We start from the raw sequence: 72,089 nt of genomic DNA, 5'->3' as shown, positions 1-72,089 counted from the left end.
AGTATTGACACCCCTGCAATTCTGTCAGATAATTCTCAGTTTCTTCCTGAAAATTATTGCAAACACAAATTCTTTGGTATTATTATCTTCATTTAATTTGTCTTAAATGAAAAAACACAAAAAGAATTGTCCTAATGCCAAATTGGATATAATTCCACACCAAACATAAAAAAGAGGGTGGACAAATGTATTGGCACTGTTCGAAAAATCATGTGATGCTTCTCTAATTTGTGTAATTAACAGCACCTGTAACTTACCTGTGGAACATAACAGGTGTTGGCAATAACTAAATCACACTTGCAGCCAGTTGACATGGATTAAAGATGACTCAACCTCTGTCCTGTGTCCTTGTGTGTACCACATTGAGCATGGTGAAAAGAAAGAAAACCAAAGAACTGTATGAGGACTTCAGAAATCAAATTGTGAGGAAGCATGAGCAATCTCAAGGCTACAAGTCCATCTCCAGAGACCTGAATGTTCCTGTGTGTACCGTGCGCAGTGTCATCAAGAAGTTTAAAGCCCATGGCACTGTGGCTAACCTCCCTAGATGTGGACGGAAAAGAAAAATTGACTAGAAATTTCAACGCAAGATTGTGCGGATGTTGGATTAAGAACCTCGACTAACATCCAAACAAGTTCAAGCTGCCCTGCAGTCCGAGGGTACAACAGTGTCAACCCGTACTATCCGTCGGCGTCTGAATGAAAAGGGACTGTATGGTAGGAGACCCAGGAAGACCCCACTTCTTTGGTATTATTATCTTCAGTTAATTTGTCTTAAATGAAAAAACACAAAAGAGAATGAAGCAAAAAGCACAGCATTGATCATTTCACACAAAACTCCAAAAATGGGCCAGACAAAAGTATTGGCACCCTCAGCCTAATACTTGGTTGCACAACCTTTAGCCAAAATAACTGCGACCAACCGCTTCCGGTAACCATCAATGAGTTTCTTCCAATGCTCTGCTGGAATTTTAGACCATTCTTCTTTGGCAAAATGCTCCAGGTCCCTGATATTTGAAGGGTGCCTTCTCCAAACTGCCATTTTTCGATCTCTCCAAAGGTGTTCTATGGTATTCAGGTCTGGACTCATTGCTGACCACCTTAGAAGTCTCCAGTGCTTTCTCTCAAACCATTTTCTAGTGCTTTTTGAAGTGTGTTTTGGGTCATTGTCCTGCTGGAAGACCCATGACCTCTGAGGGAGACCCAGCTTTCTCACACTGGGCCCTACATTATGCTGCAAAATTTGTTGGTAGTCTTCAGACTTCATAATGCCATGCATACGGTCAAGCAGTCCAGTGCCAGAGGCAGCAAAGCATCCCCAAAGCATCAGGGAACCTCCGCCATGTTTGACTATAGGGACCGTGTTCTTTTCTTTGAATGCCTCTTTTTTTCTCCTGTAAACTCTATGTTGATGCCTTTGCCCAAAAAGCTCTACTTTTGTCTCATCTGACCAGAGAACATTCTTTCAAAACGTTTTAGGCTTTTTCAGATAAGTTTTGGCAAACTCCAGCCAGGCTTTTTTATGACTCGGGGTAAGAAGTGGGGTCTTCCTGGGTCTCCTACCATACAGTCCCTTTTCATTCAGACGCCGACGGATAGTACGGGTTGACACTGTTGTACCCTCGGACTGCAGGGCAGATGGAACTTGTTTGGATGTTAGTCGAGGTTCTTTATCCAACATCCGCGTAATCTTGCATTTAAATCTCTAGTCAATTTTTCTTTTCCGTCCACATCTAGGGAGGTTAGCCACAGTGCCATGGGCTTTAAACTTCTTGATGACACTGCTCACGGTAGACACAGGAACATTCAGGTCTTTGGAGATGGACTTGTAGCCTTGAGATTGCTCATGCTTCCTCACAATTTGGTCTCTCAAGTCCTCAGACAGTTCTTTGGTCTTCTTTCTTTTCACCATGCTCAATGTGGTACACACAAGGACACAGGACAGAGGTTGAGTCAACTTTAATCCATGTCAACTGGCTGCAAGTGTGATTTAGTTATTGCCAACACCTGTTAGGTGCCACAGGTAAGTTAAAGGTGCTGTTAATTACACAAATTAGAGAAGCATCACATGATTTTTCGAACAGTGACAATACATTTGTCCACCCTCTTTTTTATGTTTGGTGTGGAATTATATCCAATTTGGCTTTAGGACAATTCTTTTTGTGTTTTTTCATTTAAGACAAATTAAATGAAGATAATAATAAGAAAGAATTTGTGTTTGCAATAATTTTCAGGAAGAAACTGAGTATTATGTGACAGAATTGCAGGGATGTCAATACTTTTGGCCACAACTGTATAATGCAAACATACAATTAAGCTCTTAGCAAAACACTTGGAAATGACAGAATTAGTGACTTAGTACAATTTTCTAGAAAAATAGAGACACATATACAAATAGTTAATAGTGCTTAATGAGATCTAGCCTGGCATTCAGACCAAGCGGTATTCTAATTTCTAATACAGACATCCAGTAGGTCTTCCGATACAATAATTTCTGGTGTATGCTATCACCTCTGCGTGGCTTATACATTTTTTCAATACCACGAAAAAATAGTATTAGTATTAGAAACTAGCTCTACCTCTCTGGCCAAGACGTCACCTATCTGCACCTATCTGATCCCACCAAGGACCACATCTGCAAGGAGTTTGTATGTTCTCCCCGTGTTTGCGTGGGTTTCCTCCGGGTACTCCGGTTTCCTCCCACATTCTAAAGACATACTGCTAGGGAATTTAGATTGTGAGCCCCATCGGGGACAGTGATGAAAATATGTGCAAAAAAACTGTAAAGCGCTGCGGAATATGTTAGCGCTATATAAAAATAAAGATTATTATTATTATTATCTGCTCTCCAGAATCATGGAGTGTCTATCAGCCATATCCTCCTTCTTCTCCTCCCGCTTACTCAAACTGAATGTGGACAAATCTGAACTGATCATCTTTCCCCCATCTCACAGATCTTCCTTACCTGACCTATCTATAACAATTGACGACATCACGCTTTCCCCCGTACTGGAGGTCCGCTGCCTCGGAGTAACCCTTGACTCTTCCCTGTCCTTCAAACCGCACATCCATGCTCTCCCCACCGCTTGTCACCTCCAGTTCAAAAAAAATTCCAGAATCTGTCCCTTCCTCAACCCTCACTCTACTAAAATGCTTGTGCATGCCCTCATCATCTCCCGCCTTGACTACTGCAACATCCTTTTCTGTGGCCTCCCTGCTAACAACCTCGCACCTCTCCAGTCCATCCTTAACTCTGCTGCCCGACTAATTCATCTTTCTCCTCTGCTTCTCCCCTCTGCAAATCTCTTCACTGGCTCCCATTCCCTCAGTGTATCCAATTCAAATTACTAATACTGACCTACAAGGCCATCTATAACCTGACTCCTCCATATATCTCCAAGACTTCTCCCAAAGAGCCCCCATCCTCTGGAATTCTCTGCCCCTACACGTCCGACTATCAACCATACTCGGATCTCTCAGGTGAAACCTGAAAACCCACCTCTTCAGGAAAGCTTACAGCCTGCAATGATCCCCGCTGCCTCCTCACCACTACTGGAGCTACTGCCTCACCCACACTCACTGGAGCTGCTGCAACCCCCCAACCTACTGTCTCCTTCCTCACCATCCTGAAGAATGTAAGCCCGCAAGGGCAGTATCCTCTCTCCCCTCTATATCAGTCTGTGATTGTTAGTTTGTTTACTGCAAGTGATATCTGTAATTTGTATGTAACCCCTTCTCATGTACAACACCATGGAACCAATAATGCTTTACAAATAAATAATAATAATAATAACCTTTGAAGAATGATATGGGGCCCCCTATAATTAATAACTAAGTGATGAGCGAACTTGCACACTACAAATCGTTACTCGCCCGAGTATCACGGTACTCGGTGTACTCGGCGAGCACCGAGCATTTCCGGGATTACTCGGTGGGAACTCGGGCCTCCACCCAGGTTTTTTAGCGGACTTTAGAGACCCAATCACGTTGCAGGGTTAGTCTGCCAGGCAATAAAATGTTGCAGCCATCTATTATGTGATCGCGCAGTGATTGGCTAGCCGCACAGCATCATCAGGGGTATAAGAGACAGGATGCCGCCCAGCTCGACGCATTCACCTCTGGATTTAGATGTGGTGTGGTAGAGTAGATTTGTTTTGAGTGTCTTACACAATTACTTGACACCATTTTGCTGAACCCCCCAAAAAATGCATACAGGCAACATATTTTACAGTGCTGTATATCTGTGACACGTCTCATCCATCCGTCTGCTAAAATTTTTGGTCATTTTAACCATTAATTCAATATTTTTTGCTGTCTGTCACTGTACTTTTATACAGCAAGTTTGGCCAGTTTAGGCTGGTTTTCCATTTTTGTCCTGTGTGTCACTATACTTATATACAGCACTATTTAGCCAAAAAAAAACAAAAAATACAGGCCACACATTTGTCGGTGTGTTATCTCCATGCCAACTCATATCTGTAAGTGCTCCAAGTTTGGCCAGTTGAGGCCGGTTTTCCATTTTTGTCCTGTGTGACAGTGTACTTATATATAGCACTATTTAGCTAGAAAAAAAATACAGGCCACACATTTTTCGGTGTGGTATCTCCGTGCCAGCTTATATCTGTGCGTGCTCCAAGATTGGCCAGTTTAGGCCGGTTTTCCATTTTTGTCCTATGTGTCACTGTACTTATATACAGCACTATTTAGCCAAAAAAACAAAAAATACAGGCCACAGATTTGTCGGTGTGGTATCTCCCTAACAAGTCTCATTTATCTGTGCCAAAAATGTGACAATTTTAGGCCTACATATTGCAGTTTTTTTGCAGTCTGTTACCATACTTATTGACACAAATCTGATAAGCCAAAAAAACATTTTTACCTACAGTCCAGATAGCTTAAAGTGTAGTTTTCATGCACATGTATCACATACAAGTTGGTTCCCTGATCAGCCATTTGTAGTGAAAATGTATAATATTCTAGTCCATTTACAATGGGCAAGGCGCGGCAAGGGATGGGGAGGTGGACGTGATGGTGATGGTACATGCCGAGGCCGAGACCATGGCTAAGCTGAAATTGGGCCACCAAAAACAACCACCTCTTCTCGCTGGACCTTAGTGTCTGAAATCCTAGGAGACCACGGCAACACAGCTCTATTGAAGCCTGAGCAGTGTGAAAAGGTTGTTGGTTGGATAGCGGATAATACTTCCAGTTACTTATTCACCACCAGCACCCTGTCTTCTACAAGGTCAAGTCACTGTAGCCGTGAATCTGGACTGCATATTCCTTACCCTGATCCTCCTTCCTCCCACAATGCTGAGTGCCCTGAGACCACTGATCCAACACTCGGACACTCCAAAGAGCTGTTCAGTTTTCCATTTGGAGATTCGTGCCTCTCTCCCGGTCCACTTGAAGGGGGGCAAGATGATATTCCATGTAGCAATGCACAAATCTTTGCACAGCCACGGTCACAAGAGGTGGACGATGATGAGACACAATTGCCGGAAAGTCATGAGGAGGACCATGCTGCGGAAGTGAACGATGAGTTGGTGGATGATATAGTAACTGACCCAACCTGGCAGGCAGAAATGCAGAGGGAGGACAGAAGCACACAGGAGGAGGGAGATGTAGCACCCCAACAGGCAGAAAGAAGCAGTGTAGTGGCCGCAGACAGAAGGCTGGCAACCGTTCCTTGTAGCACCCAACATGACGGAACTTGGCTGTACAACTGTTAGGCCTTCCTGAGTCTGGTTATTTTGTAAAGACTCTGTCGATAACACCAAACAGACCATTTGTACCACCTGCCATGCCCACATCAGCAGGGGCAGCAAAACTATCTGCCTGCCCACCACCAGCATGATCAGGCACATGGCAGTAAAGCACCCAAATTTGTGGACCGAACACCAGGCTCAAGGAACAGTGTCTGCGGGTGACACCACTGCTTCTTTCACTGTTATGAGTGCAAGCCAAGCCCTTGTCCACGGTGAATGCACAGATGCCTCCTGCCCTTCATCTGTTGTTGCCCACACTCAACTAGCACCATCATCAAGCAGGTCCACTTCCTTGCCAAAGCACAGTCTTCAGTAGTAGATGCCCTATTCATTGGAACGCAAGCAGAAATACACAGCCAACGCCACACAGACTACAGTACTAAATTCACACATTTCTCATCTGCTTGCGCTCGATATGTTGCCTAATAAGCTCATAGAGATGGATGCTTTCTGCAACCTGATTGCAGCCATCATTCAAAGGTACTCTGTCCCCAGCCGCCAATATTTCTCCCAGTTTACTGTCCCGGCATTACACTAGCACGTGTCCCACAACATTACCCATTACCTCAACAATGCTGTTGCTAGGAAAGTCCACCTAACCACGGACATATGGACAAGTGCTTGTGGGCAGGGATGGTATATCTCGCTGACGGCACACTGGGTTAACATAGTGGAAGCCGGGACCCATTAGGACCTTGGGATGGAACACGTCCTCCCAACGCGAGGATTGCAGGCCCTACATCAATCTGGGTTGCCCCCACAATCTATAGCTCCTGCATCTCCTCCTCTACTTCAGCCTCCATCTCTGAAATGAGCACATCAGTCACAAGCTGGAAGCACTGCAGCACTGCCTCAGCCAAGCAGCAACAGGTTGTGCTGAAGCTGATATGCTTAGGTGACAAACCGCACAATGCTGAAGAGTTGTGAACAGCTCCAAAAGAGCAGGTAGATCTGTGGCTAGCACCGCTGTACCTACAGTCAGGCATGGTTGTGTGTGACAATAGCCAGAACCTGGTGGCGACTCTAAAGCGAGGAGTGCTCACACATGTACAATGTCAGCCCATGTGCTTAACTTTGTGGTTCAACGGTTTCTCAAAAGCTACCCTGAGCTGTCGAATCTGCTTGTGAAAGTGCGCCACCTGTGTGCCCATTTAAGAAAGTCAGCTACAGCTTCCGCCACCCTTGCCTTACTTCAGCAGCTTTTGCAGCTTCCTGCTCACCGACTGTTGTGTGATGTCTCCACTCATTGGAACTCTACACTGCATATGTTGGAAAGGATTTGTGAGTAGTAGAGGACAGTTGTTGACTACCAGCATCAACAAGGCCGTCGGTATTCAGTTCAGACTCCACTCAATAAGACCTCAGGAGTGGACATGGATGTCAGACATATGTACCATCCTACAAAACTTTGAGGAGTCCACCAAGATGGTGAGCGGTGATGACACCATAAATAGCATCACCATCTCACTTCTCTGTATTCTGAAAAGCTCTCTGCTCACAATGAAAGAGGATGCATTGCAGGCGGAGCACGATGAGATGGAGGAAGGAACCACATAGGCTGAATACAAACAGCCCAGCCTCTTGTCATCCCAAAGTGGATTGGTTGACAATGAGGAAGAGGAGGAGGAGGAAGAACAGGAGCTACTTTCATGGTCTATAGACAGTACTACAAGCACAACTGTCATACCGCCTATTCATTGTGGATGGCCTTAGGACAGGGAGGAGGAGGAGGAAGAAGACAGCATGGTCAGGCGTCCTCTTGGTGAGCAAGTCTTGCCTGTTAGGAGTCTGACACGCATAGCTGACTTCATGTTGCTCTGCCTTTCCCATGGTCCTTGAATTCTCAAAATATTGTGTGACAGTCATTACTTGTTGGTGACACATGCTAAAAGGAGAAATTTCAATCTCTTCTTCCAGAGTCAGACAGTTTAACTAAAATGGAGCAGTACCAGAGGTCCCTTATTGCAGAATTATAAAAAAATTCCCATCTGAACACGCTGGTAGCAGAGGTCACAGTTAATTAGACAAACAAGGAGTCCACGCGAAAGAGACACAACTCAAATCCAGCAGAGGCAGGGGAACACTGGCAAAGTTCTGGGAGAGTTTTCTCACACCCTCCCATCACACTGGCCCAGAGGCGTGGGGTACTCTCACAAGGAGTGCCTTTTAATTATTGGGTATCCAAGCTGGACATGTGGCATCAACTGACTCTCTACTCCTTGGAGGTCCTGGCCTGCCCTGCCACTAGCATTTTGCCAAAGCGGGTTTTTAGTGCCGCTGGTGGAATTATAACTGATAAGTGTATCCGCCTGTCAAATGCTGACAGGCTGACTCTTATAAAAATGAACAAGGGCTGGATTGGGCCAGACTTCTCTACACCACCGAATGATAATAGCATAATATAACCTCAAATCCAGTGTCATTTTTTGGGAGGTATATTCACATGCACCTCTTCACACCCACATATGGGTATATGCTCCCTGATTTTGCCTATTTGCTGTTATCCTCCTCCTTCTCCTCATCCTCATCAGCCCCACCACTAGATCACCATGATGACCATGGTCAGTGATGCAACAGCCACATTATTGTGTTATAGTGTGTTTTTGATGTCCGTAAAAAATTTTTTACACATTATGTTGATGTGTTTCCCCCAGGGGGAAATGTTTGTCAGCCCAGACACTTAGTGTATGGGCATTACAACCATAAGAGACCCACTCCTTTAAATTGGGAAAAGATTTTTAGTAGGCCATCCTCTACGTCTCTTCTGACACCACCACTAGATCACCAGGGTGAATGTGTTCCGTGATGCAACAGTCAGGATTTTTTTTCAATGGTATTTATGATGCCCTAAAAAAAAGATTGCACAGTATGCTGATGTGTACCCCCCAGGTGGAAATGTTTGTCAGCCCATACACTTAATGTATGGGCATTACAACCATAAGAGACCCCCTCCTTTAAATTTGGAAATGATTTTTAGTAGGCCCTCCTCCATGTCTCTTCCAAATGGTATTGGGATGCATCCAAATTTGGAGCAGGACTTGCATTCACTTCATGGGTAAACATTATGGAAGTAGCAAATTAAGAACAATGGGAAATTTGGTTTCATGTGGCCATCCAGTAAGTTGGTCCAAAGGGTAATTGGGGTGTGTGCAACTTTGGGGCAGGGCAGGCCTTGCATTCAATGCATAGGCTAACATTATGGGAGTAGCTAATTAAGAAAAATGGGAACTTTGGTTTCATGTGGCCATCCAGTACATTGGTTCAAAGGGTTATTGTTGTGTGTGTAACTTTGGGGCAGGGCAGGCCTTGCATTCAGTGCATAGGTTAGCATTATAGGTGTAGCGAATTAAGAAAAATGGGAATTTTGGTTTGATGTGACCATCCAATACATTGGCTCAAAAGCTTATTGGGGTATATGTAGCTTTGGGGCAGGGCAAGCCTTTCATTCAATGCATAGGCTAACATTATGGGAGCAGCTAATTAAGAAAAATGGGAACTTTGGTTACATATGGCCTTCCAATACATTGCTTCGCAGAGAGGTGAGTATTCATTTCACTTAAGTAGCGGCACACGTGACTGCCCGGCAGCTGCAAGAATGCTCCGGCTGACACTGTGTGTGCTACTGAAGAGCAATGAATACTCACTGCTCTCTGTGCACACAGTCCAGGCATGCAGAACAGTGAGTATTCCAGCAGCTCTTTGCTGCTTACAAGCATAAAGCAGATGCTGGCATCGGAACAAGATGCTGCGAGGGAGTGCCGGGAAGGTAAGTGTAATTTTTTTTTATGTTTTCTGATGGGGCCATACATTTCAGGATGGGTGTGGGGACCAATTAAAAAGATAAAGCAATGCATACCAAGTCCAGAATGGGGGCCAATCATACCAGAATAGGGATGGGGCCATGCATACTAGTAAGAGATGAGGGCCCTGAATACCAGGATAAGGATGGGGCCATGCATACTAGGATGAAATGGGGGCCTTGCATACCAGGATAAGGATGGGGATCATGCATACTAGGATGATATGAGGGTCCTGCATGCGAGGAAAGGGATGGGGTCATGCATACTGTGCGTCTTATAGTCCGAAAAATACGGTACTTTATCAAGTGTTTTGTTGAAGTTGAGATATACTATATTTATCACATTTCCGTGATCAAACCAGTCAGTGAAAACATCATAGAAAGAAATTAGATTAGTCTGACGTGACTTGATTGCTACAAACCCATGCTGGCTCTGGTTAATCACTGTATTCTTATCCAAGTACTTAGAGTACATGCTGTTTAATAATTTGTTCAAAGAGCTTTCGATCTTTCCTGGTATAGAAGTAAGGATCACTGGCCTGTAATTTCATGGCTTCATTTTCTTTCTTTTGTTCAAGTTAGGGACAATATTTGCCCTTCTCCAATCTTCTGGGACTTCTCCTGTTCTCCATGATTTTTCAAAGATTCTGTCTAGTTGTTCTGCAATTTCCTCTGCTAATTCTTTCATTAACATAGGATGTAATTCATCTGGACCAGGAGATTTAAATTCATTTACATTAGCTAAATGTTCCCTCAACATCTCTGTGTTTATAGATAGTGTGGATTCCTTTATTCCTTCAATGGCACCGTGAAGAACAGTTGATGTCTTCTTTGCTTTCTTAGAGAACACAGTCGCAAAATAGGAATTTAAAAGTTAAGCTTCCCAATATCATTTTTGACCATTTTACCCTTTTCATCCAGTAAAAAGTCTGTAGCATCTTTGGCTTTTATTTTGCTTTTGACATACCCCAAAAAATACTTTTTACTCCTTTAGGTCTATCTTGCAAGCCACACTTCATTACTGACTTTAGCTCTTTTAACACTTGCCCTGTATTCCCTGCAAACAGCATTATATTCTTCTTTTGATGTCCCCCTCTTTCCATTTAATATAATATTTTTTAACAAGTGATGAATTCTGTGACCATCCATCCTGGTGTCTTTAAATGCTTCCAATTCTTTCTTTTTTTAGGATTGTTATCGATTGTGCAGTGAGAATTTCATTTAGCAAAATCTTCCATTTTTCTTGGACATTTCTGTACTTTAGAAAATCCAGCCATTAGAACTTTCCTATCCTCTTTCTGAATTCATTAAAATCTGCCTTTCTAAAGTACACCCTTAAAGTCTGAGTACTCACAAGTCTTCCACCTCTTGTAATCGAAAATTTGAGGATAGCATGATCGCTGCCTCCTAAATTCCCAGCCACATTTACTTCACCAACCATTTCTTCCTTTTGGTAAGAATTAGGTCCAAGATTGTAGATCTTCTTGTTCTCTATTCTATCAACATATCCAGTTGTTCACTTGTAGAATCCTGTTCAATTTCCTTGGTCCATGTCCATCCAATCGGAGGATGGATGAGAAGAAGACCTGCCTTCCCTGTTCCTTCACTTTCTGGTCAAGGTCTTCATAGTCTCTGCGTATAGTTTTCCAGGTCCATTTTTTCTGTGTCATTTGTTACTACGTGTATTAGTAGACACGTGTAGTCATCTGTAATACTGAAGAGTCTTGAAATTCTATCAGACACATCTTTTATTTGTGCATCTGGAAGACAGCGCACTTCTTGTGAGGTAATCTCCGGTCAGCAGATAGCAGATTCTGTTCCTTTCAGTAGGGAATCCCCCACGACCACCACTCTTCTTTTCTTCTTCACCACAGCATTTCTGTTTCTCCGTTCAAGAGGCATCTAATTTTTTACTTGGGTATTCTTTGTGTGCAAAGCACTTTTTTTGATGTACATCTTCATACCTGTCCTCAGGTATAAAGATGTACCCCAAATTTTATAGACCCCCTGTCTTGGTATTGCAGTTCATCCAGTCCCTAAAATAACCTCGGTCACTCTTTGTAACACAGGCATCCCTGCATTATCCTTCTTCCACCTCCTGGCAGGGATGCTGACATGGTCACCATCACAACCACCCTGTTGTTCCTTCTGCTCCTGTCTCTGCCATGGCATCCTGCTTCCACTGCCTGCGCGTGTTGCACAGGTCTTCCAGCAACACGCTTAGGGCATGCACGCATACTACCAGCTCCTTAAAGGGGCAGTGCACGCACTTTGGAAATGTCACCAACCTATAACTGGGAGACATCAGGTACTTAAGGCACACTCCCCTATAGGGGAGTGCCTGAGCAACTTTAATTTCTAGTTAGTGTTTGCACCCACTAGTCTGTTGTTAGATCCCTATTTCTGAACCTGTCCTTTCTGAACCTGAACGTGCTCCTCAGCCCATCCTGGCATTCCTGGTCGGTTCTGGGCCTTTTGCCCTTCTAGAAAGCATAACAATTGCTACAGTGGCTCCTTTCCAATGCAACAGGCACAACTGAACCTTTTGCACCAACTTTTCAGTTATACCCCCCATTTTGGATGCTGCAGCCGCCTCACACCAAAGTCTCCCTTATTCCATCCTGTGTGATATAAGTGGTTGAGTAGAGGTCCTGGGAAACAACCACGATAGCCAGAGCACTGGTGGCCTTAGTCATGGCCAGACTTTTGGTGCTGGTGGTGGAGGAAGTGCTGCTGGACCTTGATTCCTTGCTGTTCCTCCAGTTTCGCTCGGCGATGCCAGAGAGCACAGAGCTGGGAAGTGTTGAAGCTTTGCTCATGGGCTTCACTGATCGCAGCTTGGCAGTCACCTGGTGGTTCACACTCCCTGGTCACACTGTCTGAGGATCTTCCTCCTCCGGTAAGATCACGTTCACTGCTATTGCATACCAACATCATGATCCATCTTCTTTAACAAAACCGAGGTGGTCTCCTTGCTGCAGCGTGTAGGGCCCAGGTGACAAGGAACTGGCATTCACTTACACCTTATTGCCTATAATCTTACTTTGTTCTCTCCTCCTTTGGCAGTGGGCACAGCTTACTATAGATCGGCCTCTCTGAACAAGCTTCTTCCTAGGCCGGAAGGATTTTTGCACTGTTTCTCTTCTTTTACGCCCATGATGAGGGGTACATTTTGCTATTTTACACCACTCACCACCATCTTGCAGTCAGTGTTCAGAGTCATTTTTGCTTTCACTGGGTCCTTCAATGCATCTGTCAAGTTTCCTTGATACATGGATCAATCTTCTCGATTGCACCAAATGTAAAGTGCTGCAGAGTGGTAGTCTTGACCGAACTACTGTCTGGTTTTGCACTAACACTTTACAGACAAGAAATGCCCCAGTTCAAGTGTGCTGTAGAGTATGGGGTGCATAACATTCATTTATAAGCTACAGGCCTTCGCTGCCTCCAGGCTTCTTTTTTCAGGAGCCGCCACATACAATTCAGGGGACCAAGAGTTCTTTACAAAAAGCAAATGTTTAACAGTCAGTTCAAGTTCATTAGGTGGTGACAGATGGGATAGAGTACATTCACATTTTCTTCCCCCTTAGTACAACTCCTCTTCAGTCCTGTCAGTAGATCATCCTATATAGAGATGAACGAACCTTTCAAGGTTCGGTTCGTATTCACCTAAAGGATCTTAGTTCGCTGAATGATTCAACGAATGTGTCTGAACTTCATTAGATTAGATGGTGATGGAGGGGAAGAAGCAACAGATGGGGTTGATTTGATGGCCTTTGTTGTTGAGGCCTGTCTAGTCCGCATTTTTGCACAGTGAGATTGCCACGCTAAGGCATGTTGATAGCGCATGTGCCGATTCATGCATGTAGTTAAGTTTCATGCCCCTGTATCAAAACAATTCCTTCCCTCTTAACCTGCACCCTAATGTGGAACTGTCTGTGAAGATAGTAACTAGTGAATTTGAAAAAATCTCAAGGGGGATATCGAATATTAACCTATCCCCAAAAAAGAGTAAATCACTATCTGAATTAAAGCAATGTAAGGAGGTGGTTATAAAACCTGCAGACATAAATTTATTAAATTATTTGAAAATGCTTTTTTATTAAGTACTAGCTGAAGAGCCCGGCGCTGCCCAGGCATAGTAACTAACTGTGGTTAGTTATAGCAAATTATAATTATCCTCCATCCCATAGTTCTGTGCCCATATACCCATCATACATATCCACGATCCCAAAGGCCCGTGCCCATATACCTATCATACATATCCTCCATCCCATAGTCCAGTGCCCATATACCAATCACACATCCTCCATCCCATAGTCAACCATTATGACATCATAATGAGTGGCGGGGCTTGATACACACACACTTTTTCCCCATTATGTAGATAGGGGCAAAATTGTTTGGTGAATTGGAACGCGCGGGGTTAAAATTTCACCTCACAACATAGCCAAGGACACTCTCGGGGTCCAGACGTGTGACTGTGCCAAATTTTGTGGCTGTAGCAGCGACGGTGCGGATGCCAATCCCGGACATACATACATACATACATACACACACTTGAGCTTTATATATTAGATTGTCTTCTATTTTACCTTAACCTATGGTCATTCTAAATATCAACAATTATGCTTCTATAGTAAAAATTATCATGTTTAAGAAATATGTGTTTACATATCCTGAAGGTGTGGATTCTGCACTTTTATTCCTCATTTTTTATTGTTTGTATATTTATGTGTTAAATAAAGTTGAATTTACTTTTAAAGTGGCAAAGCTTACATCATATATAGGATTAATATTTAATTGCAAGTGCCAGCAATTCATGAGCTTTCAATAGGTACACTGTTTGGATTAGCTAATTGGGCCTCGTGGCTGCGACACTATAGTAGGCTTAATGATTTCTACGTGGAAATCTGGCCTTCTGATATACCACTGAAGCACAGTTTTAGCACAAAGTATTTGGAGTAGCTAATTGGGTCTTGTTGCTGCAATACTATATTACGCCTAATGATTTTTAAGTGGAAATCTGGCCTTCTGATTTGCCACTGAAGCACAGTTTTAGCATAAATGATTTGGAGTGGCAAATGGGGCTTCCAGAGACTGCCAAACAGTATTTGCACAATCTAATTCAATGCTGGATGATCGATTTCATACAGTACAGGATCGTATCTATTTCACTGACAAGTTCACTTTCAGGAGCAACAGCTCTATCTCATGAGAGACCTCTCTGCACACTGAGCAAATGACGCCAGAAAAACAAGATGTCCACTTTTTATATGGCCAGGAAAATGTGACTTCGGCGACCAATCACAGAAGACCTTGTGTCATGATGTTGTGGATGGTTTCTGAGCCCTGACTGGTTGCCGGAATCAACACACATAAAGTTAAGAGAAAAAAAGGCACTGCTTCTGTAATCTCTTTAGGTCCTCCTTTAACCCCTCCACACCCCTTCCTCTCATCAAGCACATCCCCCAGCCCACCCCCCACACTTATCATACAGCACCACTATCCTAGCCAAAGTCATATAAAAGCATAATCGGAAACGCGATGATTTATCGAACTGTGACTGACTTTTGTCGACTTTGAGTAAAAATGCTTGTGAAAGCGAACATTAATCGGAATGTGCTATGATCATGCCGAATGTGAGGTTGGCTAATGTTTTCCAAACACATTTGCTCATATCTCATCCTGAACTACTCCCAAGCAAACTGACTCTATCAGCCACAGCTATTTCCAGTCCACCCCAGCAGTGCATCCAGAGATGGCCATTACCTTCTGTCTATGCAGGGCCCTGTCCATCTTCTATGGTTTGTCAGAGGACACAATGCCAGATGTAATGCCTCGCAATGCCTGGAACAAGTGACATATGCTGCTTCAAGCAAACTATCAAACCAGAACTTAACCTTCATTATGCACTTCTCAAACTTCCCCACATCCTGCACTTCCAAAATTCCCCCTTTTTATTGACACAAACTCCCACCCACTGGAACAAAGGTTTTAATAGGAAAGCTTGTTATGAAATAAGTTGTCGGGGCTATAGACAGAGTTATATTAAAAATAAGTAAACCATGTGCTAAAGGATGCATAATAATGGAGTTATTTTGCAAACAAGAGAATTTATTCCATCATCCCTTTGGAAGTCATAAAGTATAGATACAGAATAAATATTTACATTTAGTGAATTAGTGCTGATTTCTCATTCGATTAAAGTAGTTTTCTGTTGCTTCTTATTAATCTAGTCAGACGTTCACGTTGAAATCTTCTAGCCATGACTAGTGATGAGCGAATTTGTTCGGAAAACTATCGCCAAACATAAGTTCGACACAAATATGGCACATTCTGATTCGTGATCGAAAACCCTAGCAAAATTTTATAAAATCAGTAAAAATCTGTAACACTCAGTAAAAGTGCGGGAAAATATTTGCGTTGCTGCAAAAATATTTTCAGCACTTCAGCAACGATAATGGTTTGGTACTGTATCATGAACATTTGGCACTTGTTTGATGAGGGGAGGGGGTTTGCAGAGCTCAGAGGTTCTTGTAAGCACTCATTTTTTTCCTAACTTTATGTGTGCACATTGCAGCTAGCCAATCAGGGTGCAGGAAACACCCACAATGTCCTGATACAACGTCTTGTGTCATTGGCTGATCAAATCTCATGTCCCTCTCCATGTAAATAGTGGACATCTTGTTTTAGCGCCATTTTGATACTGTAAAGGCCCCGTCTCACATAACGAGATCGCTAGCGAGATCACTAAAACGTCACAGATTTTGTGACGCAACTGCGATCTCGCCAGCGATCTCGAATGTCCTGGGCCATTTTTTGATCGCTGGCGTCCCGCTGGCCAGCATGCATCGCTGTGTTTGACGCCGACGAGCGACCTCGTTGGCGACTCAGAAATCAGGGACACAGGCGTGAGTCATCAGAAAAGCTGCTGTATGACAAGTTACCATGCATCGCTATGTGAAACAGGACCCTAACAGTGCAGAGAGGCTGCTCCTGATGCTGGCACTGTTAACAGCAAGATATTAGCTAGTTAGTTAGGTGGTTGTAAATCAGTCAGATAGCGTAGAGAGATAATGCCCAGTGTGGCTGTAAAATTTACCTTCCATTATTTTTTTTTTCAGTCATTACTGAGGTCCACAGACAAATCCAGCAGGGCACATGTCCTACAAGTGTGTTGTGCACTGCTTCTATTGTGCTGCGTGCAGGAGTAAAGCATTCTAAATATATTTTCAATAGGTAAATGTGAAAAAGCCTGCTGTATCCCACATTTTAGCTAGTTTGCTATGTGGTTTTATATCAGTCAGATATTTTAGCGAGCTACTGTTCAGTGTGGCTGTTAAATTTACCTTCCAGCATTTTTTTTCCAGCAGGGCACATGCTGTGCACTGCTTCTATTGTGCTCCTTGCACGAGTATAGCATTCTAAATCACATATAGCTAGTGAAAAAATATTAAACAGCTTGCTGTATCCCACCTTGTCATTTAGTGCTGTGGTGATATAATACTGTCTGCAGACCTAAGCCACATTAAAAAAGTTAAATGCGAAACAGCCTGCTGCATCCCATGTCATTTTGTGGCAGTGACATGAACCTGTCTGCAGACCTAAGGCATATTAAAAAAAAAATTATAATTTTTCACTTGCAAAAAGTTAGACAACCTGCCGTATCACACTTTGTCTTTTGTTTGGGTTGAAATTAAGCTGTAGAGGCCGATACATAAGCTACAAAAAATTCTTCTGTTATTAACGTCATACAGTAAAGAGCAACACATAGCGAGATCGTTAGCGAGATCGCTGAAACGTGAAACATCATAGGTAGAGTTGAGCGAAATGGGTCGGTCATATTTAAAAGTCGGCGACTTTTGCTGAAGTCGGGTTTCATGAAACAAGACCTGACCATAGCGTGAGGTCGGCCACGAGGTCGGCGACCAGAGCGCCAAAGTCGCGTTTCAAAAGATGCCCTCCAGCGCCCCTTTTTCAGCCAATGATGGAGGACGCACACTGTGGGCAACGCGATGACGTAGGCATCGGTCACCACCATCTTTGAGAAGGGCATGCAAGTGATTGGCTGGCTTTGTGTTGCATCACAGGGGCTATAAAAGGGTGTCAACGCCGACTGCCATCTTGCTTCTGCCGATCTTAGCATTAGGGAGAGGTTGCTGCTGCTGATTCAGAATAAGGGAGAGCGTTAGGCAGGGAAGAAGAACCAAAAAACTACTTCTGCTGTTAGCGATTTCCACTTACAACACACAACACTTTCTGTGCAGTGACAGGGGTGGCTCTATTTTTGTGCATCAGCTCTGTTGGTTATTAGGCTGCCTTATAAGGCTCCCTGATAGCTGCATTGCTGTTTGCACACTGCTGTGCAAACAGCTTTTCTAAAAGCAAAAAAACCTTTCTTCCGCTTTTCTGCACAGTTACCAAGCGTTCATTTTTCCAACCTTTTGTGTGTGCAGCAGTCCTGCTTATTAGGCTGCCTGCGTCCATACTTGGACTGAGAGCATCATTGTCAGTGTCCTCAAATCTCTAGTGAGATCCAAATTCTCACCAATCCTATAGACACCCTCCACCTTGTCATACACCTTCCAATTTCAGCCTGTTACAATGAGGTGCAATCTCTACAGGGCCTGAGACAATAGTTCAGCATCCTCAAATCTCTAGTGAGATGCAAATTGTCACCAATCCTATAGACACCCTCCACCTTGTCATACACCATCCAATTTCAGCCTGTTACATTGAGGTGTAATCTCTCCTGGGCCTGAGACAATAGTTCTGCGTCCTCAAATCTATAGTGAGATTCAAATTCTCACCAATCCTATAGACACCCTCCACCTTGTCATACACCATCCAATTTCAGCCTGTTACAATGAGGTGTAATCTCTACAGGACCTGAGACAATAGTTCTGCATCCTCAAATCTATAGTGACATTCAAAATCTCACCAATTCTATAGACACCCTCCACCTTGTCATACACCATCCAATTTCAGCCTGTTATATTGAGGTATAATCTCTCCTGGGCCTGAAACAATAGTTCTGCGTCCTCAAATCTATAGTGAGATTCAAATTCTCATCAATTCTATAGACACCCTCCACCTTGTCATACACCATCCAATTTCAGCCTGTTACATTGAGGTGTAATCTCTCCTGGGCCTGAGACAATAGTTCTGTGTCCTGAAATCTATAGTGAGATTCAAAATCTCACCAATGCTATAGACACCCTCCACCTTGTCATACACCATCCAATTTCAGCCTGTTACATTGAGGTGTAATCTCTCCTGGGCCTGAGACAATAGTTCTGCGTCCTCAAATCTATAGTGAGATTCAAATTCTCACCAATCCTATAGACACCCTCCACCTTGTCATACACCATCCAATTTCAGCCCGTTATATTGAGGTGTAATCTCTCCTGGGCCTGAGACAATAGTTCTGCATCCTCAAATCTATAGTGAGATTCAAATTCTCACTAATCCTATAGACACCCTCCACCTTGTCATACTCCATCCAATTTCAGCCTGTTACATTGAGGTGTAATCTCTCCTGGGCCTGAGACAATAGTTCTGCATCCTCAAATCTATAGTGAGATTCAAATTCTCACCAATCCTATAGACACCCTCCACCTTGCCATACACCATCCAATTTCAGCCTGTTACATTGAGGTGTAATCTCTCCTAGGCCTGAGACAATAGTTCTGCGTCCTCAAATCTATAGTGAGATTCAAAATCTCACCAATCCTATAGACACCATCTACCTTGTCATACACCATCCAATTTCAGCCTGTTACATTGAGGTGTAATCTCTACTGGGCCTGAGACAATAGTTCAGCGCCCTCAAATCTATAGTGAGATTCAAATTCTCACAAGTCCTATAGACACCCTCCACCTTGTCATACACCATCCAATTTCAGCCTGATACATTGAGGTGTAATCTCTCCTGGGCCTGAGACAATAGTTCTGCGTCCTCAAATCTATAGTGAGATTCAAAATCTCACCAATCCTATATACACCCTCCACCTTGTCATACACCATCCAATTTCAGCCTGTTACATTGAGGTGTAATCTCTCCTGGGCCTGAGACAATAGTTCAGCGTTCTCAAATCTATAGTGAGATTCACATTCTCACCAATTCTATAGACACCCTCCACCTTGTCATACACCATCCAATTTCAACCTGTTACATTGAGGTGTAATCTCTACTGGGCCTGAGACAATAGTTCAGCATTTTCAAATCTATAGTGAGATTCAAATTCTCACCAATGCTATAGACACTTTCCACCTTGTCATACACCATCCAAATTCAGCCTGTTACATTGTAACAGGATTGTGTAATCTCTCCTGGGCCTGAGACAATAGTTCTGCGTCCTCAAATCTATAGTGAGATTCAAAATCTCACCAATCCTTTAGACACCCTCCACCTTGTCATACACCATCCAATTTCAGCCTGTTACATTGAGGTGTAATCTCTCCTGGGCCTGAGACAATAGTTCTGCGTCCTCAAATCTTTAGTGAGATTCAAATTCTCACCAATACTAGATACACCTTCTACCTTGTTTTACAGTACCATATAGCTGGTGGTATTTTAGGTACATTTTCACAAAAATGAGGAAGTATGGTGGAAGACACCATGGAAGTGGGCGGGGGTTGCCAGCTGGTCCCGATGGTGGTGGTGGTGATGTTGCATCTGTTGGCAGTGTCAAAAGCACAATAGCACCTAAGGCAGGAGGTGTTGAGCCTGCGTCATCGTCTGGCTCCACAAGGCCTCGAAGGCTCTCTTTTCTGGGAGTAGGTAAACCACTTTTAAAGCCAGAGCTTCAGGAACAAGTTTTGGCTTACATTGCTGACACAGCCTCCAGCTCTCTCGCCTCCTCTTCTGAAGTTTCAAAAAATAATAGCACTGAGTCGTCAGTGGAGGCTCCAGGTCAGGAACAACATCTTTCCTTGTGTCCTTCACGCCTACCAAAAGTGAAGGATGTAGCAGGCCACACTACCAATTACTCCATGGAGCTCTTTTCACATACCATGCCTGGGTTAGCAAGTCAATTCGTGAATTCCCCAGTCCAAGATGAATCTGACATGGAGTGCACTGATGCACAGCCACTGCTAGGGTTTTCTGCTGGTACATTCACTCAGAGCACTACATTGTCCTCGCAGTGTACTGAGGCAGAATCAGACCCTGATGAAAGTGAGGTGCCCCTTCCTGCATACTATACCACCTTACACGGTGACACAGAGGAAGGTGCACATGAAATTGAAGAGGAGGTGATGGATGACCCAGTTGTTGACCCAGATTGGTATCCATTGGGGGAAGAGGGTGCCGCTGCCAATAGCTCAGAAGAGTAGGAGGAGGATGCACAGCAGGCAACGACAACGTGCAAGGCCTCAAAATGTCTTCCATAGTAGGAAGAGTGCAGTGTGGCACTTTTTGAACAAAATCCTAATGATCAGGCAAAAGTTATCTGTAAGAAGTGCCCAAAGACCTTTAGCCGAGAAATTTGAATACCAGTTGCATGCTTAGACATTTAACCACCATGCACTTGCAAGCGTGGACGGACTACCAAACCTCACGTACCACATGTGCACCTGCTCCGAATGAAGGTAGTCAGCAACGCTAGATCGCTTCCCCCACTGTAAGCCCACTGGTTAGCACACCACTAGCAGCAAATGTCAAGGTGTCATCGCAAGGGCAAAGCAGTCATGGAATCACAATGTTATTGCTACGAAAGACTGAATCTAGGCCATCGGCAACACCACCAACACCATCACCAACCCTCTCTCAGTCCGCCATGTCCACCGCTAGTTCCCCCATATGCAGCTCTCAAGTCCAGTTGACCCTACCAGAGACTCTGAGTAGGACAAGAAAGTACTCATCCTCTCATCCATGTACACTGGCTTTGAACGCCCACATTGCAAAACTAATCTCATTAGAGATGATGCCCTACTGGTTGGTTGAAAGCAAAGCTTTCTGCGAGCTCATGGCCTACGCAGTACCATGCTATGACCTACACAGTCGGCACTCCACGAGCATGTGAAAGACAGCATTGTCCATGTACTCAAGCAATCAGTGAGCGGAAAGGTGCACCTCACAACAGATGCATGGTCCAGTAGGCATGGCCAGGGCCATTACGTGTCCATCACTGCGCACTGGGTTAATGTGGTGGATGCAGGGTCCACAGGGGACAGCGGTGGCGGGACAGTGCTGCCTAGCCCACGGTATAGGAAACAGTTGGCTGTAGGCATTCGATCCTCCTCCTCCTCCAGAAGCGAAAGCTCATCCACAGAGCACAGTCGCGCGAGCACTCCTTCCGCAGCTGCCAGTGTTGCACACGAGGTGTCCCACTATCGAACCGCTAGTGGTAAGCGTCAGCAGGCTGTGTTGAAGATGATGTGTTTGGGCGACAACAGACACACCGTGGAGGTACTGGCCGACTACTTGCAGTGTCAAACTGAGTCATGGCTGGGCAGTCGACATCTTGAGGCAGGCAAGGTAGTTAGTCATAACGGCCAGAATTTTGTGGCAGCCATATTCCTTTCACAATTCAGACACATACCTTGTCTGGCTCACACCTTGAACCTGGTGGTGCAGTGCTTCCTCAATAATTATCCGGAGTTAACACCCCTGCTCCATAAGGTGCAAAGACTGTGCTCGCACATCCGCCAGTCGCCCGTACACTCCAGTCGTATGCAGAAGCTGCAGCGATTGCTCCACCTTCCCAAGCACCGCCTAATTATCGACGTTGCAACAAGGTGGAACTCCACCCTGCACATGGTTCAGAGGCTGTGCAAACAGAGGCAGGCTGTAATTAATTTGTGGGAGGATACACGGGCAGGCAGTTTGCAGGCAGACATGGAGTTGTCTGGTGTGCAGTGGTCAAAGCTGAAAGACCTCTGTAAAGTCCTTCAGTGTTTTGAGGAATGCACATGGCTGGTAAGCGCAGATGACGCAATCATAAGCATGAGCATCCCACTTATGCGTCTGCTCATGCAAACTTTGACGCACATTAAGGAGCAGGCGTCTGCAGCCGAGGAAGAAGACGAGGAGGGAAGCCTTGATGACAGTCAGCCATTGTCTGCTCAGGGAAGTCTCGTGGATGAGGTGGAGGAAGAAGAGGAAGAGGAGGAGGAGGAGAATGGGGATGATTACTTAGGGGAGGAGGATGCATCTCGTGGGGCAAGTGAAAATGTTGCTGTGGCAAGGTCAGGTACAGGGTTTGTGCGTGACTGGAGGGATGTTGATTTGCCAGAAAGTGCTCCACCCAGCACTCGCAGTGCATCATTGACACCTGGAGCATTGGCCCACATGTGTGATTATGCCTTGCAGATCCTAAAAAGGATCCCCGCATTGCCAAAATGATGAATGATGACGACTACTGGTTGGCCAGCATCCTGGATCCACGCTATAAAGGCAAATTCCAAAACATCATGCCACAGGAGAACCTAGAGCTAATATTGGCTAACAAACAAGAAACTCTGGTAAACCACTTGTTTGAGGCATTCCCAGCACACAGCGGCGGGGATGTTTTCCAAGGAGCCGTAGGGGGCAATATGGAAGAGGTGTTCATGGTGCACACAGCTGAAGTGCCGTTGGACACAGGGGTTTTGTAACAAACTACTTCTCCTCCCATATCGATGATGTTCTCCCTCACCGGTCATTCCCCTTTGACTATTGGGCCAGTAAACTTGACACCTGGCCTGAATTGGCACAATATGCCTTACAGGAGCTCGCTTGCCCTGCTAGTGTGTTATCTGAACGAGTCTTCAGTGCTGCTGGATCAATTCTGACAGAAAAAAGGACCCATCTGTCGACCCAAAATGTTGATGATCTAACCTTCATTAAAATGAACCATGCATGGGTTTCAAAGGATTTTGTCCCACCCTCCCCTGCTGACACATAGGTTGCCAGAAAAATGGCTTGCTTTTGTCCTCCTCTTCCACGGACTCCTCCAATTACTCCATTTGCAGCTGCTGAATGTCAAACATCAACATATGCCAAATTTTTCCACCTCCCTAACTGGGCTGCCTCCCCCCACAGGGCCGGGGTCACCAACTGGAGCACGCACCCGTGCGAGTGTCATTGCCCTGGACAGGTGGGTGGGCACACTCTTTGGCAACGGCACTGGCACAAGGTCCCTCATAGTAGAATCAAGTGATGGTGGGGGTGCACAACCGCCGTCAGACACACCGGCGAACTATGAGGGGCCCTGTGCCAGTACCGCCGTCCACGAGTGGGCCCCCCTTCTTGCTCAGGGCACCAGCACTTGCAATACTTACCTTTCCCTCCTCCACCACTGTGTAGTCTGGTCTGTTAAATACTTCACTGTGACAGCCAATACAAATTTGGTGAAATGATAGATGATGGTTAAGACGTAGCTATGCCCTGTCCTGCTGGGCTCTATCTTCAAATGATCAATGGCTTCCATTTGTTATGGACGTCGACTCACAATGAGATGCAGTGGTGGTTTATCATCAGCTTTCACGGTTTTCCGACTCACAGACGTGTGACATTCATGCCCACATTTTTAAATGTGTCCTCTCATGCCAATCCAATAGAATCGCCTACGGCCTGTGGCTTGTGTCTTTTGCACTCCAAAGTTACCTGACAGATGATGATAGGCAGTGAGGACAATGTCTACATCTTTCCCTGTGATCACAATTTGATGGAGATGAGTAACGGTGATGGGTTCCATGGTACTGCGATACAGCAAACCTTTCTTCACAAGAACTATTTTCTCTGTCTCCACAGACAAAATAATTGAGGGTTAGCATCGCCTCTGAGAATTCTCCCGGGAGTTTTTACCATGATTAGTAATTCCCAAATTTCTGCAATCACTCGACTTTCCGTCTGTACTTGTATCCATCTCGTTTCCTCTTGCAGAGAGTCTGGACTGTCTTACTGAGACTGAAATATATATGAAGATTGAAAAATACCCCAACAGTGTATACTGGTGTACGCTTCGAATACATAACCCTTTTTCTACGTTTTAGATTCTTGTCTAATCCATACTGAGGCTGTGAGTGTCTTTGTTGGACCCCGGAAATGTACACGCAGATTTTTAATGTTTAAACTATGATATATACCTGTTATCCGGTGATACTGTACCCTTTCTCAACTTTGTACAATCATGTCAAATCCATACTGAGCCTGAGACCCTCTGAGTCTGCCTCCTCTTATATAGACATAGATTTTTAATGTTTAAACTATGCTACATATATACCTGTTATCGGGTGATACTGTACCCTTTCTGAACTTTCTACAATCTTGTCGAATCCATACTGGGCCTGAGAACGTCTGAGTCTGCCTCCTGATTAGAGATGAGCGGTGTTCGAGTCGATCTGTTCACCAAGTTAAAATTCCAGCTGTTTTTGGCGGTGTTCGAGCCGTTCGTCGAACTCGAACACTTTACTTAAAATTCGTCTGTTCGAGGTTCCGTTCGAGAACAGTTCGTTCACCAAAAGCGTAACTTCATTTTCACATTAATAATGGTTTTCAATGGTAATAGACTGTTTCATGGCAAAGGAGCGGTGTGTGGTAGCAAGCGGTGTAGTACACCTGTCAAGGAGTTACATCGTGTGTTTCTAATTATTTTTTACCTCATCTTGTCCAGAAAATCCTTTAGGGCCTTGTAGCACTGTCTGCTACTCAGCAGAGGAGCCCACCAGTGAACCAAGCTATGCCGCCTGTTTATGTAAGAACTGCGTGCTACTCAGCATAGGAGCCCAGCTGTTAAACAAGCTATAGCACCTGTAGTTTAGACACTTAATTTATTCTTTCTTTTTTATGCCGGTTAGGCCTAATTCCGGAATTCCGGTTGACCTGCACTTACTGGGAAATCCTTGTTCGCGGGGAAGAATTGGAATCCCCGATCCCCATCACTAATGGGGTTCAGCGGGTTATCTGCACCTGTAAGCGACACACGCTGGACCTTTCAGTGTAGCGCGCATGCAGCCCCGGACATGTAAGGGCATGACAGACCTGTTATTGATCGATCTCGCGTGCCAGAGCCTCACGTGTCCCTCTAGTAAGCTTGATGCGTACCGCGGGGGCATGCCAGAGTCTCATTTGTTAACGGAATTAAGCTGACAAATCGCTAGCACAATTAAAAACGGACATCCACCACCACCCACAGAATCAACAAAGCTTGCAATCTGTCAATATTTTCTGTAGCCGGCATGGTTGACGTTTCCCAGGTGGAGTCGAATTAAGCCGCAGGCTCCACTCTTGGTGGTGCCCTTCTGGACATTCCTTTAAGGTTCATCTTTCCATACCATACTATCCCCGGAAACCAAACACTTTGCCTTCATGGACGCTGTTCGGAGGTTCGTGGCAATAACGCTGCCCGATCTGCAGTTGGCCTAATTTATGGTGGGAAGTCCGACGGTATATGATCGTCTTCAAATACAGATTTTTACTGTTTTTTGGTATTTTACATTTTTATTTCTTGACTTCATAAGGGCATGACATGCCTATACCTGTGTCTCCTCCTCCTCCTTTTACTCCTCCACCGCTTTTCTATATGTAGTTGCCGTTTTCCATATGCTATTTTTGTATTCTGAGCATTTTGTCTGCTTTGGGACACTGTTTAAGGTGTTTTGTAATTGTTTTCTATGTGTTTGTATGTGTTTGTGTTTGCCTGCCATTGTTTTCTATGGTGTTCGACGTTCGTCGAACGTTCGACAAACATTCAACGAACTTGCCTCGTGTTCGACAAACCAAAACAAACTGGAACACTAGCGGGGTGGCTCAACACTAATCCTGAATATATAGACGTACATTTTTAATGTTTAAACTATGCTATATATACCTGGTATCTGGTGATACTGTACCCTTTCTGCCAGGAAGTCCTCCTCCACCCACCACTCTAAGTGTATCATTGACACCTGGAACATTGTCCCACATGTGTGATTATTTCTTGCAGCTCTTCTTGCTATATTGTGGTGTGATCCATCCTGAGCGTGTGACAGTCTGTGGGTTACTCCTGCAATTTAGGCCGTAGTCGCAGGGCAGATGAAAGAGTTGGTAGATGGTGTGCAGTGCAGAATGTAGCAGAGCCGTGCGCCAAGCGCAGGAGAAAGATGACAGACACAGTCGCGCAGTTCCTTTACCTGTACTTGGTAAGTGCCGTCCAGGACCCAGAGTACAGATGGAGAAGGAGTTGGTCAGCCTGGAAGCAAATTTGGAATTCTCTCTCTGCAGATAGGTAGTGTGGCCTCTGTTCTAGCGCTTATCTGAGGTACTCACAATAGTGAGTTCACTGAAGTTCCCCCTGTTGAATCTCTTTTGGAACTTTCTCGTATGGCAGGCAGCCATAGCCTTTTCCTTCTGGCTCACACATGTCGCTGCTGGGGCCTCCGAGCCTTAGTTGGGAACATAGCATTTACAGCTGCTACTTCCTCCGGTTTCTGCTGCAGGACCGTCAGTGTCCCTACAAACTCGGAGACTGGAATCCCGACCATGCGCTTCAGCTATGAGTGAGCCTTAACTCTGCTCATCCTCCAGCTCCCCTTCTCATGTCCACACACTGCCACTTCTTTTCACAGACTGCCCTAACTTACTTCCTCCCGACCACAGAGAGCAGCTCCTCAGCAGTCAGGTTCAGAGGTCTCCCTGCTGGCCTGGAGTGGGAACTGTGTTGTGTGTTGGTTTAACTGCTAGAGAGATCCTTCGTTGCTCCCAAGCATGACATCACACTCCCTAGGAGGAAGGTAATGCCACTGTGGCGACTGTACTCCTGGGGGCACCACAAGTGCACTGATGCCCAGCCACTGCTAGATGATTCTGCTGGTACATTGCCTCAGACCACTACATTCCCCTCGCACTCTACACAGCCAGAATCTGACCCTGATGAAACTCAGGTTCCCCTTCCCGCATACTATACCACCTTACACGGTGACAAAGAGGAAGGTGCAGATGAAAGCGCAGGTTCCTTGAGCAGGTGGGGGGCATACTCATGGGCAACGGCACTGGCACAGGGCCCCTCATAGTACGCAAAAGTGTCTCTGCCTGCCGTGGGAGGGCCCACCCGCCGTCATACACACCGCCGTACTATGAGGGGCCCTGTGCCAGTGCCGTCGCCAATGAGTGGGCCCCCCTGCTTGCTCAGGATCATAACACTTGCAAAGTTGAAATACTTACCTCTCCCTGCTCCACCGCCGTGATGTCTTCCGCTTTTCCTGACAGTGACATTCTGGTCAGAGAGCGTGATTACATCACGTCTGTACGCCCTCTGCCTAAACAGTCTAAGTGCAGTGAGATGAAAGATGGGGACGACGAGGAGTCCAGACTAGTACAGGGATTCCCTAGCGAGGAGACTTATTTAATTGTTTTCAATGTTGGGACAGCTATTTTTGGGGAGCACTATACTCTGGAGAATGATATATGAGTCCCACCATACACTGGAGCATTCCAAAGGTGGACATCAGACACTGGAGCAACATTTACAGGACCCATTATGCACTGGAGCATTAGAAATGGGGCCCGTTATATATGGAGCATTATTTGGGCCCATAACACAGTGGAGCTTCATCCATGGGGACGAACATATACTGTAGCATTATGTGGAGCTCATCATATACTGTTTCAAACATTATATGCGACCAATGATTCTGTATGGAGAAATATATGGGCCTCATTACTCTGTATAGCGCACTATGTGGTGGCCATAATACTGTATGGAGTAATATACTGTCCGTTTTTGGAGCTATTGGAGAATTTAAAATGGATATCAGTCATGAGATGTAAGAAGTGAAGTATTTTTCATTGTACTATACCGCTATTTCTCTGCCATATCAGAGGATCATGAATTGTGGCATGTGTTAAAGGAGCCCAGTGACACTCTTTGGCCCAGGGCCCACGAAAATCTGGAGCCAGCCCTACCCCCCACAACTTTAGCCAAATAACCCCCATTTTTCAATGTCTAACTATTATTATAAAGTAAATTAAGGTTGACTTAAGTAATAGAAATTGATGTTTTTGGCATTAAAATGGGCACTGTAGGTGTGTTTCTTGTCCTCCACTCCCTGCTGACCTTGGTTCCCCATTGACTTGCATTTGGTTTCGTGTTTCAGTCGGCCTTCGACTTTTCACGATAATCGGCCGATTTCGTTCGACCCGTCATTTGAGAAAGTCAGGTTTCATGAAACCCGACTCGACCCGAAAAAAGGCAAAGTCGCTCATCTCTAGTCATAGGCTTTGTGACGCAACAGCGACCTCGCCAGTGATCTCGCTACGTGTGACACATAGCGGTGACCGCCCCCCCCGCTGGATATTGCTGATCGTGCTCGAATGTCCTAGGCCATTTTTTTGATCATTGGTGTCCCGCTGGCCAGCATGCATCGCTGTGTTTGACGCCAACGAGCGACCTCGTTGGCAACTCAGAACTTGGGGACGCAGGCATGAGGCATCAGAAAAGCTGCTGTTTGACAATGTACCAACGACCGCTGAGGTCGTTATATGGATCGCCGTATCGTTGCTGCATCGTTGAGTAGATCTGCCTGTTTGACAGCTTACTAGCAACCATGTAGCGACGTACCAGCGAACGTTACCAGGTCGTATCGTTGTCAGGATCGCTGGAGCATCGCTATGTGTAATGGGACCCTAAGGGACCTAACTTTTAAATAATTTGTAGCATCGAGTGTGTTATAGAGGCCTGATCCATAGGCCACAAAAAAGTCTTCTGTTATTAACGTCATACAGTAAGGGACCTGACTTTAAAAATAGGTTGTAGCATCTAGTGTGTTATAGAGGCCTGATCCATAGGCCACAGAAAATTCTTCTCTTATTTACGTCATACAATAAGGGATCTGAATTTAAAATAGTTTGTAGCATCTAGTGTGTTATGGATGCCTGATCAATAGGTCACAAAAAAGTCTTCTGCAATTAATGGGATACAGTAGGGGACAATTCTTTTTTCTGTGACTAACACAATACTGCACGCCATATTTCAACTTTGAATTTGCTGTCTCGAAATTCAGCTGCAGAAGTGGTGCAGCGTTTAAAATCTAATTTTTGTTTGCTAATATTGTGCTCCTACCACACTATCTGAGCAACATGATTGGTTAAAAGCGAGGCTATGGCGAAAGGGGAATTAGGCTTAGCTTTCAAGGTTTATGTTGGGAAGGTGGTAATGTTTGTGAAAGCACTAGTGAATAAATGTCACATCCCATGCAAAAACAACTGACAACTTATGTTACTGGACAGACTACACCACCACCTTTCTTTGGCAGCCACACATCGGTACGCCTTATCGATGATTCCAAGAAACAGCATGTACTCGAGTGGATGGCAAGTGCAGATTCAAGTGGCCTCTCCTCCTCTTCCTCCACCTCAACATCACACCCAGTACAGTCCACAGCGGTGGCACCCAAATTCCCTTTGCTTCCCCCCATTTCCCAACTATCCAATCGTTCAACTGACTGTATGGAGCCACAGATGGGTGAGTATGAAGAGCTGTTCACACATTCTATGCCATGTTCATCAGAAGTGTACTCAAAAGCTTTGCAGAGTCAAGAGGAGGAAATCTACACTGATGCCCAAATTTTTTTTTAGCTTAGATCCGGGTCAGGATGAAGTATAGTCCGAACAGAATCCTGACCCTCATCATCAGATGTTAACCCAGACCAGGGGGGAGGTGATTCTGATGAGACTCAGATATCTGAGGCTAATGCGGACTGTACTGTTCTGTCAGGGCAAGAAGTGGAGGAGGGTGACTCCAATGGCAAGGAATGTGATAACACAGAGGATGATGATGATGATGAGGTGTTAGATCCCAGATCACCGTAATCCACCCTCTCTCAGCACTGCAGCCAGCCCACGGTTCTGCAGTTGTGGTCACGTAAAAGATTGTTTCTTCCTAAGCATGACAAAGCTAAGAGTTTGAAATCCCCCATCTTCAATTTGTTGGCCACAGAAATGCTGCCTTTCCATCTGGTAGATACAGACGATTTCCAAAAGCTGATGGTCGCCGCAGTCCCCCAGTACCAATCACCCAGTCGTTGTTACTTTTCTAAGAAAGCTGTCCTGCGCTATACCAGCATGACGCATAAAACATCACCCATTTCTCGACAAAATCTCTGTCTGCCAGGGTTCATTTCACCACAGACACTAGGAAGAGTAAGCATGGCCAAGGTTGTTACATCTTGCTGACTGGGCACTGGGTGACTCTGGTGGCTGTGTGGACAGGCATTGCTCCAGAAGTGTTGGCATCCCCAAGGCTTGCAGGACAAATCTCTATATTTAACACTTCATCCACTGCTTCTGCCTTCTCTATCTCCTCTAAGGCCTCCACCTGTGCCCTTAACCAAAGCCTTAACCACGTTGCTTTTTTTTGCGGTTTTAACAAATAAACCGCATCAAAAACGCTTAAAAGAAGCTTACCATTCATTTAAATGAATTCCGCAATTTTTGTGCAGATGTATGCGTTTTTTACCGCAAAAAAACCGCTTCGCGGTAAAAAACGCTGCATGCTCATTAATTCGTGGAACATTCCACATTTTTAGCTATTTTCTATGGGTCTGGAACCGCGCGGAAAAAATTGCGCGTTTTTGCGCAAAAACCGTGCAGAAACGCGTGGAAAAAAACGCTAGTTTTCTGGGAAGGATTCAGGATTTTATGCAGAAATTTTCTGCATATGTGTGCACATAGCCTAAATGAGACACGCATTCCAACAGGGTAGAGCGAATCCCCACCACCTCTGTACTGTGTAGCCAGGGCTCACTGCAATCAGGCATTATTAAAATTGATATGCCTTGGAGATCGCAGTCATACAGCTGAAGAGTTGTGGACAGCTCTCCAGGCTGAGTTTGATCAACGGATGTCTTCACTGAACCTGCATCCAGGGAAGGCCATGTCTGATAACGGTGCAAGCCTGTGGCGGCCCTACTGCGAGGCAAGCTCACACATGTGCCTTGCATAGCTTATGCCATCAACCTGGTGGTACAGCATTTTCTCCTCCACTATCCTGGCTTGGGTCAGCTGATCCAGAAAGCATATAAGCTACTGTATGTGCTCATTTCTGTCATTCACACCCCTCAGGTCATCGACTTGCATCAATACAGAGGTCTTCGTCCATGCCAGTTAACAGGTTGACATTCAATGTGCCAACATGGTGGAATTGCACTCTGCACATGTTGCAGCGACTGTGGCAGCAGCAGCAAGCCCTGACACAGTATATCATATTGTATAGCCTGGGCCAGTGCAGAACGGATGTGGTGCATATCACATTTACAGAGTGGGCACAGATTAAGGTCCTCTGCACCCTTCTGCACAGCTTCAAAATGGCTACTATGATGGTTAGCACTGACGATGCTGTCATCAGCATCACTATTCTGATCATCTATATGCTGCAGCAGACTTTGAATAGCCTGCAGGAGGAGATGATGGTCCCAGAAGAAAAGGAGGAAGCAGAAGAGGACGCAGAAGGGATAACTTCATTTCTAAGTTCAAGACTGTCATCACACAGGCAGATGCCAAGGGAGGGTGGATTACTGAGATCGAAGGGGCTGGTAATAACAGACAAACTATTATCATAGTTGCAGGATCCAAGAAACAAATGGAGGTGGAATTGGTGATGGGCAAGCAATTGTCAGTTGAAGAGGATAATCCTCCCCTCTCTGTTGTTCATGGTTGTTGTGAGGGGACAGAGGAAATGAGCCTCATTGTTACCCAGCCACCAACACAGCATGAGCTTGGACCTCATGGTAGAGCCTGACATATGAGTGCCTTCTTACTGCACTATCTGCAACATGATCCCCTTATAGCTATGACCATGAATAATTCTGACTATTGGGTTGCCACTTTGTTAGATCCACATTATAAAACAAAATTTTGCAAGATGATTCCGCCCTAGAAAGGGACCTGCAAATGCTGGAGTATCAAAACAGGAAAAGAGAACTTAAAAATCCTCCATAAATTCAAAAACAGCAAAAAAAATGCTGCAATGTTTACCTGCCCAGGCCTCCAATTAAATGCACTAACAGGATGCAGTGGGCCCATGTAGGTAAGATGGTGGCAACACATGTGCAAAAATACTGATGAGCCAACCATTGTCAGCCTACCAATCCATGGAGGGAGTGGTTACTTGGTATATTAATGCACAATAGAGGATTATATGTGGCGCTGTTCACATACAGGTTATGCACAGCATCTGAGTTAGCAGCCTATTAGTGATGCTCATACTATTCGATCAGGTGGGCTGGCAAGTGCTATCCAAATGCATCCCATGTGAACAGACATCACAGTTTACAAGACTAAATGGGTTTAACTGCACCCTGAAAAATAAAGTGCAGAAAATACATATAAAAATATGTGAGGTATTAGTCAACATTTTGGCCAAGACATGCAAGCTCGCAACCTGCGTCAAGGGTCCTCACGCTTCCGAGTCCTATCAATAAACAGCAAAACCACAAATAGAGGACTTAAAAATCCTCCAAAAATTCAAATACAGCAAAAAAAAAGGAAGCAATGTTTACCTGCCCAGGCCTCCAAACAAATGAACTAACAGGATGCAGTGGACCCATGTAGTTAAGATGGCAGCAACACAGGTGCAAAAATACTGATGAGACAACCACTCTCAGTCTAACAATCCATGTAGGGGGTGGTTTCTTGGTATATTAATGCACAATATAGGCTTGTATGCGGTGCTGTTCACATGCAGGTGATGCACAACATCCAGGTTAGCAGCCTATTAGTGACACCCTTACTATTCAATTATGTGGGCTGCCCAGTGCTATCCAAATGCATCCCATGTGAACAGACATCACAGTTTACAAGACCAAATGGGCCCAATTGCACCCTGAAAAATAAAGTGCAGAAAGTTGCGAGCTTGCATATCTTGGCCAAAATATCGACTAATACCTCACATATTTTTATGTGTATTTAACATAGTAACATAGTAATTAAGGTTGAAGGGAGACTTTAAGTCCATCTAGTTCAACCCATATCCTATCCTAACTTGCCCTAACATGTTGATCCAGAGGAAGGCAAAAAAAAAACCCATGTAGCAAACAGTAAGCTTCACATTGGGGAAAAAAATTCCTTCCCGACTCCACATACGGCAATCAGACTAGCTCCCTGGATCAACGCAACACTAAGGAAACTAGTGTATATACTCTGTAATATTATACTTTTCAAGAAAGGCATCCAGTCCCCTCTTAAATTTTAGTAGGGAATCACTCATTACAACATCATATGGCAGAGAGTTCCATAGTCTCCCTGCTCGTACAGTAAAGAATCCGCATCTGTGAGTATGCTTAAACCTTCTTTCCTCCAGACGTAGAGGATGCCCCCTTGTCCCCGTCACAGGTCTAAGAGTAAAAAGATCATTAGAAAGGTCTTTGTACTGTCCCCGCATATATTTATACATTGTAATAAAATCACCCCTAAGCCTTCGATTCTCCAAACTAAATAACCCCAAGTGTAATAACCTGTCTTGGTATTGCAGACCCCCCAGTTCCCTAATAACCTTGGTCGCTCTTCTCTGCACCCGCTCCAGTTCAGCTATGTCTTTCTTATACACCGGAGACCAGAACTGTACACAGTATTCTAAGTGTGGTCGCACTAGTGACTTATATAGAGGTAAAATTATGTTCTCCTCCTCTTTTAATGCATCCCATTATTTTATTTGCCTTTGCAGCAGCTGCCTGACACTGGCCACTAAATGTGAGTTTGTCGTCCACCCATACACCCTGGTCTTTTTCAGTGACAGTTTTGCCCAGTGTTTTACAATTAAGCACATAATTATACATCTTGTTCGTTCTACCCAAGTGCATGACCTTACATTTATCCCCATTAAAGCTCATTTGCCATTTATCAGCCCAAGCTTCTAGTTTACATAAATCCTCCTGTAATATAAAATTGTCCTCCTTTGTATTGATTACCCTGCAGAGTTTAGTGTCATCTGCAAATATTGAAATTCTACTCTCTATGCCCCTTACAAGGTCATTAATAAATATGTTAAATATTTTCTGCACTTTATTGGTGAACGAATGGAAAGGATGGTGCAGGAGTATCTAGAACTAAATATCAATACCATCAGGGAGGGTTTAGACCCTTTCACATTTTGGTCTTCCAAATTTGATGAGTGGCCCGAGCTCGACTCACACGCCTTGGAGGCTTTATCGTGCACGGCAGCCAGCGTTCTCTCAGAAAGTGTATTCAGCACTGCTGGTGGTGTCCTAAAGGATAAGTGCATCCAGGTGTCCCCTGAAAGTGTAGACCACCTAACTTTCATTAAGATGAATAAGTCATGGATCTCCAAGGACTTTCGCATCCCAAACGCAGACTGTACAGACTAGGTGATATTGCATTTTTTAGTTTGATGCACTAATGTCACGTAACTGCACTCTGTGAAATCTTTATTGTGGCTTCTGTGCCTGTTGTGGCTGCTGTTAATGTTAACACAAATTTGTGTAAATGTGAACAGTTATGGTTGGTCTACATCTGCTGGGATAGCTGTAGTGGAAGACGTGGAAGACGTCTCGGTACCAATTATACTATTTCTATTCTCATGAAAGTTATTCCACTTTGGTGGTGTCAGGCACTCAGTTTTTAAAATATGTACACTCCTGGTTGGATGTCCATCTGCTGTATTGGGTGTAGTGGAAGACCTGTCAGTCCCTATTATACCATTTCTACTGTGGTGAAATTGATGCCACTTTGGTGGTGTCTGCCAATAATTTTCAGAAATGTGAACACTCCTGGGTGGGGCTACTTCATGCGTGTTGCCTGTAGCAGTAGGCCTCTGAGACCGTCAGGTCTCCATTTCCTTGGACTCAACTACCCATATTACTATCCTTAAATTTTTCTGACAATGGTAGTCTAGAAAACTGATATTTGTGTCACCTGAGTGTGGCTCAGCATGAAAGCAGGTAGAGGTGTTGCATATGGTATCAGGGCTCCTAGAAAAGAGGCCCTACACCGATCCCTCACCCACTCCATCTTACTGTGACCTTCAGTTCAATACAATCTGTACTGTGGGTAAATTGAGACCACTTTCCTGGCGTCCGTCCCTCATTTGATGTGTTTTGGCAGCATTTTGGGCCGTTATAAGGTGTTGTGCGTGCATTTGTTTTTGCCTCCCATTGACGTGAATGGCGTTCGGTAACGTTCAGCGAATATTCAACAAATTAATCGGCGAATATTGCAAATTGAACCAGACATTGAAATATTCGCTCATCTCTAGCCACGACTTGTCTTCCTACACTGATCATCATGGCCCTGAAACAAAAACATATACCAGTATGTTATATACATTAATTTGCTTCCTGAATGCAAAATCCCTCATTCTGTACCCCTGAATACGAATATGTTCCACATATTAATATACTAATAGCCATGCAGCGTTCACAATATAAACTGATGAAACAGCACTCTGCCCACCATGCTAGATGCATTCCCATCAAGTTCATTAGTTACTAAAACTGTATGTGTATGGTGTGTAGTATGTTTGTGTGTGTCAATATACTCTTCTACCACAATATTCCCAACATCTATCTCCATTTTGCTCCTCTTCCCAGTGATGGCAACACTCTTCAGACTCTCTGTGTCACATTCCGCTCTGTGTGACTCAGAAGTAGATTTTCCAATGTAAGCATCCTGATCATCAGAATAATACGTTACAGTTTTATATCTTGGGTTGTTCCTGATGCAAAATTAACAAAATGTTTCTTTTTTAATTAGCTTTAGGTATTGCAAAAACAGTATTTTTAGTTACAAAATATGATTACGGTACGTTTATTTTATACTTTGATTAAATTTGTTTTTAAATATTCTTTTTTTTTTTTTTTTTTACTTAGTCCCTATATGGGACTTTACTTTTATTTGCCTGATCACTGTTCCAAGATCCTACAACACTATGTTATTGCAGTATAATAGATCTGTCAGTTTTACACTGAGATTTCTCCTGATATGCTCTGCTTAATATAGACCACCAAAGCTTACTGACCCAAAAGCCATTTTTTGGCTTTGGGTTGTCTTGGCAACTACTGGCCCCCACAATTGCAAAAAGAAGGTGCCCCTTCCTACAAATAATCATCCAAATACTGCTATCAATATTGATAGTGGTATCTAAGGGCAAAGGCGAACACAGGTTTTCTAGCACCCAGGGCAATAATTTAGTTTGGCACCTCTGCTGTACATGAGTTGAGTGGTTGCATAGTCCTCATGTGTCCACTCATCTGTGTTTTGCATATGTACAGTCAGTAAGAGAAGCTTGTCAAAACATGACCATAAATATAAAAATTGCCTGAGTGGGCTGATCTATCAAAATATAAAATAAATTTATCCAATCGGTAAGCAGCGTAATAAAAAACATAACAAATGCCAGAATTATGGGGTTTTTTTAATGCCGCAACATCACAATAGAATACAATAATAAAAACAAAATATAAGCCAAAATTGTGTCAGTGAAAACATCAGCTCAGGGTGCAAAAAATAAATCTTCACACACCCTTATATCCCAAAAAATGAAAACATTATGTGTTTTGTAAAAGCTATTTTTTTCTTTACAAATTTACTATTTTTTTTTACCTTTTAGCAAAAAAAAACTATAAATGTTTAGTATCTGCCTACTCACATTGACCTGGAGAATCATACTGCCAGGTCAGTTTTACCATTTAGTGAACATAAAAAGACAAGAAACAATTATGGAATTGTACTTTCTTTGCAATTTGAATGCACTTGGGATTTTTTTCCCTGCTTTACAGTGCATCACATAATAAAATGAATGATGTTGTTCAAAAGTACAACTTGTCCCACAAAGAAAAGAACTCATACTGCTATGTGGATGGAAAAAAAAAGTTATGGCTCTAGGAAGAAGGGGAGCAAAAAAAAAAATGGAAAATCGCCCTGGGATGAAGCGGTTAAACACAGGTGAATCAGTCAAGGTTTTTAAGTAGAACCTTTTTCAGGAAATGGTATCATTTTTAAAATGCTTCAAAAGATTCTAGGTGCCACAGTTTCCATAGAAAGCTGTCAATCAGTGGTGTGTATGGGGTTATACACAGCTCAGCATTCAGAGAACTGCTAGATATGCAGCAGAGAAAACTTTTTTAATCACAACTGCAGCAACAAGTAAAGCAATTAATACATGGCTGGAATCATGACCTTTGATCACATTTCGGAAAGGGATAGCCAAGATCCTGTTACAAATTACCTTTAAATAAAAAGCAACAACTGTGCATTTGGACAGTAACATCACTTTGAAGACTATTTTTGATTTTAAAGGGAATCTGTCAGCAGTGTTTTGCTATGTAGTCTGAGAGCAGCGCAATGTAGGGGCTGAGAGTCTGAGTTCAATGATGTGTCACTTATTAGTCTGTGTGTTGCTGCTTCTATAAAATCAGATTTTCATCAGCAGGTGATTATCACACCTGGACTAGGTGACTTGTGCCTCCTAATCATCTACTCTGTGTAACCTTACCCCCTAGTGATTAGTAGCTTTCTTTCAATATACAGTGTACATGTAAAGCTGCCAATCATTAGTGTGTGTGTGGGGATATACAAAGCTCAGTATTTGAGCGCTGCTAGATTTGCAGCAGAAAAAACAGCAAAATGGCAGCATGCAGACCAGAAAGTGACACATCTCGGGAATCAGGGTCCCAGCACCTATGTTGTTTTACTTTCAAATTGCATAGCAAAAACCTGTTGACAAATTTCCTTTAAAGAGCTTGAAAGTCTTGGTTGCAGTCCTAGGAACCCACAGATTGTTACACACATCTTTTTTTTAAGGCAATTGGAGGTCTTGTAGTATTGCAATTCACAACTATTCAACTTTTTAGGAAAATTTGTTGCACATGACAAATTAAAATTATCTTTAAGTAAAATATATTTTTCTCTACATTAGCTATTTTTTTAAGCTTCACTGTATTTTGTTTATAAAAATCTGCTAGTCTTAACATACCTTTTAGAAAATATAATTTTCTCTCAAAAAATAAAAAAGTTTTGTCATTGCAATTTAATACATTCTGTGTTGTGACACAATGAAATACAATAGCTTATATAGCTCACCTTACGTGTCTACCTTATAGCCATCTATTTAAAATAATGCATAATGCTTGATTAATTTTACTTGTTTGATATTCTTTGCTTGTCTGATGTCTCAAAAAATGATATCAGCGATGCCCAACGACATAGAGATTGAAATAAATATTCCACATTTAGCTTTGGTGTTTACACTACTACACAGCACCATCTCCTGGCTCTACGAGTCTTCATAGCAGCATTCGAAAAAATGTGCAGCTTCGTTTTATGGGAGCTAACATTTCCATAAAAGAGGTGTGTGAGCATTTTTCTCGTAACATTGTAATATTTAGTAGTGAACCTATAAAGAGATTTACGGTATGTTAATTAAAGTCAGTGAGGGCATAAACCTCATACTTAGGCTACTGGTTTGCAAAAGTCACAAACGTACTTAAATCATGAAAAGTGTTAAGATTTAAATTCCAGCATTAAACATTTGCATGATTCTATATTTTTCACTATCATTTTTGCGCTAATGGCCAATCTTATACTATAGTAATAGTTAAACATTTTCAAATATATAAAGAGCGCCTAATTATTTTTTCTTTTCCTGTCAAATTTGAAAAATTTCAGTAAAAAATTTCAATTAAAAAAATGTGCACGATTCTAATGATTAATAATGTTAATTTTTCTTATGGAGTTTTTGTAAAAAAAAAAAGCATCAAGCTTTGTGATGAATTTCAAAATTATAGAAAAAAAATATTATTATTGACACCCTATATAGATTAATATAAAACAGGTCAAAATGAATTAGGAAGTCTCTTTTTTATGAAAGCAGTCCAAGCCTCGATATAAGAAAGCATTTACTACTGTAAATCATCATCACATTAACCTACTATGGGAAAGATTATGGGAGGATGTATGTGAATGGGTAAAGAAATGGTTAAGTGACACAGAAAAAGCGCCAAGGAATCATGTCAGTTTTACTATGGAGTGAAAAAAAGTTCTGTACATTTGTTTGTGTTTGTGTTTGTTTTTGTGTTTTGTGTTTGTGTTTGTTTTTTGTTTGTGTTTATTATTTTTAATAACAAACTTGTTGATGCATCAGAAATAAAAGTATATTTGTTAACACAAATGCACAGTGGCCTTCTATATATTCAGACATAGCCTGGGGGAGCATTTATGCAGAGGTGGCATTTATGTACATGTAATCAAAGTACATGTATCTAAGTACGCTGGCAGTTATAACATGGCAGTTAGACAGGGCAGGAGACAGGTGAGACATATAAATATATCTCTTCCCTGTACATTTGGGCAACCCCAAATATTTACCATAAGCATTTCTGTAATTTATATCCTGACTGCTGCATTTACATACATCCACCGCCCTGGCATTAACTCTCTACACTCCATCCATATTGGCCCCTCACTCCTTTCCTCTCCTATGTATAGCACTCACGCTCTTTTTACATTGCTACACAGCACAGATCCATTCAGTCCCACCATTCAACATAAGAGATGCTCTCAGAAATCACTTAACCATCTGCTCACTCTTTCTATCCTCCTTCTCCTAGTCGCAGGAGACATTGCTCCCAACCCTGGTCCCTCATGTTATAGAAAGTCAAACCCCCCAACTGCTACACTCAGAAACCCCTCTAATCTTATTAATATTCCCTGCATGCCATCTGTCTCTCTTAATTGTGCACTTTGGAATTCTCGCTCAGTGTGTAGCAAACTCTCCTTCACTCATGACTTTTTCCTTTCTAATTCTCTTAACCTCCTGGCTCTTACTGAAACCTGGATCCAGCAGTCAGGCACTACCACTGCTGCTGCTCTTTCATACGGGGGACTACATTTCTCTCATACCCCAAGATCAGACAATAGAGCAGGTGGAGGCGTTGGTCTGCTCCTATCATCAAAATGTACCTTTCAGGTTATCCCTCAAGTACCCTCACTTGTCTTTCCTTCTTTTGAGGTCCATGCCGTCAGACTCTACACCCCCTTCTCCATGCGAGTGGCAGTGGTATATCGTCCTCCCGGCCCCTCCCATCATTTCCTGGATCATTTTGCCACTTGGCTTCCACATTTTCTCTCCTGTGACATCCCTACCCTCATCATGGGCGATTTCAACATCCCCATTGCTCTTCCACTCTCCCCATCTGCTACTCACCTTTTACCTCTAACCTCCTCGTTTGGCCTTTTGCAGCTTACTAATTTTCCAACACATGAAGACAGGAACTCCCTCGACTTGGTCTTCTCTCGGCTTTGTGCAGTGGATGATTTTGCAAACTCCCCTCTCCCGCTCTCTGACCACAACCTTCTTTCATTCTCTATCAAGAACTGCCAGGCTGCTCAGGTCACCCCCACTGCCCATATTTATAGAAACATACAGGCCATTAACACCCAGACACTTATGAAGAACTTGAACACTTCATTGGCCCCTATCTCCTCCCTTTCATGTCCTGATTCTGCATTGAAGCATTACAATGAAACACTTCAAAGTGCCCTGGATGAATTTGCTCCTCCCATACATAGAACACCACAACACAGACGGCGACAACCCTGGCACACCCTGCGAACACATTTCCTGCAGCGGTGCTCCAGGTGCGCCGAACGTCTGTGGAGAAAATCCAACCTACCCGAAGATTTCATCCATTATAAGTTTATGCTTCGAACATACAACACTGCCCTTCACCTCTCAAAACAAACCTATTTCAACACCCTCATCACCTCACTGTCCAATAACCTGAAGCATCTCTTTGACACTTTTCATTCTCTACTCAACCCAAGAGTGCTGGTCCCTACCACGGAGCTTCAAGCTGACGATCTGGCCAATTATTTCAAAGAAAAAATTGACCAGATCCAACAGGAAATTAGCTCCCAATCACCTCATACCATGCACTGTCCTCCCTCCCCCACTGCATCTAGCTCACTCTCTGACTTTGAAGCAGTCACAGAAGAAGAAGTAAGCAGGCTCCTTGCATCATCTCGCCCAACCACTTGCACCAGTGACCCATTTCCGTCACATCTACACCAGCCCCTTTCCCTGCTGTCACCCCTCACCTAACTAAAATATTTAACCTCTCTCTCTCTTCTGGTATCTTTCCCTCCTCATTTAAGCATGCCATCATACATCCACTACTTAAAAAACCATTCCTCGACCAAAACTGTGCCGCTAACTATAGACCTGTTTCTAATCTTCCCTTCATCTCTAAACTCCTGGAACGCCTGGTCCACTCCCGTCTTATCCGCTATCTCTCAGAAAACTCTCTTCTCGACCCTCTCCAATCCGGTTTCCGCTCTTTACATTCTGCTGAAACTGCCCTCACTAAAGTCTCTAATGATCTACTAACAGCTAAATCAAATGGTCATTACTCCATGCTAATTCTCTTGGATCTCTCTGCAGCATTCGACACTGTGGATCATCAGCTCCTCCTCACTATGCTCCGTTCCATTGGCCTCAAGGACACTGTTCTCTCCTGGTTCTCCTTCTATCTCTCTGACCGCTCCTTTACTGTATCTTTTGCTGGCTCCTCCTCCTCTCATCTTCCCCTTACTGTTGGGGTTCCTTAAGGATCAGTCCTAGGCCCCCTCCTCTTCTCTTTGTATACTGCCCCTATTGGTCAAGCAATCAGTAGATTTGGTTTCCAGTACCATCTCTATGCTGACCACACCCAATTATACGCTTCTTCTCCTGACATCACGCCAGCCTTTCTAGAAAACACCGGCGATTGTCTAAATGCTGTGTCTAACATCATGTCCTCACTATATCTGAAACTGAACCTGTCAAAGACTGAACTCCTTGTGTTTCCTCCCGCTACTAATGTACCTATACCCGACATTGCCATTTCTGTGTGTGGTTCTACTATTACTCCCCAGCAACATGCCCGCTGTCTTGGGGTCATACTTGACTCTGAGCTTTCCTTTGTCCCCCACATCCGATCACTGGCTCGCTCTTGTTATCTGCACCTCAAAAACATTTCTAGAATTCGACCTTTTCTTACTTTTGACTCTGCAAAAACTCTTACTGTTTCTCTTATTCATGCTCATCTCGACTATTGTAACTCCCTTCTAATCGGTCTCCCTCTTACCAAACTCTCCTCCATCCAATCTGTCTTGAATGCAGCTGCCAGGATCATATTCCTCGCCAATCGTTACACCGATGCCTCTACCTTGTGCCAGTCATTACACTGGCTACCCATCCACTCCAGAATCCAGTACAAACTTATTAACCTCACCCACAAAGGCCTCCATGGCTCAGCACCACCCTACATCTCCTCCCTTGTTTCAGTATACCATCCTACCCACGCCCTCCGTTCTGCTGATGACCTGAGGTTAGCATCCTCAATAATCAGAACCTCCCACTCCCGTCCTCAAGACTACACATGTGCTGCGCCAATTCTTTGGAATGCACTTCTCAGGTCAATACGATTAGTCCCCAACCCCCACAATTTTAAGCGTGCCCTGTAAATGCATTTATTCAGACTGGCCTATCACCTCAACATATTAACCTAATCTATCCCTGTGTGGCACAGCCAAAAGTATTACCATAACCAGGTTCCCCGCATCATGTTCCCACATGCTTTATGCATCCATTAGCCCTCTGCATCCGTACTGTTACACACTTAACATTATGGCTGGTCCATACACTCAGGGCAACTGTTACCACCCACCTTTCGAGTCTCCACTTTTTTTTTTTTTCCTCATAGATTGTAAGCTTGCGAGCAGGGCCCTCATTCCTCTTGGCATCTGTTACGATCTATGTGATTATTGTTATGCTGTAATGTATATTGTCTGTACAAGTCCCCTCTGAAATGTAAAGTGCGGCGGAATATGTCAGCGCTATAGAAATAAAATTTATTATTATTATTATTATTACAGTATGTGTAAATTGTATACTTGGCTTGGTTATAATATATTAGTGAAAGGCTTTGACAAGTTAGCAGCCTACCCATTGGATGGCAGATCAACTTCAATGCTCATAGATATCCGATATTGCTATATTGTGGAGTGAAAAAATGAACAAACAAACCTATCACAAAAATATACCTATGTAAGGGAGGGTTCACATCACTGGCAGCTGAGTGCTTCGTTTAGGTGGGTGTAAATAACTGGAAAAAGGGTACTCTGCCATTGTAATAACATAGTTACTTACTTGAATGAGACAAAAAGAAACTAAAATATGAATCTTTGGAATGCATTGAACCCCCCGAATAATATTATGAACATGCGTAGAGGAAATCTTGCCTCAATAATCCTGGGCTCTTCAGAATGCAATAAGGAAAGCTACATAAAATAGGTCAAGTTTTCTTCATACCTCTCTCATTTAAAGGGAACCGGTCACCAGAAAAAGTGCTATATATCTGTAAATATGAGGTTAATCTGCAGGTTAATGAATTAAATTTATTCTCCCCAGCAGCATTTGGTTCCAGTCACTGGGGCTGAGCCAGTGCGGGTTGAGTCACTGCTCTGAGAATACATAGCGGTGGATGTAACTGCACCCCCTGCCCTGACTGACAGCCGGCCATAATGTAGAACCAGTGTCAATCAGAGTCGGGGGCATCAGGCAGGTTAGTAATGCTATTAACCCCAGGTTAGTTTTGTGTTTTCTGGTGACAGGTTGTCTTTAAAGGAAATCGGTCAGTTGCTCTCAGGAAGATGAACCATCATCTTGTTGTTATACTGATGGATTCCTTTAAATCATCCATTTCATATTTGTATACAGTATATGAGATAAAAGCCAATGTATGCTTTGCAGTATGTGACTTGGTAGCCAAGAGTCATCCTAGGGGCACAGGAAGTGAGAAATCCACCCGTGGCGCCCGAATCTACACCGACTGTAGTAGGGTGGAGGGACCAGGTCGCAATAGGGGACCGGCCCCAGACTAGTGGAGAAACTAGCTAGCTCACCGGAGGCTGCAATATCTGCATGTGCTGCACCCACATGAGCACACAATCACTGAAAAGGCAGCCATATAGGATCAAGGGGACCTAGAGTACCCGCCCGACAGGGTCCGGGACTGCTGGCTTGGAACACTGTGTGTGAAGGTGCAGGGTAAGAGAGGAGGGAGCCAGCACAGTGAGACAGCCAGGGAAGGAACATATGAAGGGGGTTCTGACACTGTGTACCCCAAATTACTTGAGAGCTGGCTGGACCATCAACCTGGAGGACTCAGCACCCCGGCTGGGGAATGTAACTGGAGAACTGTGAGTAAAAGTGTGGAAAATGCACTCCGCTGTGTCCTTGGATTTATTTAGTGCATCACCTGCCTTGCACCACAACCAACATCATCATCTTTTACACCTATAACTGCCCTGGGGCCTAGCTCTTCCCTTGGAGAGCTGTAACAACTCTGCTGCATCACCAACAGCCCCAGCAGTCTCCTTTGCAGCGTCGGCTATCACCTTCATTGCTGAACACCATGGGTGGCGTCACAAATATATTTCCCCATAAACCACTACCCCCATCTTTTATTTACATTACACGCCCAGGGTCACGGACCGGGTCACTGCCGTGGTGACATATCCCCCAAAGGACCGACCTGCTCAGTACCGAGAAACCCCTGCCCTAGGGGGCGCTGCAAAGGCTTATGGTCAAAATTGTTGGTACCCCTCATTTAATGACAGAAAAACCCACAATGGTGACAGAAATAACTTGAATCTGGCAAAAGTAATCTATATATATAAAAGTGAATGTATGTATGTGTGTGTGTGTACCACCAACAAATCACAAAGCATCTTTCATTTCACCAGAGCTGTTTAAAAGAAGCTGAGCTGTGATTGGTTGCTATGGGCAAGTTTTCCTTGCAACCAATCACTAAGAAAAGAAGCTGAGCTGTGATTGGATGCTATGAGCAATAGTTTTCTCACTCCATGACAACACCTCAGCAGACACTGCCATGGTGGGAGAGATCTAATATCCCTGGGAACATAAGCTCCCAGCCATTGTCTGCCCTAAGAAAGGAGCAGAGAGCACATGACAGAAATGAATCTCCCCTCTCTGCCCATATCCCCATCACACATCCTCCATCCTGTAGGCACATCTTCCCTCTTAAATGGAAGTTAGGACGTGAGATATTAGGTGTAGTAGTCCGATGGCTCTGGCTGAAGGGATGATGTGGGATATTAGGGGTAGTAGTCTGGTAGCTCTGGCTGATGGGATGATGTGGGATATTAGGGGTAGTAGTCCCATGGCTCTGGCTGATGGCATGATGAGGAATATTAGGGGTAGTAGTCCGGTGTCTCTGGCTGACGGGATGATGTTGGATATTTGGGGTAGTAGTACGGTGGCTCTGGCTGAAGGGATGATGTGGGATATTAGGGGTAGTAGTCCAATGGATTTGGCTGACGGGATGATGTGGAATATTAGGGGTAGTAGTCCGGTGGCTCTGGCTGATGGGATGATGTGGGATATTAGGGGTAGTAGTCTGGTGTCTCTGGCTGACGGGATGATGTGGGATATTAGGGGTAGTAATCCCGTGGCTCTGGCTGAAGGGATGATGTTGGATATTAGGGGTAGTGTTGTGAGTTCATTTTCCCCTTCACCGTCGATGTCTGATGAACTCCCTCTTCTGGTGAAGGAAGGTAGTGAGGCTGATTACCAAACACCTAATCTGGTAGATGATGACTGGGTAACAGGAAATTCTGACTGGATATAAGGCAGCCGACGCCCTTCTGAGTCGCTGGTGATTTCTCTGCTGGATTCTTGGAGACCAGTCTGATTCCTGCTTCCTAAAGATAAGTTTTTGCTCTGCTAGTGAACTTATTAGTTTTGTTTTGTTTACCTTGTTTTTTGGAGTTCAGCCATCCCCGGTCGGGGAGTGCTGAGTTCCATTTTTGTCTCTGATCAGTTTTTCTCTTTGCTCTGTCTTCAGAATTTACCTGAGTGCTGATATAGTCTTTTTGAAGTCCTAGCGACTTCAGGGCCTGTTTTTCCTATCAGATGGTTGGGACATTTTTTGGTAGGGTTTTTTGCGGCTTGCAGACAGCAGCTTTTCTATCCTGTCCTTTTTAGTTAGCTTGGGCCCCATCGTTTGCTCAACCTATCTTTCTATCTGTGTTAGTGTTTTCATCTTGCTTCACCGTCATTATATGTTGGGGGCTGCCTATTGCTTTGGGGTCTGCTCTGGGGCAGTTTAGATTTCCCCTTTCTTTCTTTAGGCCTATTTAGTTCTCCGGCTGTGATCGAGGGGTCTAGGGCATCGTAGGAACCCCCCACGGCTACTGTTAGTTGTTGTGGATAGGATCAGGGGTCTGCAATCCGATAGCTACCAACCTCTCCAGTTTTCTGGACTTAGCTTGTATTTTTGTTTTTTCCTCCTTCGGTGACTCATTCATAACAGAGTAGTAGTCCGATGGCTTTGGCTGACTGGATGATGTGGAATATTAGGGGTAGTAGTCCTGTAGCTCTGACAGATGATGTGGGATATTAGGGGTAGTAGTCCGGTGGCTCTGATGGGATGATGTGGAATATTAGGGGTAGTAGTCCGGTGGCTCTGGCTGACAGGATGATGTGGGATGCTAGGGGTAGTAGTCTGTTGGCTGTGACGGGATGATGTGGGATATTAGTGGTAGTTGTCCGGTGGCTCTGGCTGATGGGATTATGTGGAATATTAGGGGTAGCAGTCCGGTGGCTTTTAAGGGATGATTTGGGATATTGGTGGTAGTAGTCCGGTGGCTCAGGCTGATGGGATGATGTGGGATATTAGGGGTAGTAGTCCGGTGGCTCTGACGGCTCTGACGGGATGATGTGGGATATTAGGGGTAGTAGTCCGGTGTGTTGTGAGGTTATTTTCTGGTCTACCAGTTGTGAGTTCTCCTTCCAGGCTCCCTCTGGTGGTAACAGGAGGTAGTGAGGCTGAATTAATCAGTAGAGATCTGCCACCTGATAATGAGGATGACGATTGGACCTCAGAAATCTCAGATTGGATTTAAGACAGCCGACGCCCTACTCTGGTGCTGGTGATTCCTTCTGTTTGTCAGGTCTTGGCTCTCAGCTCTGTTCCAGTCAGCTCAAGCTAAGTTTTTCTGCTAATGTTCACACTTGATTTTGTTGTTCTATTCAGTTTTTTGTGTGGTCAGCCAGCCCCAGCTGGGGCTGTGCTGAATTTCCACTCTTATTTATCTGTATTTGCCAATATGCTTTTTGTCCCCTTAGATTGGCCTCTTTTTGCTCTGTCTCAGAATATTTCAGAGTGCTGATATAGTGGGAGAAGTCTAGTGACTTCAGGGTTAATTTTGTTATCAAAAGTGTTGGACATTATTTTGTAGGGTTTTGGGCAGATTGCAGACAATGTCTTTCCTTTCCTTTCTCGTTAGTTTGGGCCCCATCGTTTGCTCAGCCTATTTTCCTGCCTGTGTTTGTGTTTTCATCTTTTTTCACCGTCAATACATGTGTGGGGGCTGTCTATTTCTTTGGGGTCTGCTCTGGGGCAGTTAGTTTTCCCCTTTTCTTTCTTTAGGCTCATTTAGTCCTCCGGCTGTGACGAGGCATCTAGGTACATCAAAGGTACGCTCCACGGCTGCTGCTAGTTGTGTGGTTAGGATCAGGGATCTGCAATCTGCATAGTTGCAAACCTCTCTGGATTTTCTGGGGCTTAGCTTGTTTAGGTTTTTTCCTCCTCGGTGACCCATTCATAACACCGGTGGCTCTGGCTGGCGGGATGATGTGGGATATTAGGAGTAGTAGTCCGGTGGCTCTGGCTGACAGGATGATGTGGAATATTATAGTGAATGTGGCTATGCAGAGTGGGCGGGGCAGTACACTCAGCTTTATATATATATATAGATATAATCATTATAATTTGTTATAACTAACCATAGTTAGTTACTATGCCCGGGCAGCGCCAGGCTCTTCAGCTAGTAATAAATAAAAAAAATCTATGAAAATCAACAAATGAAAGTCAGAAATTACTTTTCAACCATGCTTCCACAGAAATAAAAGAGACTCATGAAATAGAACTGGAGAGAAATGTTAGTACCATTAACTTAATATTTTGTTGTACAACCTTTTGAGGCAATCACTGCCATCAAACAATTCCTGTAACTGTCAATGAGACTTCTGCACCTCTTGAACCTCTCGACAGGTATTTTGGCCCACTCCTCAAAAGCAAATTGCTCCAGCTGTCTCGTGTTTGAAGGTAGCCTTTTCCAGATGGCATGCTTCACCTCTTTCCAAAGATGCCCAATAGGATTTAGGTCAGGGCTCATAGAAGGCCACTTTAGAATAGTCCAATAGTTTTCCTCTTAGCCATTCTTGGGTGTTTTTAGCTGCATGTTTTGGGTCATTATCTTGCTGCAAGACCCATGACCTGCAACCGAGATAAAGCTTTCTGACACTGGGCAGCACATTTTTCTCTAGAATCCCTTGATAGTCTTGAGATTTCATTGTACCCTGCACAGCTTCATGAAACCTTGTGCCAAATGCAGCAAAGCAGCCCCAAAACATAACAGAGCCTCCTCCATGTTTCACAGATTGTGTTTCACAGATCCATGTTTGATGTTTGTAGGGACAGTGTTCTTTTCTTAATATGCTTCACTTTTCTGTCTGTGAACTGAACATAGAGCTGATATGTCTTGCAAAACAGTTCCATTTTTGTCTCATCTATCCATAGGGCATTCTCCCAGAAGCTTTGTGGTTTGTCAACGTGTAGTTTTGCAAATTCCAGTCTGGCTTTTTTATGTTTTTTTCAACAATGGTGTCCTCCTTGGTCATCTCCCATGAAGTCCACTTTGGCTCATACAAAAATGGATGGTGCTATCTGATACTGATGTTCCTTGAGCTTGAAGTTCACCTTTAATCTGTTTAGAAGTTTTTCTGTGCTCTTTTGTTACCATTCCTATTATCCGACTCTTCGATTTGTCATCAATTTTCCTCCTGCGGCCAAATCCACGGAGATTGGCTACGGTCCCATGGAGCTTAAATTTCTGAATAATATGTGCAACTGTAGTCACAGGAACATCAGATGCTTGGAGATGGTCTTATAACTTTTAACTTTAACATGTTTGTCTATAATTTTCTTTCTAATCTCCTGAGACAACTCTTTCCTTTGCTTCCTCTGGTCCATGTTGAATGTGATACACACCATGTCACCAAACAGCAGAGTGAGTATCTGTAGCCCTCTATACTGACCCACTCACTGATTCCAAGATTTGCTGACACCTGTGATGCTAATTTGTGGACACACCTTGATTTAACATGTCCATTTTGTCACATTATTTTCAGGGGTTTCATTTTGTTTCATTTAAATTCATCTACAATTTATGGCCATAGATCAGGTAACTCTCGGTATTAGGGGCAGGAATTTATTTAAAATGTTATCCCAAGTGGAGAGCGGATGGATTTTTCAGCTCAAAACTTTGGTACCGGATGGATTCAATGAAAACCTTGGTTTGGGGTCCTTTCTCTAATTATTTATTACTATGGGCTTTCGTGTTTTTATTTTTATTTCTGTTTTTAATTGTCTTATTTGTGTCAGTGTTTTTTATCCTTGTGCAATTTTTCAAGATTTTAAGTAATTTTTTTCCATATCAAATTTTTTAGATTTATGCAGCTATCACCTGTCTTGGTGGAATCCGCTGTCTTTCGTTGCTGGGGTGGAATTGTTGTGTTGTCACATACTGGGGGAACTTCTGAAACTCTTGAAGTGGTGCAATCAAGGAAAGGATAAAAAACTTATTAAAATTTTTGAAAACTCAGCCAACTTGGGATTTTATATTGAATATTATATTGCCCAACTTTGTTATTTTATAGTTATTTTATATATCTTAGGATGTTTTATATGGCTTCTTTATCATATTAATGATTATTTCACTGTATATTACATACTATTAATATATAGGACTATGTAATTATACTTAATATTTAGTAGGAGTAGTTCCTATAAGTGATAATGGTGGTTTAGTAGGTAGGGCTACATGATTACGTGTAGTCCATACAAGTTTCTTTTTCTCTATCTTATCACTGTTTAACATTATAGAAAACAATGTTGCACTCTTCCTTATATATGTTACATAAATTATAGTATACTGTATTTATTTAATATGTCTACATACATTTGTCATTTATTTTTGATATCATTGTCATTTAATTCACACAATCATTTTTTGCACTTTCACATATTATTTTATACTTATCCCATTATTATGTGTACGTCTCCTACCATTAGGCTAAGTGCACACGTACCGGAACTCTCGCGGAAATTACCGCGAGAATTCCAGAATTCCAGTCCGCGGGAAAATCGCATTTTAAATTCCCGCGATTTTCCTGCGGAAAAACTAGCATTTTGCAAGCGCATTTAGCTTGCAAAATGCTAGCGTTCTCCAAGCGATCTGTAGCATCGCTTGGAGAACTGATTGACAGGTTGGTCACACTCGTCAAACATAGTGTTTGACGAGTGTGACCAACTTTTTACTACTGAGGCTGCCTATGCGGCATCAGTAGTAAAAGATAGAATGTAAAAAAAAATAAAAAACGGTGTTATTCTTACCCTCCGACGTCCCGCGCATCCGTTCCCAGTAATCCTTTGCGAAAATGCCCGCGATGACGTCAGTTCTCGTGGGATCGCGACGTCTCGCGGTAATTCGCGATGACGTCGCGCGAATGACCGCGAGACTTCGCGATCCCGCGAGAACGGACGTCATCGCGGGCATTTTCGCAAAGGACTACTGGGACCGGAGCGTGAAGAGAAGCGGGAAGACTGCGCGGGACGTCGGAGGGTGAGAATAACAATATTTTTTATTTTAAATTCTATTTTTTACAGGGATATGGTACCCAAAGCCCGGAGGACAGTCTCCTCTCCTCTGGACCGTGGGTACCATCCGCAATTGTTCTGCTTACTTTCCGCATGGTGTGCACAGCCACATGCGGGAAATAAGCGGAACAATGCATTCCTATGGGTGCGGGATCGCCGCGATTCCGCAAATTAATGAGCATGCTGCGGTTTTTACCGCGAAGCGATTCCGCCGCGGTAAAAACCGCAGCATTAGCACAGCATTGCGGAATCCCATAGGAATGCATGGGATGCTTATTTTTCGCGTTTTCGCGGCAAAATCGCGCGGTTAAAACTGCCACGGAAAAGCGAAAAAAAGCCACGTGTGAACTCAGCCTTATACTTTTCCCCTATTTAGTCTGTTCACCATTACTACACACCTTTTCACTTTCTTACCCAGTCCTATCCACTTAATATTTTTTCTGTCATTACATTCCTTTTCCTCCTTTTTCCTATACTCCTTTTGCTGTAGTCCTTTTATTCCCATACTTTCATTTGCATCCTTTCCATTAAATGGCCGCTATTGATCAGTGCGCATGTCCGGACTTCGCTGGCCCAGGGTCTTCCCAACGTGCTCATTTGGTATGCATACGATCCCTGCTGCTAGGCAGTGGTGGATTGCTTGCGTTCCACGGGCGCAAAAGGAAGTACCCCACGTGGTCCAGCATCGTCTACGCATGCGCCGCCTAATGATCAACGTGATTCTGTGGACTCTTCCCATTGGCGCATTACACCATATATCTGACATGGGCACATCCTTTAGCCACACCTCCTGATAAAGATTTTTCGAAACGCGCGTAGGGGCTGCAGGCTAGGACTTTCTCTCTATGGATTTCATGTGAGTCACTGGTCACAATAGTTTTTTTGATGTACTGCTGAAATTTGCACATCATGCACTGGAATACTTTACAGCTATTATGCAATGCACTTTAGCACTCTTTAAATACAGGATCTATGCTTTTTTAGCGCCAGCCTATCTGGGCATAACCCTTTCACAGGCCTAGTAGTATACTTATGCAGATTGACTATTTGTTACTTTAACACTTAATTATCTTATATTGTACATAAGTTCAATTACTTGCAATTTTAGTGCTTTCTCTGCATTCAGATTTGACAATGTGCCACAGTCTTACTCCCATGTGTAACTGATTATTATACCACAGTTGTATTCTGATTTATTTTCCCATAGTTCTGCTATGGTAGCTTTACTCTAAATTTATATGGATTTCATGTGTATAATTAATAAATTATATATGTTCATTTAACAAACTCTTTGACCTCTTCTGTGTCTTTACCCTCAGTGAGGCTTGTTTGTGGTAATTGAAATTTGGAGTTTTTTTCTATTTTATGCAATTGATACCTCTCAGGATTTTTTTTTGCTTAATTTAATTAGGTAGCCTGACTTGTTAGCAAAAAACTTGTGTTAGTATCAGGTTCTGCCATTCTGGACTGAATTTTAGACCAGGCATTTGAAAGCACACAGGCCTATATTGCCCCCCCCACCAGCCACTTTCCATAATGAGAGTAGCTATTACAAATATGACCTTTCCTATCATTGCAGGAAATCAAAACTTAGCACCATACATTCCAGTGCTGTGAAGACATTAAATGTGTGCAGTTGTGTATGCATGTGTGTCACTTCTTTTCTTTTCCATTCAATGAAATTACCCATGTCCACTTCTTAAATTAATCAGACATCGCTTTTCTAGATCCTTCCTCACATTTCTCCCCCACCATTTAACAAACCACCTAGTTCCCTAGGATGCTGTTAAAAGTGTTTCGGACAGAAGATGTTTGCTGCCAGATGGGCCTACCTGGTATTTTCTATAATGTCTAGAAAAGAAAGCTCTCATACCAACCTCTACCTTAGAAATACCAAAATGTTTTTTTAAGATGTTTTATTATATGCTGATGTCTTCTTTGACTTGGTTGATTATGGTTTATTTACACTACATAATTATCTTGAATGATAGGAACACTCACAATTATCCTGCAGTCAATACCGATAATCCAATGAACGAGCAAAACACTCAGTGACAAGGATACACAGCTGGGTGTGTCACGCAGAACCCCCCACTGTTATCACTTTGCAACAGATTACACCAGTGAGATCAAGTGAATCCCACCACTGCCACCAATTGTCAAGGAAATGCACTCCCGTGAATCCAATCACCAAGGCAAATACGCAATTGGCTGACGAGTGAAGGATGAGGCCAAATCTGCTTCCACTACTAGGCTGGTTGCTGGGGAACTAAAGGGGGTTTTACACATAGCGATATAACTAGCAATATCGCTATAACGTCACCGATTTTGTGACGTTATAGTGATATCGCTAGCGATATCGCTATGTGTGATACTTACCTCTGACCGGCTCCCCCACTGTCCATCGCTGATCGCGCGAGATCGGGCGGCTTCATTTCTCGTCGTCAGCTTCCTGCTGGGCTTCCTGCTGTATGAGATGAGCGACGAGTGGAGGCGGGCGGGAGGACGTTAGGATCGCCGCGTCTGAAAGGTAAGTAACGACCGCTGCTGCGTCGCTGCATCACTGTGAGATCTGCCTGTGTGGCAGCTCACTAACGACCATTTAGCAATGCACCAGCGATCCTGACCGGGTTGTAGCATGGTCGGGATCGCTGGTGCATCGCTAAATGTAAAAGGGCCTTAACAGTGACCGTATGGTATATACACCTATGATTCCAACACACTTAATATATGTATATATCCCCTGTACAGTCACAGCCAGTTCCACAATAACAAAAAAGGAACCATTAGCTGCCACCACAAATTGTTTATACAGGCAGATTGGACACCCTTTACAGGTAGTGTATCCCTTCAGGGGTACTGTTTAAAGAGCAAAAGGAACAGAGCTATTAGATTTTATATTTAATCCAGAAAGATAAGCAGTGTTTATAAAATATACAAGATGATACAAAATGGAAGCAAACAATATGATACATTTAATAACATAAAATAAAAAAAGGGATAACGAAAAAGAATAACTGCACCTGGTCATGGAAATGGCTCAGGGATTAGCAGAGGGAAGAACTCCAGGGATTAATCCTTCAAAGCAATATATTTTCCTGGCATTGAACAAGGATCATAATTGGCATTAACTTGCTAATAGCTCAAAGTTACATCCTCACACCTCCATGTGAGTACCTCATGTAAGGGCTGTTGATGAGATGTTCTCAGCTCTTCAGATTTTTATAAGATCCCCAACTTACAGGATATCTTCACCTCTTATGGCCCCAGGTATTAGAAACTGATGTCTTTTTTATCGTGATTTTACCTTTACATGTAGACCAAACATGACCTAGTTAGTATAATCTATAGGAATATTATTAAATTAGAGACATTCTAGTGGCCCTATGCAATGTGAGTGAATGTGTCCGTCGCTTTGTCTACGACACCGAAAATCTGTATCCCATAATGATTGGATTGAGGAAAACCCAAATATTCCTATCTGAACACTGACATCGGTGGGTCTATAGCAGACTCTTTCATGAAGAAGAAAGCTCATTCTGGGTAACACAATTTTCCTCATTGGAACAAAGGAGCCCTTGTTTCTTGAATATACAAATCTTAAACTCTGTCTGTTTCCCATAGAATCTTCTGTTTAATCACCTGTCCACTGCAGGAGGTATTCATCTTCAAAGATTGTTTTAATTCGTTTTTATCTCCCTAGCTATAATTAATCCCACTTCAAAGAGGAGGATGGATCCTTCAATTATAGGTAATTTTTCCTCATTTGTTCAATGTGACAGGTACATGTCTTATGGATTTTTAGTTTTCTATGACACTCGGTATCGGGTGAAATGATCTTTGTTTTTGCAAAAAATATCATTATTTACGGAGCATCATCAGAACCATTACTGTTGGGAATATTGGCAGCCTATGTGTCCTTAACAATCTATTACAGATTGTTCTGGGTGCATCTGAAATGTGCTCGGACAATATAAACAGGCCTTTTAGCAACCGCTGACTGGCAATCATGTTGACCCTTGGTGGTTGTTTAACACTGCACATTGTTCTGTGTAAATGAAAGTTTAAAAACCCACCTATTAGAAGACAAGAGTGGGTCTAATCTTACCAAAGGAGAGATATATGCTTTACGTGAATTGGGTCAAAATACACTTTTTAATGTCTTCTAATAGTTTAGAAGTGAATTAAGCCCCTTAAGGAAATATATAATTGTGGAAGAGGCAGACAGCGTTTCAAAAGACCCACATGATTGTGGAAATGTCTGGATTTTGGTGCATTTTCTTTTGAATAAAAAGCAAAAAAAAACAATTATTGCACTTAGCAAAGTCAATTTTGATAAGCAAACACATGATCTGACACTGATTTCAGATTTTTTCCTATGTGCTGTGTTGCTTCTTCTACTTAGTGCATTAAAAATGAAGAAAAAATGCAGAATTGTAATTCAAATGCAGAAGACGCCAGCTGCAGCATATCACTGATCAATCACACTGAGTTTGTCACTGGTGCTGGCACATCTTCTTTCCCTCTCTCTCTCTCTTTATCAATTGAATCTCTGTGTTATCTCCAGACTTCTCTCATATTCTTTAAAGTTGCAGTTATTGAACATATTACTTATGGAGTATTTTGGCCAACATTTTAGGTATTTCTCTTCTTATCCCTATTATAGAGTTGTGTGCTTTGATAAACTCTCACTACCCTAAAATCACCCTAAAGGTAAATTCATATGTTACATTTTTTATGTGAGAGGTCTGCTTAGAAACTCACTGGAAAATGCTCTAAAAAATGCCCAAAAGAATTAACATATACATTTCAATTGAAAACAGACTTGCTGTTCATGTGTTCAGGCTTTTGTGTGCCTTCTAAAAGCTTCAACTTTCTAAAGATACCAAGCATTTGCAAGATGTGACATGACAGTGTATGGCCCAACTCATTCCACTGAAGCTATTCCCTGGATTCATTTATTTATTCTCTACCCCCTTTGCATTCTCCCATTCTCCCATACCACTTAACCAATAATTATCTTTTCTTACCCTCCGCTCTAACCCCAATCTCGAGGGCACCACACCTCAATTGGTGGTAAAAGAACGCCGTCACTGGCTTCCAGGGGATATACCCCCGTCCAGAGCCCCACTAAGTGCCAGAGCAGCCGAACATTAATTCCATCCTGAGGGGAACCATCTCTTTAAATATTCCCCCATAATAAATTCCACCAACCCCAAGGACCCCCCCACTGCCACAGCAAACGCATTCTGACAACTCAAGTGCGTGAGCCCTCCACCAACTCCAGCGCACTCTCCATCCCTCCCTGAATGGAAAGTGCCCATAAAAGAATTATAACCACATTCATATGTACCCCATCACTTCTCCAAAAATTGAACTCGCCTGTTTCCAAATTGTGATGTCATACACAAACTCCCCCATGCCACAAAACCTGCAATGGCCATATTCAATTTTACTCGCACCCTATTAATCCCTTTTTGGATCTGGTTCCTCGATACGCCCTCCTAGACACTATGTCTGACCATACTACCACCGTTTTGGAGACACCAACCAAAATTTTAGAAGATCGAAGCAAATGTCTTTTGTCAATTCCCTAACTGCTCTTACACCTAAATCATTTCCACCTACATGCAGAACTAGTATATCCGGCATCCTACATAATATTGCGTCCCTTTGCAATTCAGGTAAGTCCCTGCTCCATACCATACCTCTAAATCTATGCAATCTAACAATCAGGGCATCTCCTTGAAAACCTAGCTGCCTTCCCTCGGGTCTGATATCCTCACAGCGGGACCTCCAATAAACGTACGAATGTCCAAAAAGCCAGGCTAAACACGGACTGCCATCTGTAATAGAGAAAAACAAACAATGCGCTTTGAATTATCAACCAATTTTTTCATGCCTACTTTAAACAAACACTACTGCCAGTACATCTTAACAACGAACATAGGACTTAGGGCCCCGTTACACGCTTCAATGTCCCAGCGATCCCACCAATGATCTGATGTGGATGGGATAGCTGGGACATAGTTAGCTGATTGCTGGTGAGCTGTCACATAAGCAGACTCACCAGCGATCAGGACCAGCGAGCACGCTGGTATCCAGGGTAAAGAGCGGGTATCTAAGTGCCACGCGGCGCTTAGTTACCCGCTGTTTACCCTGGATACCTGATCAGGACCAGTGAGCACACTGGTATCCAGGGTAAACAGCGGGTATCTAAGCACCACATGGCACTAAGTTACCCGCTGTTTACCCTGGATACTAGCTCCCAGCGTCTACTGTATGGCACTGGGAGCTCACTGATCGTTGGTCTCTCGCTGTCACACGCAGCGATGTGTGCTGCCCAGCGGGAGACCAATGATAGATTTATGGCCCAGACCATTAGGCAATCATTAATGATCAGCCAACTCATCGTTGATCGTCGCTACGTGTCACACGCAACTATGTCGTTTCGACATCGCTGCAACGTCATCAAACTGGTGATGTTGCAACGATATCGTTCACAATATCGTTGTGGTAACAGGGCCTTTATACCGTACAGAGCTCCACCTCCATATTCATTGTATTTATTCAGGTCTGTCCTCTGTTGCCACCACAGTTGCATCACCTATTTGAAAAGAATGGGAGGCAAAACAAGATGAATCCAATCCCACCCTCACTAATCACTTTTGCATGATGGCCGTGAATTGGTATTGCGAAATAAACAACCCATCTTCATGCCGCAGCAGGGGGCCTTTTTATCGCTCACTAGTTACTGGTATTCTTGAAAACAATACAAAGGGCACATTGCTGAATCTGCCACTGGCCTCAATACAACCATTCTGCCTTTTCCCATCTGATCAGTTTTTGACCTTCTAATCCAATACTGCATTGTCCTGTCCAAACAACAAACATCCTCCCATAACAAACCTCTCCCTGTGTTCTTATTTGGTGACACTAATTCCACTACTCTCAGTGCCCCAAAAAAGGTTAATGAAAAGGCTAGCCTGAATACCACAGTCTTGAACCTAGAAATGCAAACAAAAAACAAATTGCCCTCCTATTCACTCTAAAACATCAAAAGAAACTGGACGCAGGTTGTCCTTTGATACTTGACCCCTTCTATAATCCTTTAAGGCTTGGTTGACCATAAATTCTTTAGTCACATCCCTTTATCCCTGAAGTTTAAAGCCAAAAGTTAGTACAACATAAATCTATTGATTTTAGCTACTGACTAGTGTTGAGCGATACCATCCGATATAGAGAAATATCAGATCGGATTGGATCGGACCGATACCCAAAAAGTATCGGGTACTGCTGATTCCGATACCGGAAGTCCCATTCATGTCAATGGGACAGAAATATTGGAATTAAAAACAACCCTTTCTTTCCTTGCACATTCTATTCGGGAGGGGGGAAGAGTGTGGGCGGTGCGTGGACGGACCCTGTGCGTTTCTGTGTGTGCGGGCGGGGTCTGTGCGGGCCTGCCGGGGGTCTGTACAGGCCTGCCGTGGGCCTGTGCCGGCTGCCGAGGGTCTGTATGGGCCTGCCGGGAGCCTGTGCCGGCTGTCGGGGGTCTGTACGGGCCTGCCGGGGGCCTGTGCCAGCTGTCGGGGGTCTGTGCGGGCCTGCCGGGGGTCTGTACAGGCCTGCCGTGGGCCTGTGCCGGCTGCCGAGGGTCTGTATGGGCCTGCCGGGAGCCTGTGCCGGCTGTCGGGGGTCTGTACGGGCCTGCCGGGGGCCTGTGCCAGCTGTCGGGGGTCTGTACAGGCCTGCCGGGGGACTGTGCCGGCTGTCGGGGGTCTGTACGGGCCTGCCGGGGGCCTGTACCGCTGTCGGGGGTCTGTACGGGCCTGCCGGGGGCCTGTGCCGGCTGTCAGGGGTCTGTACGGGCCTGCCGAGGGACTGTGCCGACTGTCGGGGGTCTGTATGGGCCTGCCGGGGGCCTGTGCCGGCTGTCGGGGGTCTGTACGAGCCTGCCAGGTGCCTGTGCCAGCTGCCGGGGGTCTGTACAGTCCTGCGGGGGCCTGTGCTGGCTGCCGGGGGTCTGTGCGGGCCTGCTGGGGGTCTTGTGTATGTGCAGGTTTCTTCTGATGGGACTACAAGTCCCATCGGGCTATGCCTGCTACAATGACAGTGATTGACACATTAGCCAATGATGGGACAGTAGTAGTCCCATCATCCGGCTAATGTGTTGAATGTAAAAAACAACAAAAAAAAACATACATACTACATACATACTACATATATACAACATTCATACAGCATACATACATACTACATACTTCATATATACTATATTCATACAACATACATACATACTACGTACTGCATATATACTACATTCATACAACATACATACATACTACATATATACTACATTCATACAACATACATACATACTACATACATACTACATATATACTACATTCATGCATCATACATACATACATACTACATATATACTACATTCATGCAGCATACATACATACATACTACATAATACATACATACTACATATATACAACATTCATACAACATACATACTACATACTACATACATACTTCATATATACTACATTCATACAACATACATACATATATACTACATATATACTACATTCATACAGCATACATACATACATACATACTATATAATACATACATACTACATATATACAAAATTCATACAACATACATACATACTACATACATACTTCATATATACTGCATTCATACTACATACATACATGCATACTACATACTACATACATACTACATATATACTACATTCATACAACATACAACATACATACATACATACTACATACATACTTCATACAACATACATACAGCATGCTACAGACATACAACATACATACTACATACATACTACATACAATACATTCATACATTCATACAATACATGCATATAGATATACAGTACATATAACATAGAGTACATACTCACCATCACTTGTCACTTTGATCCCCGAAGCCAGTGTCATCTGTGAAAAAATATGAAAATAACAAACAACCAATATACTCCCTGATCCTCAGAAATCCACGAGTGTCCCACACCGATCTCCCATGGAGAACAGCAGCATCAGCTGATGCGACCGCTCTCTAGGGGGCTCCAGGAATACAATGACAGGAGGTAGGTATCCTTCTGCACTGTATTCCTCCGCCACTGTAAAAAAATAGTCCCTAGTCTCACTTTTGACATTGCTGTGTGAGAAAGTTCCCATGCAGCTTTTGCCATAAAGTGAGACCAGTGAATGATAGTAACCTCTCAGTGATGCATTGCAGCAGATCGTCGTGGAAAACTAGTGGATTTCTGCGGATCAGGGAGTATATTGCTTGTTTGTTAATTTCTAATTTTTTTCATAGATGACACTGACTTCAGGGATCAAAGTGACAAGTGATGGTGAGTATGTACTCTATGTTATATGTACTGTATGTCTATACATATGTATTGTATGAATGTAGGAATGTATTGTATGTATTATGTAGTATGTATGTAGTATGTCTGTTGTATGTCTGTAGCAAGTTGTATGTATGTAGTATGTATGTATGTATGTATGCTGTATGAATGTAGTATATATGTAGTATGTATGTATTGTATGAATGTATTAATGTATTGTATGTAGTATGTATGTAGTATGTATGTTGTATGTCTGTAGCATGTTGTATGTATGTAGTATGTATATAGTATGTACTATGTATGTATGTTGTATGAATGTAGTATATATTAGTATGCATGTATTGCATGAATGTATGAATTTATTGTATGTAGTATGAAAGTTGTATGTAGTATGTATGTAGTATGCATGTTGTATGTCTGTAGCATGTTGTATTTATGTTGTATGTATGTAGTAAGTATGTAGTATGTAGTATGTATGCATGTTGTATCAATGTAGTATATATGTATGTAGTATGTATGTATGTATGTTGTATGAATGCAGTATATATGTATGTAGTATGTATGTATGTATGTTGTATGAATGTAGTATGTATGTAGCATGTATGTAGTATGTATATATGTTGTATGAATGTAGTATATATGTAGTATGTATGTATGTTGTATGAATGTAGTATGTATGTAGTATGTATGTATCTTGTATGAATGTAGTATATATGAAGTATGTATGTAGTATGTATGTATGTTGTATGAATGTAGTATATATGTAGTATGTATGTAGTATGTTGTATGAATGTAGTATATATGTATGTAGTATGTATGTATGTATGTTGTATGAATGCAGTATATATGTATGTAGTATGTATGTATGTATGTTGTATGAATGCAGTATATATGTATGTAGTATGTATGTATGTATGTTGTATGAATGTAGTATATATGTAGTATGTATGTAGTATGTATGTATGTTGTATGAATGTAGTATGTGTGTAGTATGTATGTATGTTGTATGAATGTAGTATGTGTGTAGTATGTTTGTATGTTGTATGAATGTAGTATATATGTAGTATGTATGTAGTATGTATGTATGTTGTATGAATGTAGTATATATGAGTATGTATGTAGTATGTATGTATGTTGTATATATGTAGTATGTACTGTATGTAGTATGTATGTATGATTTTTTTTTTTTACATTCAACACATTAGCCGGATGATGGGACTACTACTGTCCCATCATTGGCTAATGTGTCAATCACTGTCATTGTAGCAGGCATAGCCCGATGGGACTTGTAGTCCCATCGGACGATGCCTGCACACACACAAGCCCCCCGGCAGGCCCGCACAGACCCCCGGCAGCCGGCACAGGCCCCCGGCAGGCCCGTACAAACCCCCGGCAGCCGGCACAGGCCCCCGGCAGGCACGTACAGACCCCCGGCAGCTGGCACAGGCCCCAGCAGGCCCGTACAGACCCCCGACAGCCGGCACAGGCACCCGGCAGGCCCGTACAGACCCCCGGCAGCCGGCACAGGTCCCCAGCAGGCCCGTACAGACCCCCGGCAGCCGGCACAGGCTCCCGGCAGGCCTGTCCAGACCCCCCGAAAGCCGGCACAGGCCCCCAGCAGGCCCGTACAGACCCCCGGCAGGCCTGTCCAGACCCCCCAATAGCCAGCACAGGCCCCCAGCAGGCCCGTACAGACCCCCGGCAGCCGGCACAGGCCCCCGGCAGGCCCGTACAGACCCCCCGCAGTCGGCACAGACCGCGCATCATGATGACATCATTTCAGCAGCCAATCACAGCCACAATAGTGGCTCATTGCATTATGGGGACTTCCGATTCCGGTATCCGATATTGAAAAAATGTCGGTACTCGGTATCAGAATTCCGATATAGCGAATATCGGCCAATACCCGATATTTGCAGTATCGGAATGCTCAACACTACTACTGACCAACGCAATTCTGCTGCCCTTCCAATACAAAACAAGACTGCAAACATTCTATCTTTATCCGAAATAACCTCACCCCAATATATTAACCAACTTCTCCATACTCACCAAGCAGATTCATAAGCTTCCTATGTATGGGCAGCCACTGAACCCTGAATCAGTTGCCTCGCTCCTTGATAACCAGCCTCCACAGGTGCATCGGGCACTCCAATCCCTGGTCCAATGTGTGAAAGCGATCCCACTGAAGTTGAGACAAAGAATCTGCCAGAGAATTCTCAATTCCCGGAACATGTACTGCTACAATACAGGCATCCGGCTCTAGACAACGCAAGACAAATTTCTTGAGCAATTTTTTCACAGGAGGGGATGAAGCCATTAAACTGCTAATGATAGCTACCACCCCTATGTTATTACAATGAAACCTGATTTTGCGATTCTGAAATTCTTCTCCCCAAATAGAAACAGCTACTACATTTGCGAATAGCTCTAACAACAGCAAATTCTTCACCAATCCTTGCTCTTGTCACTCCCTAGGCCATTCGCCAGCGCACCACTGCCCCAAAGCCTGCATCCCCGGCCCCAACCGCATAGATATCGCAATCCATTTTATCCTGCACCTCATTTTGAATTATGATCTGGCCATTGTAATTTTTCAAAAAAGTACCCCATACCACCAAATCATCTCTGTGTTCCTTCTTCAAGCGCATGTAATGATGCGGAGCTCGTGCCCCCGCTGTCGCTGCTGCTAACCTTCAACAAAAGATTCTGCCCATAGGCATAATTCTACAGGCAAAATTTAATTTACCCAATAGTGACTGCAACTCTCTCAATGTCAGTTTATGCGAACGCCGTGCCCTGTCAACTTCTCGTTTTAGCGATGCCAACTTGTCTTCCGGTAACCTACACTCCATAGCCACTGAGTCTATCAAAATACCCAAAAAACTCAACTGCATAGTAGGTCCTTATGGTTTTTCTGTAGGTCATTCTGTTTTTTCTGTATGTTAGAAACATCCCTCACCACCCTTTCCGGGAATAAACTAAACGCTTCGAACAGCGAATAAGAAATTGTGCAGGCCAAGGTAGAAACACCCTTCCCAATAACAACCTAATAAACGTATACTCTCAGGATGAACTGGAAGCAGTCTAAAAGCCGATTCAATGTCAGTTTTACTTAATAGCATACACTTTCCATAACATCTCATCCATCTGACAGCGTCATCCACCGATGTGTAAGCTACCAAACAATTCCATCTTTCACTGACTATCCTTTCGGGTACAAAACGTGATGGATAAGGTGAAATTTATTCGGCTTCTTTTTTGATACCACTCACAAAGGTGATATAATCACATCTTCCCTTGGGTTTTTTGAAAAGGGCCCACCATACGCCCAAGCTGTACCTCTTTTTCTATCTTTTCCGTAACCACTCATGAATGTACAAACACAGATCTTAAATACTTTAATGAAAATGGAACTTGAAGTTTTGGAGGGGGGATTTTAATACCATCCTTAAAGCCTTGAAAAATGCAATCAGCCGTCACTCTGTCCGGGAATCTATTTAGAAAGGAGGCCATAGCGGGAAGATTCACTGGCGTCTCCCCCTTTTTATTAACAGCACCACCTTTTCCCTTCCCTTTTTTAAAACATCTGGCTGCCCCATGGGATGACTCATTACAATGTGAGAAGACATGGCTGAATTTACAACTGGACTCATATTTACATTGCCCCTCATTAAATTGCCAACATGCTCCCAATTTTTCTTTTTCTCCCTGTGACCCGTTATGGTTTCTGACACTTGCTCCCCCAAGAAAGGACTGCCCATATCTATAATGTGCCATAACCTTTCATCATAGTCCAATATCCTTTTGGTCCCATCTAATGCTAGGGTATACCGCCTTCCTTTACCTAATTTGTTCATTGTAAAGAAGCCAGGCTTGTCCGCCTTAATTCCTATATACTTCCCCTATAGTGTCCATATAGCAAAAAAGGGGACAACAGTTCTCAGGAGAATTTTCACTGATTATGCTTGCTAAAATCTCAAACGTCTGAAGCCAGTTTATGAAAGTCTGCTGTATCAAACGCCATCTCCGTTTTTCTTCTTCCTCTTTTTTCCTCTCTTCCTTTTTCCCTCTATCAAGATTAAACTTCTCTAAAGGCCCTTTTACATTTAGCGATGCACCAGCGATCCGACCAGCGATCCGACCCGGTCTGGATCGCTGGTGCATCGCTAAATGATCGCTAGTGAGCTGTCACATAGGCAGACCTCACAGCGATGCAGCAGCGACGCAGCGCACGATACTCACCTTTCACACACAGCGATCCTGGCGTCCTCCCGCCCACCTCCACGCGTCGCTCGTCGTCACAGCAGGAAGCCCAGCAGGAAGCTGACGACGAGAAATGGAGCCGGACGTTCTCGCGCGATCAGCGATGGACAGCGGGGGAGCCGGTCGGAGGTAAGTATCACACATAGCGATATCGCTGGCAATATCGCTATAACGTCACAAAACCGGTGACGTTATAGCGATATCGCTATGTGTAAAACCCCCTTAAGGGTAGAAGGGAAAATATCTCCACATACTCATCCTTCCAAATTTTTCCTTTTATTTCCTTTTTTAAATGATCCCCCAGCGGCCCCTCAAAACATTCGTATAACTCTCCTTTAGTCTATCATCTAGTTTTACCGCATCTGATTTCTCCCTTTCAGTCTGAAACGACATGGATACCCCTCCTTGCTCCAACTCACATACTGCGGAAGTGCTCCCAGCGATGCTTCCTATCCCCACCGGGCTAACTTGATCCGATAACCACGCTGTAGTTGGGCATATTCTACTTCTCATTCCCAATCCATGATCCAAACGCATTTCACATTACCCAATAAATCCCTAACACCCGAAATGTCTATTTCACTCCCACCCTCCACCTGACCTCCTGTCCCCAAAACTGACAAGCTAACATTTTGCAATGGACAAAACATAGATCTATACTCACTAAGTTGTGCAGGTGATGTATGCATGCCAGCCGCAGATCATGCATCCAGCCGCTGTCTGATCATCGCTCTTATTACTGATGTCTCATTATCACTTCCTTCCACCATTCTCTCACCCCTCACTTCCGTGGTGGCCGGTGGTATGTGAAATTCTGAAGACAATTCTTCATTGTCTGGGCCAGCGTGCTGCTGCCCGATCCTGCATCTACTACATGGCTGACGTTTTTTTCCTGTGACTCGTCTTCTCCTTTCTTGGGCTGCTTCTTTTCTCCTCAGACTCTGTCCTGTGCTGCTAGCAGGCCCTGTACCAGAAACTCCTTTAACAGGATCTGTTGCATGATCTCTCTCTCCTTGTAATCAGGATCCAGCTACAGTCATCCATCTACCTGCAGTTCCCACTTGGTCCAATAGATATCACCGGTCTCCCATTACACAAGCAGGCCCTGTGACTGGGTCATCGCCAGCAAAGCCTGCTGTCCTGGAAATTATTTCAGGTGTTCTAGGAGAAGCAGGTCGCGTCACACATAGCGACTCACCAGCGATCCCGACAGCAATATCAACTTGTCAGGATCGTTGGTGAGTCGCTACATGATCACTGGAGGGCTGTCAAACAGACAGCTTCACCAGCGATCAGCACCAGCGACGCCGAGCGCACGGCGTCGCTGTGTACTTTAGTTACCAGCCTAAGGTACACATCGGGATTCTAAAGGGTGTGCATCACTTAGAAACCCGATGTGTACCTTGGTTACCAGCTCCCTGCATCAGCGTGCTGGTAACTAAGGTACACAGAGGGTTTCTAAGCATAGCGCGCTGCTTAGAAACCCTGCATTTACCTTAGTTACCAGCTGATCGCTGGTCTCCTGCCTGTCACACGCAGTGATGCGTGCTGGCCAGCGGGAGACCAGCGATCAAAAAAATGTCCAGGGCTTTCCAACAACAATCAGTGATTATAAAAAGAGAGAAGCCAGCGCTGCTGATGGTCAGAATGCATAACATGAAGTGCAATGCACATATTGACATCTAACTGTAATCAAAATGAGACATTTGGCAAAATATTGATCAATACATTCAGCCACCCCGCCGCGCCAAGGCAATCTCATGTGGGGGGTCATACTCTACATTTTTTATTACTCACTGTGCCTTCATGTTATGCGTTCTGACCATCGGCAGCGCTGGCTTCTCTCTTTTTATATTTGCATATTGCGTCGTGGCTGACCACCACTGTTGCCGTGCGCGCTGGGTTATGTTCGCCATTTTTGCTGTATTCATTGTGATGGATCTAGGCTGCTGTGCACACACACAGCAGCCCCGCCCTGCCCCAGGCTTTATAATTTGTACATCTGTGTCTGAGCCTGCATCGCCCTTCATCTGTGTTTGCTGGTTGGGCAGTGTGTGGAGGTTTAACCTGAGATGTCTGTGTTCAGACCTGGTTGGCCTTTATCTGCACTTGTTTCATCTGGCTGCACGGGAGCGATTCAGACATGTTTCAGGTACATTTGTAATAGATATGGTCTTGCTTTTAAAATATTCAGGAGGCCGTAATGGCACAGTGAGTAATAAAAAATGTAGAGTAGGACCCCCCACATGAGATTGCCTTGGCACGGCGGGGTGGCTCAATGTATTGATCAATATTTTGCCAAATGTCTCATTTTGATTACAGTTAGATGTCAATATGTGCATTGCACTTCATATTATGCATTCTGAACATTGGCAGCGCTGGCTTCTCTCTTTTTATATTTGCAACAATCAGCGATACCGGCAGGGGGGCCGGTCGCTGATAGGTGTCACACACAGCGATCTCGCTGGTGAGATCCTTGTTGCATCACAAAAATTTTGACTCAGCAGCGATCTCACTAGCGAGATCGCTATGTGTGACGGGGCGTTACACCTCCCACAGCCCCATGCTGGCTGTTAGGATTCCTTCCAGGCCGTGGGCACAGTCCAGATGCAGTCTGCAGGCGCCCGTTCCCCAGAGGGTCCCCAGAGGGGCTCCTGAGCTGACACCAGGAAAGAGTGGTAATTTCAAGGCTCAATCTCTCTGGCAGCCTTGTCCTCCTCTGCCGCCAACTGGACCCCTCAGGCTGAGGCTGTGTCTTTCCTTTCTCCAGCAACCCGGATACCTGCTCCTCCAGTCAGGCCTTGACACTCTCTCCTGCCACAGCCCTGAGCTGGGCCAGAAGGGCCTCCATATTGGACATCACGAAGGTATGGAGGAGTTTGTTTCTGAGGTCTCACCTTAGTGATATTCCCCACCAGAAAGACCCCTCTTTTCCATCACTCTTCCTTTCATCCTCTCTTTACAGTCCTCTCCCTCTCTCTCATGATCCTCTCCTTTAGTCCCCCATTCCCACTTTACTTTCCTCTCCTGTCCCAATCACCATCATGTGTGCCTACAGGTATAGGTCTGGCCCATTCTTGACCATTCTTCAGGCATCTTCTGTTTGGAAAATTCTTGATACTTAGAATTCATATTATTGAAATAGATCCAAAGACAAAGGGAAGACTTTGAGGCATGTTTTGTATTTTGTCGCATTTTTGTTTAGAAAACATTACCAGTTTCTTAATTGTTGAATGAAGTAAAAAAAAACATTCAGAAAACACCAATATAAGGACTTTCCAAAACACTGGGAAAATACTAAGAACAAATCCTGATTTTCATAAACATCAAAAAAGTGCATAGGTAATGATGAAAACTAGTGATAAGCGAGTGTGCTTGCCACTGTTCGATACTCGATCTAGCATTGGGGTGTTCGGGTACGCTCATTACTCAATCGAGTATCGCTGGTGCTCGAGCACCATGCTCAAGGCCCCAACTTGCATGTTTTGTGGCTGATACACAACCAATAAACATGCAGTGATTGCCTACCATACACAATAATGTTATAGCCATATTGGTTACTGGCATTACTGTGATTAGCAGGCTGCATCACGCCATCGGGTCTTATATAAGATCTGGTGAAGCAATGATTGGCACACTCTTCTCTGGAAGCATTTCAGGGAGAGTTGATACAAAAGGGACCAATTAGATTAGAACAGACATAAAGGCAGTGTTTAATTGCCATAGCAGTACTTGTATACCGTTGCTGCACCATTAAAACAAAAGTCCTTTTCACGGCTACATACTGTCTTTTCTAAAACAAAGCCTCTGTTACCTGCAATTAGTGTAAGAATAACTGGTGGAGGAGGGATAGTTTTGAATTAGAGGCATATAGGCAGAGTTTATTGCCTTACAGTCCTTCTATGAGTATACTGCTGCTGCAAACTAAAAATAAAAGTCCTTTTCATGGCTACATATTTTATTTTTCTATTAATAACAGAAAGTTTGCAGGCATATATTATATACCCATTTTAAAATACCAAAAGGACAGGGGAGTGGACATATTGCTGATGGTGTACGCAGAGGCCGAAGCCATTGGCCAGTTGAAATTGTGCCTACTGCGGGAGCACAAGAAACATGTTAATCCACAAGACCTAGCTTCCTGTCACACTTTGCAGGGGGGCATGGGACACCACTCCTGAATCCAGAACCATGCGATCAGGTGGTCAGTTGGATGGCAGATAATGCTTCCAATATATTTTCCAGCAACATCCTGTTTTAATTTTTTTGATTTTGATCGAACTATTTATCTACAGAGATCTGGAGTTCCAATGGGAGCAAAATATTCTCCTTCTTTAGCCAATTTGACTATGGCATACTGGGAAAAGGAGTTTCTGTATTCTGTGGATAATCCTTTTGTGGGTGATATTAACTGGTATGGTAGATACTGTACATCCATGATACCCTAATTATTTGGGAAGGCAATGTATCAACCATACCAGTATTTATGGATTACATCAATTCTAATAATTTTAATATCAAATTCACCCACAGAATTGAAAAAAGTAAAATGGCATTTTTGGATTTGGAATTGCAGGGAAATGTGGGACAAATTATTAGATCCAGCACTTACTTTAAACCCATTAAAGGTATTACAATATTGCATGCCCACAGTGGACATCCCAGACATGTTATCAGATTGATCCCTGTTGGAGAACACATTAGATTAAAGAGAAATTGCACAGATGAACAGGATAAATACAAAGAATTTGAGGATTTGCACAAAAAACTAAAAAAAACGCTGCTATCCAAATTGGATGCTAGAAAGAGCTAAAAAAAAAGCAGACAATAGGGATAGAATTAGTCTGTTGGAACCAAATAATAAAAATAAAGTGAGAGGGGATATAAATAAAAAAATGTATGTTAGCCTGGAATATAGTCCTCAATTTAATAAAATCAGGGAAATTTTTTATAAGTGTTTACCAATTTTATATGAGGACGAAACTTTGGTTAAAATATTACAAACTGGCACCAATGTGATATCTAGGCGTGCTCCTACAATTGGGGACATCATTTCTCCAGGTTTTTTTCATCAGTGCAATCCACTGGTAATTGGTTAAAAACTACAGGTTTTTACAGATGCGGTCAGAATAAATGCAAAATGTGTAGATACACACAAAGGGTTAAATAAATTAGTGACATCAATAATGTTCAAACTTACAACATAAAACAATTTATTAACTACAATACAGGAAATGTAGTTTATAAAATACACTGTGAAATATGCAATTTGTTCTATATAGGTTGCACAACAAGGAAATTAAAAACTCGGATTTTGGAGCATATTAGGGATGTAGAGAATAATAATTTAAACACACGTAACATTTCTATGGCTTCAAGACATTTTTTAATGCACCACAATGGTAATTTGGATGCAATATCTGTAGTGGGAATTGAATGCATTAAAAATTTGAAACGTGGAGGAGATGTAAAAAGACGTCTTCTCACAAGGGAGGCTTTCTGGATTTTTTGCTTGGGGTCCAGATATCCTAATGGTCTAAATAAGAGAACTGAAATCATATACCATTACTAATTGGTTATTTCTATGTTTTTTTCTTTTTCTTTTTTTATATATTTGTATTTGTTATTAATGTGAAATAATTATTTTATCGTCAGCATAACGCAAATCTCTATTTTCTCTGAGAAAAGTGCAAAGGACCTTAGTATTTAATCATGTGACTGAAAGTGTATCTGTTATTGGTTCCTGATGTGTATAAGATTTGTGTTACTCCATCAATCTACAGCTGTGAAAAAGATCCTAAGTGGATCGAAGCGCGTAGCTGTGTCTAGTGCCCCCCAGCGTATCCTTAGCTGGAGAGGAGAAAGCCAACATGCTGTTAGTTTAAATTTTCTTCAATAAAGCAAGTTTTTTAGTAGCTGGAACGATCCCTTTTTTTTTCTTCAATCAATGCTTCGCTGAAGTCCAGACGAGGTTCCGTGCTCCAGCTGTTTGGTTGGTGAGATTGCTAGGGCTTTTCAGCCCATATCTTTATATTTGTGCTATATATTATATACCCATTTTAAAATACCCAAAGGACAGGGGAGTGGACATATTGCTGATGGTGCACGCAGAGGCCGAAGCCATTGGCCAGTTGAAATTGTGCCTACTGCGGGAGCACAAGAAACATGTTCCTCCAAAAGACCTAGCTTCCTGTCACACTTTGCAGGGGGCATGGGACACCACTCTTGAATCCAGAACCATGCGATCAGGTGGTCAGTTGGATGGCAGATAATGCATCCAATATATTTTCCAGCAACATCCTGTTTTCCACGCTGTCCAGTCTCACTATCCAAGAGTATGGACCACATAATCCTCACCCTGATCCGCTTTCCTTCCACCTTGCCGAGTCCCAGGAGACAAGTCATCCCACACAAGGACACTCCAAGGAGCTCTTTATATGTCTATTTATTGATTTTTACCTCTCGCAATGCACACTTCAAGAGGGACATGAGGAGATTGTGTGTAATGATTCCCAAATATTTGAGCAGCCACGGTCAGAAAAAGACAACAGTGGCGAATGACAATTAGCGTCTCAAGAGTTAGATAATGATGAGACACAGTGTTTAAGGCCCTCCTTTATGCCTAATATAGGGTTTATCAGAGTCCCTCTTTCTTCTAATTTTTGACTGTTCTTAAATTGTCTGAATACAGTAGATTTTGCGAGTTTCAGAGTACCTACTTCATAAATTCAGCAGGATGAGTCTGAGCATGCCACATACACTACATGCCCAGATAAGGTAGTAAAATATCAAAATTGTATTTAATGGCGACTACTAGTGGGTTTCGTTTTATTTGCCCCGCTACTATATAATTTACTGTAGTCATAGCAATTAACGGATGGAGAAGGCATTTTTCTTTTCTCTTTTTAATTTATAATTCTGTAATATTTACAAGTCATTATACTTGAAGGAATGTTTCCTAACATTTTTCCTGTAAAATCCACTTTATTTTCGGTTTTGTATGTTTTATTGTCAGTCCATAAAAAAGGAGTAATACTCTGACAACATTATTTCCAGCAGTGACCTGGGAGTCAGAGATGCATCCAGGTATCTTCCCCATGCTGTTCCCATTCCATTTGAGTGTTGTATTTCCATCCATATCAGCAATTTT

This window comes from Dendrobates tinctorius, unplaced genomic scaffold (assembly GCF_039654945.1).
Source record: "Dendrobates tinctorius isolate UK_male_01 unplaced genomic scaffold, ASM3965494v1 ptg000102l, whole genome shotgun sequence".
NCBI lineage: Eukaryota > Metazoa > Chordata > Amphibia > Anura > Dendrobatidae > Dendrobates > Dendrobates tinctorius.
This window is presented reverse-complemented; position numbering follows the sequence as displayed.